The 72,089-nt window shown below is 31.9% G+C and overlaps 3 protein-coding genes across 4 annotated transcripts; 2 read left to right on the forward strand and 1 right to left on the reverse strand.

Annotated features, from left to right (window-relative positions):
* Nucleotides 1-11,291: 11,291 nt before the first annotated feature.
* On the reverse strand, nt 11,292-11,915 carry LOC130674185 (uncharacterized). Its single transcript, XM_057479454.1, has one exon. The coding sequence runs from the start codon at nt 11,913-11,915 to the stop codon at nt 11,292-11,294; it is 624 nt and encodes a 207-aa protein (XP_057335437.1).
* Nucleotides 11,916-14,828: 2,913 nt separating this feature from the next.
* Nucleotides 14,829-18,774, forward strand: LOC130674186 (uncharacterized protein DDB_G0287625-like; the record flags this gene model as incomplete). The annotated part of the gene is made up of 5 exons (XM_057479455.1): nt 14,829-15,173; nt 15,222-15,488; nt 16,937-16,950; nt 17,404-17,799; nt 18,189-18,774. Coding segments are annotated over 5 exons (1,608 nt in total), but the record flags the coding sequence as incomplete, so codon positions are not given.
* A 38,365-nt stretch (nt 18,775-57,139) lies between these two features.
* On the forward strand, nt 57,140-59,452 carry LOC130674468 (uncharacterized). 2 transcript variants are annotated; one of them, XM_057479807.1, is made up of 3 exons: nt 57,140-58,583; nt 58,684-58,876; nt 59,241-59,452. In XM_057479807.1, exons 1-2 carry the CDS (start codon nt 57,531-57,533, stop codon nt 58,747-58,749), a joined length of 1,119 nt encoding a protein of 372 aa, XP_057335790.1. In that variant the 5' UTR covers nt 57,140-57,530; the 3' UTR covers nt 58,750-58,876; nt 59,241-59,452. The 2 variants fall into 2 exon arrangements, with proteins under 2 accessions (XP_057335790.1, XP_057335791.1); XM_057479808.1 differs by having other exon boundaries at nt 58,666-58,876; nt 59,241-59,443.
* Nucleotides 59,453-72,089: the final 12,637 nt, after the last annotated feature.

Below are 72,089 nucleotides of genomic sequence, written 5' to 3' on the forward strand. Positions count from 1 at the left end.
AAAGTCGTTTTGCGGTGAACATCATAACTCGTTACCGGATCATCGAAAACAAAAAATTGATATGCATTTTAAAGTTGATGTATTTCTCGAGGTTACCACGAAGAGTTTTTTTTTTTTTTTTTTTTCGATTTTTTGCAGCACTTGGAAGTGAAAAACGCGATTTTAGCTCAAAAAATCGCGGTTAATTTGTTATTAAAAAATAGAAAAAAATGAAAAACAAAAAAAAAACTCTTCGTAGTTACCTGTTGATTTATGTGAAGAAGTAATGTTCAAATTTTCAGAGGGATCGGTTCAGTACATTTTGATTTATGATGTTCACGAACTTTAAAAATAACGTTTTCGGCAAAATCCATTTAAAGTTTTTTATTCGTGAAAATTTGAAATAAACTATCAATCAAAGAACATGAATTTTTATACTTATATTTCGTCATCAGTTTACATTGTTTGAAAGACACACAGCCGGAGAAAGGGATTCGGAAGAACAAAGAAAATTGCAGCTGATTTCTACTAGGGGTATGTAGGGGCAGGTCGGGTAGGTATAAAAATCAGGTATACCGGCCGGTCATTTGAAACGCTGTAACTCCGTTAGTTTTACTCGGATTGATTTAAAATTTGTACACAATATTCTTGACATATTGTTCATTCAGAAAAAAAATTAAAAAAAAAATTTTTTTAAAATAATTTTAAAACCCTACCCCCCCCCCCTTAAGGGTTCATAACTCTCTATAAAAATATTATTATTTTTATAATTGCGAGCAACGGAGCTCATAAAATAAATTATAAAACCATCAAGCATTCCAGTGATCTACGACCAAGTTTCTTAGGAGGTTAATTCTACGGAAACTCGTACAGGTGCTTAATTACTACTTTATTAATTAATTCAAGTGCTCATAAAATTAAAAGACTCAGTTTTATTGTTTATTTTAATTATCATTATGCTCAATTTCTAACTTAAATTAAAGTTATTTTTCGCTCGGTCGTCTCTGCTATCATGCTACCACGTGTTCAACAAATGAATTAAAATCAGTGTAATTTATAACGAGCTCATGAAATTCAATTCAATTAAGTGATCATTATTATTAAAACTCAATGACTGAATTAGTTATGCATTCAGTGCTATTAAAAATAGTAATTAATGTGTTCAATAATTAACTTCGCTCGGTAACCTCTGATTTCATGCTACTTTTCATTCTGACATTTTTGCGATCAACTCAGTGTTCAATTAAACTCAACTTAATTATTTTAATTCGTTTATTTACTCGAGTTCAATTCAATAAACTGTATTCAATCATTTACGGATTCATGAGCTCATACATTTAACAGTATTGATAAATTAAATTAACGATTTAATTTGTAACCCAGTGATATTTTGTGCTGTGACAAATAAAAATATTGTTACATTTTTAAATATGCGTATTTTTCCAACATCCTAACAACCAACCAGTCCTGGCATGCATTTATTTTATTATTATTACAACACATAACTTCATTAGATTCTATGGCTAATGTATTGAAATAAAGATTAATGATACATTCTGATAATTAAAGGCAATCTTTGTGATTTTATTCAAAATCTCCCTTAGCTCGGCCTTATTACCCGCCGGTATCTTATAGTGAGCACATTTTTTAGGTAGATTTTTCTAAAATCTAACTATTGTATTTGTCCTCATGGTCGATTTTTCAAGGAATTTCGTCATAAACTATCATAATTAGTTAAGTAGAGTTCAAAAATACCATCCGTTAAAAAATTTATATATGTATGTATATATATATATATATATATATATATATATATATATATATATGTCGAATTACCAGTTGAGGTATTAATGAGACTCGGGTTTACGTCGTTATCTTTGCCACTCATCTTATTTATTAAACAATTTAACGAACACACACAGGTAATTACTACTCACAAATATAGTATACACTAAACAATAAGATTACAAGCAATAATATCAGTATCGGACAACTACACAATATTAAAGTATCCGAGAAAATATCAAAGATTACAAAATATCAAATATTACACAATATTAAATACACAAATTATTACAAGCGATTAGTTTACTAGAGAATAACAACTATTGAAAATATTCTAGTTACTGTTGTAAAATGTATACGGCGGTAAAATTAAAATCGAAACGAATACACGATCGGTCGGATAGCAATGTCGTCCGTTCCTTTGTTCAATTAGAACTAACTCTCTGTCCCCAATATTCTTGAGTCCCCGACTCAACCAAAACTATATCTCAGGTAATTTTTACAAACTCGTACAATTACTTCCATATGTTTAAAAACTCATTATACCGAAAATATTGCTATCTCTCGATCGTGTCTACGTTGGATGCCCAGACGGGCTCCTTCGACTTAAGTCTACCGTCATAAACGTAAATATGAAAACTAACAAAATCTTAAGCGGATTAAATTGTAAAATATTTTTACTAAGTTTTTATTGTCTAAAAACAAACTCAATATAGTTGGGACTTTCCCAAGTCTCAGGGAAAACCCAAGTATTATTTTATCTCCGACATATATATATATATATATATATGGGATATAACGCAGTTTTGAGGACACGATTACGGCTACAATTCTTATCAGATCTTAATGAAATTTTTCACACTTATTCTATGGGCGATTATCACGGTTAAGTTCGAAGATGGGCAAAATCGGTTGATTAGTTTAGAAGTTATGGCTTTTTTAAATTTCCATGATTTTTTGAAAAAATCAATTTTTTTCCACATTCAAGTTCATATAATTTTAAAACTAATACCCATAGACAATTTCCGTAAAAAGTATCTGAAAGCTTGTCTAATAAGCTTTAATTTATGACCTTAGACTTTATATTTCGACCATTTCATCCTATAATTTGATGGCCTTGAAAATTTTAATGGAATCAAGAAATGTTGAAAATATGGGTTTCATTCCACATAACTTATGAATTTCCCATTATAATCCGGTTTCGTCAGTTGTATTTTATTGTGCACAAAATAACCTGTAAATTTCACAGCTATTTTATATTTTAAAAGTATTTCTTTTATTACTTATGATGTATCAAATGTACCTCTACGACGTATGATTATAGCTGGTCTTGTCATTACGATAGCACCTACAGTTCTTATCGGATCTTAATGAAATTTTCCACACTTCTTCTATAGGCGATTATCTTGATCAAGTTCGAAGATAGGCTGAATTGTTAGAATAGTTTTGAAGTTATGGCTGTTTAAAATTTTCACGATTTTTCGAAAAAATCAGTTTTTATTCACTTCTAAAGTTTATATAACTTTAAAACTGAAACTCATTGATAATTTCTGTAAAAAGTATTCTAAAGCTTGACTAATAAGCTTTAATTTATGACCTTAACCTTTATGTTTCGAGTATTTCTTCCAATAATTTAATAGCCTTAAAAATTTTAATGGAATCAAAAAATGTTAAAAATATGGTTTTCATTTCACATAACTTATGCATTTCCCATTATAACACAATATTGTCAGTTGTATTATAGTGTGAAGAAAATAACCTGTAAATTTCACTGCTATTTTATATTTTAAAAGTATTTTGTTTATTATTTATGCTCTTTCAATCGTACCTGTACGTCCTATAATTATAACTGATCTTTCCGTCGTAATAGTAATTACAATTATGATCTCATACTAATTAAAATTTCTATACTTTGTTTACGTGAAGGTTAGTTTACTACATTACCTATATAATGTTTTGTCAAATCAACTATCTAAAGTTCTCTATCGAAAATAGTCGTTGTCTTTTTTTACACTCACTCTTAGAAAACGAGCCTAATTTCATATCATGACTATACACTAACATGTATCACAAGATATGTATGTATGAAACTTTCTATATAGATTAATTGGAAAATCTATCTTCCATTTCGGCTGCCGAATGGCCTTTTTTTTAATTTAAAACGGTGAATTATGAATAATTTTTAAGAGCAAGCTACTATTGACGGATTTAAATAAAATTTTTTTTTTTGCACATACAAAAAATAGAAATTATATAATCAAATCTATCGTAATAATAAGTAACCTGCTCAGCAGTAAAGTCAGAATGATATCTTATAGATAACTTTATGATGATATCTTTTAGATCTCAGAGAAATGATATCATTGAGATAACAATTTTTGCACGTCAATTTACTGAGATCCAAAAGATATCTACAAGATAACTTCAACAGATGTCTCTACGAGCTCTTAATGATATCTAAATGATGTCTATTATTTGAGTATTTTCCATATAACCTAAATTTACGCTGTAATTATATGTGTAACTTATCCTATATAGTTATAAACCATATATAAGACGTCAACAGGTATTTGGTCTAACTTCAAACTACCAAAATTATCATCGATAAAAATGCCGTAAAAAAGTTTTTTTAACAATTATCTGAGAGTCAAAAGACTAGAAGTTTACGTAATTTTCTTGAAAGGTTATGAAGTTCGACAGAATGCACTGCGACAATCGGAATTCATGAAAGTTATTCGGACAATTGTGAGCATCATCAAATCAGAGTTGATAACCCTAATGATAATAATAATTATACTGATAGCGACAGTGATAATCATACTGATTGTGATATTAATGAGAATTTTCAACAATATCAAGCTGATGAAATAGATAGTTGTGATGTAGCAAATTGAAATCAGCCAAACAGCGTATGTCATCAGATAATACATTATGTTTACGAAAACAATTAGCTCAATAGGTGAGTGATTATAATGTCACCCAGTGTGCAGCTAGTACACTTACGAATTTTGAGAACCTCAAACTTAGAGGAGGTTCACAAATTACTTTTGCATCCTCGCACATTACTTGGTACGCCGGAATCACCTATAATTCAAAAAGTTCTTCCATGTGAATACTTCCTCCATGACCTAGAAAACGCTTTATTAGATCAGCTTAAATTGATTAATCATTATTATCAGATTAAAATGATTAAAATGATCAGATTAAAATGATTAAAATGATCAGATTAAAATGATTAATCATTATACATTACCTCAGTATACTCAAATTAATATCAACATCGATGGATTACCTATAGCTAATCAACGAGTCAACTTTATTCCATCCTTGGTCAGATTTATCCTAAAGTATCTGAGCCATTTGTAATTGGTGTTTATTATAGATATGAAAAACCTAATAGTTACAAAATATACTTACAAAACTTTCTCGATGAGTTCAAAATGTTAATTATGGATTTAGCTATAAAAATAAAAATTTTAATGTAATAATCAGTGTTCAGTTGAGAACGGAAGCCCTAAGCTACATGTCATCACAATAATGCAAAGAATTTAAATAATCAGTTGAGTCACCATCTAGCAGTGCTTTAATTCACTTCATCGTCAACTTGGATGGCGCCACCAACGCGCACGCTCTTTACAGCGTCGGTTTTCGATGTGCATCTCTGTCACAATTACGCCTTCTGCGTATCTCTGTCTTTCGGGTGTCTAATTTTCCGTTCTGTCGAAGCCGCAACCCGGCGACGTCGCGTCTTTTCGTCAGTTGACCACGAGTCTTACTGTCAAGCGCACACGCTGTGAGCAATCTTTCCGTATTCGCCAATAATTTCATAATTAAATATTCAATTAATTCACTTGAATTAATTAATTATCTATTCCAATTACGAGTCATCGTGTAAAGATAAGTATTAACTAATACGGGCAAATACTTTTCACTGATTATTTCATTGAATTTCAATAATATGTCGTGAATTGAACCGGGTTATTGCGTCGCAATTAACGAGCTGGAACTTGTCACGCGTGGGTCTGACTCATTCAATTACCAGCTACCTATTCGTGTTCTCCTTAAATATTGAATTCAATTTTGTTTGAAATTTAATATTAATATTTCATATTAATATTGAATAATAATAACATAAATTGTATTTAATAGTTAATAATAATTAATATTGCTTAATATTCATTCGATTCAACTAATTTATAAAATTATCATTGAATAATTTAATTGTTTATGTCGGATATTCTATATTGAAATTTCATATTAATATATAATAACAATCACATGAATAATCTTTAATATCCAACATTTGTTCGCGTTTCATTACTATTATCTTGCTTTAACTGGATCGAGTACATCGAAGTTAACTTACATTCAAACAAAGGCCTTGTCGCCGTCAATAATCTATCAATAAAAATTGATTAGATTTCAAATTCAACTTCATTTAACCAATAGCCTCATCGCTAGCAATAATCTATCAATAACAAATTGATTAGATTTCGAATTTAACTTTATTCAACCAATAGCCTCGTCGCTAGCAATAATCTATCAATAACAATTGATCAAATTTCAAACCTAACTGCAGTCAAACCATAGCCTCTGTCGCAATCGATAATCTATCAATACCAAATTGATTAGACATAATCAAACGTACGTTTAAAAAGTGCCTAGTCGCACCGTATTGTCTCTGTATAATTAAAATAAGATTCAGCATGTCTTGATCGAATCTCACTATCTTACTGTGCCACACGATTCAAATCGTATGACCTACCCGATCGATCGGTAATCTCGCCTCTGCATATATAACAATACAAACACTTGACGAAACAAGTGCTAACAATAGAAAGCTTTTAAACAATCATTCGTTCTATAGTACCACGTACTATCTGAATGTCCCACAGTGGACAATTGGGCTCTCGCTCTTAATATACAGACGTGTATATTCTCTTACAATCGACTCGATCCAATATCAAGCTAATTACGACGACCCAGCATCGCGTAATCTTTAACTGTATCCGTTCTCACGTATACAGCACACACATCCACACACACACACATAAATCCATATATTCAATATCTCGTGCCAATTGTTCAACGAGTTACTATCATTCTCATTATCTCAACATTCTTATCTTTCTCATTGTAACTTCGTCAAAGGGTTTTATGCCGTAGCGCTTTCCCTAATTTTTTGGGTCAAAATACATTCTTCAATTTGTGACACCCAAATCACGACTTTCATTAAATTATACCTATCTTATTCTATCCATCCTTATAATCACTTTGTTCAATCACGAGCTTGATTAAGTTCAAAAGCTTCGTGCATTTCCGCTAGTCACCAGGTCACTCGTGCCGGGTCACTCGCTATATGGACCCGACACTTGCAATTTCTTGCTCATGATGGTATAAAAACTGCATGAGAACCCGCTATTAGCTGGCCAATAAGATAATTCGTATTATACTAGCCGGCCAATCAGAAAAATCGTCTCATATCGGCGTGTCCGGCTGCCAAAAAGAAAAATTGCCTATTAACTATTTCCGGTTGGCGCGCTTTTAAGCCAATGGGAAAGTTCGCTGGGACAATTAATTAATGTAACGTGGACGTAAGTCCGCTTCCGCCAACCGGAAGCCGAGGCCTCGCCCTTTTGGGCATACTCGCGTTGCGTAATCCCATCTCTTCTACGCAGACGACACTCTCAGTCGAAACCAAGAGTGGACATTTACCGGGGGTATAATCAAAAATCCCCATTGCGTGTGGTATCTAGCCACAGCCACCACGAGTCCTACCTCACTCGGCCCCCCATCTCTTCCATCCCAGGAAATAAAGAGACTCTGGCCGAAATGGGGCTTGGAACGGGGCTCCCATGGTACCAATTCCCTGTATTGGTCTACAGGCTGCAGATAAGTGGTGAGTTGCAGCATAACTCATTACCCTAAAAGGGTTTCTTCCACATTATCCCACTTGGATCGTAGGACGGCAACTAATAAAGATTGCCCTCTACCGTCATCCCCAAGTGATTGTCATTTGCTAACTATAGCTTGTGATAGTATTGTGTACGGGTTTGCATACCTTAGAATTTTAAGATAGTCAAAAGGGTAGGTCTCACCCGCGTAGAGGTACCTATTGGCTTCCTGCAACCACGGAGTTGCCACATGTTACAAGGTGCAAAACATGCGGGCACCGCTAACGGTTGGAGTAATAGTCTCAGAACCCACGAAGAGGGTGGTACTTGCTGGGTCTGACGCCCTCTAGAGGGGGCCAAAACCTCTTCTGAGAGTTCGCTGGGACAATTAATTAATGTAACGGGACCTAAGTCCGCTTCCGCCGACCGGAAGCCGATACCTCGCCCTTTTGGCCATACTCGCGTTGCGTGTGGTCCCTATCTTTGACACTACCATATATAATAAAAGCGAAATGTGAGCATAAGCTCACATTAACTTACCCATTAGGCATGCATTGCATGTGGGTGTCTCACCAACAACCACCACGAGACCGACCGCATTTGGACCCATACACTCCTCCCATCTCTGGTCGAAGTGGGGCTTGGAATGGATCCCCCATGGTACCAGACTTCAGATCTGGTGAACTGCTTGCTTAGGTTTAGTGGTGGGGTGCGCAAGTTCTTCCCCAACCCATGAGGGCTACCTCCACTTAGGAATATAATCACCAAGATTTCAAACACGCCATTATAAACACATGCTCTCATCCATCACTTAGTGATCTCTAATCTGCGAGCTTTTTGTGGCCGCCATGATGTTTTGAGGCACAAAATGGCGGGGGTTACCTACTCGCCAGTTCGCTGGGACAGCCATGCTGTCCACGTCACCGCCAAGCGGGAACGAAGGAAGACGCCGTCGTTTCATCATCTCATTCGCAAGTGGGTAACCCCCGCCATCTTGTGCCTCAAAACATCATGGCGGCCACAAAAAGCTCGCAGATTAGAGATCACTAAGTGATAGATGAGGGCAAGTGTTAATAATGGCGTGTACTGAGATCTTGGTGATTATATTCCTAAGTGGAGGAAGCCCGTATGGGTTGGGGAAGAACTTGCGCACCCCACCACTAATCCTAAGCAAGCAGTTCACCAGAGCTGAAGTCTGGTTCCATGGGGGATCCATTCCAAGCCCTGCTTCGACCAGAGATGGGAGGAGTGTATGGGTCCAAATGCGGTCGGTCTCGTGGTGGTTGTTGGTGAGACACCCACATGCAATGCATGCCTAATAGGTAAGTTAATGTGAGCTTATGCTCACATTTCGCTTTTATAATATATGGTAGTGTTAAAGATAGGGACCACACGCAACGCGAGTATGCCCAAAAGGGCGAGGTATCGGCTTCCGGTCGGCGGAGGCGGACTTAGGTCCCGTTACATTAATTAATTAATTCATCATCTCATCCCCGAGTGGACGAACCTCCGCCATTTCGTGTATTAAAACATCATGGCCTCCACAAAACTCGTAGATTAGAGATCACTAGGTGATGGATGAGGGCAAGTTTGTATAATGGCATGTCTGAAATCTTGGTGATTATATTCCTAAGTGGAGGCAGCCCTTATGGGTTGGGGAAGAACTTGCGCACCCCACCACTAATCCTAAGCAAGCAGTTCACCAGAGCTGAAGTCTGGTACCATGGGGGATCCATTCCAAGCCCTGCTTCGACCAGAGATGGGAGGAGTGTATGGGTCCAAATGCGGTCGGTCTCGTGGTGGTTGTTGGTGAGACACCCACATGCAATGCATGCCTAATGGGTAAGTTAATGTGAGCTTATGCTCATATTTCGCTTTTATAATATATGGTGGTGTTGATTATAAAAATAGGGACCACACGCAACGCGAGTATGCCCAAAAGAGCGAGGTGTCGGCTTCCGTGGAGGAGGTGGACCTAGGTCCCGTTACATGAATTAATTCATCATCTCATTCTACAACGTGCTTTGTTAACTTCAACCTCGTGTTCTAAAACCGCTTAACTTGTCGCATTTGCTATCGCTTCTCTATCTTGTCGCGTTCGCTATCTAATATTAATTCTTAACAGTTTGAAGTGTATAAAGTATAAATAAAGACCTAAATTATTTATCTATTAACTTTGTGTAATTTTTCGTCGTGAAAATTCATTCACACCGAAACCAGATCCTCTAAGTTTATTCGCTCATTTTACAAACTTAATTTAATTTAGATTATTAATTCAATTTAATTTACAGATAAATTTAGATTTAAATAAAAAATAAACAATAATAAAATTAAAGGAACACTTTTATGCTAACAATCTGAGCTGTTATTTGTAATAGTCCGGCAAGATCATTTGTCACTTGTACGAAATTGCATAATGGGTATTACGGGTGTGGTAAATGCAGAGAGGAAGATTATAAGAATCATCTTATGTTGTTTTTTAATATAAATGCAACCCCAAGAACTGATCAAAATTTTCTAGATAGTGTTGATGAAGAGCATCATACCGGTACATCAATTTGAATCAGCTGGTTTAAAGATGGTAACGCAGTATTCGATTGATTATATGCACAATGTCTGTCTTGGTTGGTTTGACTTGTAGTTAAAAAAATACGGTTAACTTTTATAAAAGGACCTCAGAAATATAAATTTTCAACTACTCTCATAAACGGAATTCTGAAAAACTTGACAAAAATTGCTGAATGGATTCCAGGAGAGTTCGCAAGAAACCCTCGTGAATTGAAATACGTTGATCGGTATGAAGCGACTGAATTCCGACAATTTTTATTATATTCTGATCCATTTGTTCTTGCAAATTATATACTCAAACCATATTTAATTCATTTTATCACTCTTCATTGTGCAATTCGAATTTTATGTTCTGAGGAGGATTGACTAGTTAATAATGCGTACGCAAAAAATCCCGATGACTGCTGGGTTCGAACCTGCGTACTTCCGATTCAAAGTCCACGATGCTATCTACTGCGCTGACATACACATGTGATCTTGAAAGTGTAAATATAATATTCATTATGATGTCAAAGAATAACTGATGATTCATCAGTGATGAAGAAGTAAAAAATCTGTGCAGCAATGATTGACGTGATTTTTATATAATATTCTTATGTACTTTAATTAATTTTTAGCCTGTAAATGAAATATTTAGAGGGATGGGATAACTTTTTTTTTTAAGGATATCCTGATAAGGTCCTGATCAGGAACTCGTCAGGTTGACCCGATGGCAAATAACTTTGTTTTGAATAGGGATATCCTGATAAGGTCCTGACCAGGAACTCGTCAGGTTGACCCGATGGTATATCTTATTGTGTCTCTACGAATGAGGTAAAGACGGAAAATTGAAAAATCGGTGTTCGGCGTAGATTGCCGAAATTAATCGATCGCTTATGATTGTAGCAACGCTACAGAACTCCCTTTGTTTTTTTTTTTTTTAATGTAATACACGAAAATCAAAGTAATGGAATATTTGCAAATATTATAAATAAATAAATAAGTAAATAAATGAAAATAATTAAAAGGTAAAATATTACTTTGTAAAAAAAACTTTTACATAAAAAAATTAAATCGTGTAAATTTTCAAATGTTAAACCGGACTCGGCGTTTTTTGGTCTCGGTTGCTGTGTTATTCGGCTGGGAGTTCGCTATCATCGTCGCCGTGTTGACTGAATTTGCCTCGTAAACCGGCTTCAATCTGTCTATTGGAATGACGATTTGCAGTCCTCGATATTCGACAATAAAGTATTTATCGTGTCGAGTTATTACACGATATGGACCCTTGTACGGCGGCGAGAAAGATGGTTTGATCTGGTCATTCCGTACCAGTACGTGGCTGCAAATACTAAGGTTCCTGAAACAGAAAGCAGAATGCTTGCCGTGATGCGACATTTCAGCCGGTGCCAATAAGTTAAAATGACGTTTTAGAGTATTGACGATGTCATGAGGCGTAGTTTTTTTAGTGGGAGTAAGTAACTCACCGGGTAGTCGGATAGGTTCACCGTATACTAATTCAGCCGATGTCGTCTGTATGTCGTCTTTACAGGCAACGCGTAAGCCGAGCAAAACGGCTGGTAATGCGTCATACCACGACTCTTGATGACACAAAAGTGCTGATTTCAGCTGACGATGTAAACGTTCGACGAGACCGTTGGCTTGCGGGTGATACGACGTGGTGTGTAGGTGATTTATTCCGTACAATTTCATTAACGATTGGAATAACGACGATTCGAATTGCGGAACTTGGTCCGAGGTAATGCGTTTAGGTACTCCGTGGCATGAAATCGGTCGATAATTGTCAAGCTCTTGACGTTTTTAAAGACACTAGGTCGATATGAATGTCCTCGAATCGTTCAATTGGAGGTTCAAAACTGGCGATCGGTGATGACACATGTCTTGGAATTTTATTATTCTGGCAATCGATGCAAGATTTTGCCCATTCTCGCCAATTTTCATTAATCGACGGCCAGACGTATCGTTTAGAGACCTACTCAAGTGATCCTTTAATTCCAGGATGAGCTAGCGAGTGCAGTGAATTAAACACCTTCTTTCTCAGCGGCTCTGGAACATACTGGACGCACTGTACCTGACGCAGTGTCACAATACAGGGCAGGTCCATTATCGAGTTGAATCGTCTTTAGATTTAAAGCAGTTGTTCGACGTACCAACTGCTGAAGTTCAACGTCGGTTTGTTGAGCGTCGGCAAGTTCTTGCGACGTGATAGCAGTAGATTTAAATTTAGTGGAAACCTAAACATGCAAACATGCAAATAACCTTCTCAATAAGACAATTTATAGATAAATTGAGAAAAATGTAGATAGCCCGAACTGGAAATCGAACCCAGACCAATTCGGTATCGCGCCGAGTGCTCTACCAGTTGAGCTATCCGGCACTATTATATACTATACATTCCGTTCAATTTGATCTATAACTTATTGAGCCACACCGTCCATCGTACGGTAATACACCATTTAAATATAGTGGACACCTAAACATGCAAACATGCAAATAACCTTCTCAATAAGACAATTTATAGATACATTGAGAAAAATAAAGATAGCAGCAGAAGCGGCTTGTGATCAGTATAGATCGTAACATGCCGGCCTTTGAAAATATGCCGAAAGTATTTTACAGCCTCGTAGATGGCGTTCAACTTGCGGTCATACGTTGACAATTTTTGAATCGACGGAGACACTTTTCGACTGAAAAATGCCAGTGGTTGCCAGTTGTTATCCACTTTTCGTTGTAAATCGGCTCCAATACCGATTATGGATGCGTCGGTGAATATTGCCCAGTCAGAATAATAATAATAATAATTTGGACAAGTACGCGGTCGTTAATCTGGTGAAGGGTAAGTGCTCTGATTTGCGCGAAGATATCGAGTTAGTAGATGGGAGCGTCATTGACCATCTTGACGCCGGAGAGTCGTACAAATATCTAGGGATTGACGGGAGTCCTATGCAGGACGTCTCGAAAATCAAAACGACTCTCTGCAGCGAGTATGGGCGGAGAATCCGGAAAATCTGGTCATCAGAACTTTCCGGAAAAAACAAAGTCTCTGCAACAAACATGCTTGCTGTCCCAGTACATTCATACTCTTTCGGTGTCCTTAAATAGACCCGAAAAGAGCTTAGAGATCTCGATATCAAGACACGCAAAGTCATGAACATCAATCGGAGCGTGCACCTTAAGTCCTCAGTCACCAGATTATACCTTTCCCGGCACATCGGAGGGAGAGGTCTGCAGAGCTTGGAGTGTCTACATGACCGTTTGGTTTTGGGTTTAACATACGAAGTTGTCAATTTCACTGCAGATGAAGACGACTCTCTGATGCAAATTGTTCATTGTCATGAGAATAGGCAGAAGGGAGCGTTTTTATATAAGGCAGCAAAGTACGCAGCAAAATCCCTCGGTCTCGGAAGAGTAAACCCTCTTATTGAACTCCCCAAGGAGGAATTTAAGGGTGTCGTCAGGAATGCTAAGCAGCAAAAACTGCTCAGTACACACATGGACAAGTCCATGCACAGCGTGTTCTTCAAACACGTGCGTGATCATGGCTCGTCCACCCAGCTGACGTTTTCCTTCCTTAAGTCAGCTGGCCTGATGTCCGAGACCGAAGGGTATATTTTTGCCTGCCAAGATGGTGTAATCAATACCCTCGAATACCGTGCAAAAGTACTTCAGATGCAGCTACCTGACACTTTGTGTAGGGTGTGTAAAGAACATCCTGAGACGCTTATGCATCTCTTGTCAGCATGTCCTGTGCTGGCAAGAAGTGCATACGTTCAGCGTCACAATGTTGCTCTGCGAGTATTTTATTACCACCCTAGACATACGCACGGTATCGACAAATTACCAGTGCTGCCTTATCTGCCAGGAGATATTCCGCAAGTTGTTGAGAATGACCGTTGCCGTATTTATTGGAACGTGCCATTCGCAACAACTCGGGAAATAGATCACAACAAACCTGATATTGTGCTCTTCGAGAAAACCACTCGAGATATTTATGTCATCGAGTTCTCAGCACCTGCTGAGTATAACATCACGGTCAAAAAAGAGCACAAACACCAGATATATCAGGATCTCCTGTTTGAAATTGACAAACTTCACGCCGGTTATCGGGTCAAACTTGTTGTACTCATTATTGGCGTCCTAGGAGGGATATAACAGTTGTTTGTGTCTGCACTGGCTAGAATACCAACTTGTTCAGCGCAAGTTGAGTTTCTGGCATCGCGGATACAAAAGGCTGTTTTTCTCGGGTCCCTCAATATTAATAATAATAATAATAATAATAATAATAATAATAATAATAATAATAATAATAATAATAATAATAATAATAATAATAATAATAATAATAATAATAATAATAATAATAATAATAATAATAATAATAATAATAATAATAATAATAATAATAATAATAATAATAATAATAATAATAATAATAATAATAATAATAATAATAATAATAATAATAATAATAATAATAATAATAATAATAATAATAATAATAATAATAATAATAATAATAATAATAATAATAATAATAATAATAATAATAATAATAATAATAATAATAATAATAATAATAATAATAATAATAATAATAATAATAATAATAATAATAATAATAATAATAATAATAATAATAATAATAATAATAATAATAATAATAATAATAATAATAATAATAATAATAATAATAATAATAATAATAATAATAATAATAATAATAATAATAATAATAATAATAATAATAATAATAATAATAATAATAATAATAATAATAATAATAATAATAATAATAATAATAATAATAATAATAATAATAATAATAATAATAATAATAATAATAATAATAATAATAATAATAATAATAATAATAATAATAATAATAATAATAATAATAATAATAATAATAATAATAATAATAATAATAATAATAATAATAATAATAATAATAATAATAATAATAATAATAATAATAATAATAATAATAATAATAATAATAATAATAATAATAATAATAATAATAATAATAATAATAATAATAATAATAATAATAATAATAATAATAATAATAATAATAATAATAATAATAATAATAATAATAATAATAATAATAATAATAATAATAATAATAATAATAATAATAATAATAATAATAATAATAATAATAATAATAATAATAATAATAATAATAATAATAATAATAATAATAATAATAATAATAATAATAATAATAATAATAATAATAATAATAATAATAATAATAATAATAATAATAATAATAATAATAATAATAATAATAATAATAATAATAATAATAATAATAATAATAATAATAATAATAATAATAATAATAATAATAATAATAATAATAATAATAATAATAATAATAATAATAATAATAATAATAATAATAATAATAATAATAATAATAATAATAATAATAATAATAATAATAATAATAATAATAATAATAATAATAATAATAATAATAATAATAATAATAATAATAATAATAATAATAATAATAATAATAATAATAATAATAATAATAATAATAATAATAATAATAATAATAATAATAATAATAATAATAATAATAATAATAATAATAATAATAATAATAATAATAATAATAATAATAATAATAATAATAATAATAATAATAATAATAATAATAATAATAATAATAATAATAATAATAATAATAATAATAATAATAATAATAATAATAATAATAATAATAATAATAATAATAATAATAATAATAATAATAATAATAATAATAATAATAATAATAATAATAATAATAATAATAATAATAATAATAATAATAATAATAATAATAATAATAATAATAATAATAATAATAATAATAATAATAATAATAATAATAATAATAATAATAATAATAATAATAATAATAATAATAATAATAATAATAATAATAATAATAATAATAATAATAATAATAATAATAATAATAATAATAATAATAATAATAATAATAATAATAATAATAATAATAATAATAATAATAATAATAATAATAATAATAATAATAATAATAATAATAATAATAATAATAATAATAATAATAATAATAATAATAATAATAATAATAATAATAATAATAATAATAATAATAATAATAATAATAATAATAATAATAATAATAATAATAATAATAATAATAATAATAATAATAATAATAATAATAATAATAATAATAATAATAATAATAATAATAATAATAATAATAATAATAATAATAATAATAATAATAATAATAATAATAATAATAATAATAATAAAATTTATTCAAAACCGTAAGATGGACGGTGGAGAAAAAAGGGTATTAGGCGTTTTAAGCACCTGACAAAATATCCCCAAGAAAATATCTCCGGACAAAATATCCCCAAGAAAATATCTCCGGACAAAATATCCCCATGAAAAGAAAGCAAAAATAGTGAAAAAAGCCAAAACAACTGACACAAAACTGGGGATATTTTGTCCAGAGATATTTTGTCGGGGATATTTTATCAGGTGCTCAAAACGCATGGAACCAAGAATAAGGTCCTTCATGATATAATGTAATTTAAACGGTCATTATACTGTAAAAATTACATTTATCATTAAAATTGTTATTGTTGATAAAATAATAATAATAAAAATAATAATGAAAATATTAATAATAATAATTATTATAATTTTAGGATGAACCAACAACGTAGCATCCGCGAGAGCGCGTTTAGTCGACTTGTAAAATCGTGGAATATTTCTTTTCCTTCTTGGAATCGTACGTCGTCATTTGATGCACGAAAATACATCAAAACTATAGAACAACGTATGCGCAGCTATGACATTTCTTTCGAGAATTTCCCTACGGTTGTAACGAATACACTCAACGGTAACGTCCTTGAGTGGTATTATCAAAATGAAGAATTATTTATTAATTGGGAACCTTTTAAATACTACTTTAAAATCTGGCAAACGCAACAGACCGATGAGGATTTATTGCAAGAAATCTATGCAGCTAAGCAGGGTAATGACGAAACTGGAGTATCTTTCGTGAACCGGATGCAAAGAGCTTTTATGCAATTGGAGAAGCCGTTACCGCAAACGAAACAAATGCGTATAATAATTGCGCGGTTCAATTCTTGTTTTTTGCAAAAATTTGCAGGGGAAAAAATCTCAAATTATGCGGAATTATTTTACGTGTTAGTGCTTGGCAGGCGACGGCTAATGCACTCAATTCCCACTACAATGTCTCAAATAAACAAAGAGCACGTAGTCTCGTCGATAATTGTATTCAAGACACTCCAGATTTTGATTCAATCAATTTTATAACTACCGCACAGCCACATGCTTCACAGAATAAAAAACCTAGTTCTAATAAAAATAATTATCGTAATTGTCATCGAAATTCAAGTCAGTCTGACAATAAAGCAAATGACTCAAATTTAGAGCTTCCAGCTTTACTAAATAATTTTGAATCATTCATGAAATCATTCCTGGAAAGATTAGAACGAATAACATCAAGCAATTCTTCGGCAAATACCATTCCGGCGCAACTTCTGTAAAGAATACACCTGTCTGCGGTCATTGTGGTTGAATTGGCCACGTTTCTGATCTACTTTGTGCGCCCACAACTGATAAACTACGAATTAAGGCAGGATTAAAAGTTCGACAAAAGTCTGCGAAAAATTTTGACAATCAGGCTAATATAAAGTACACAGACAAGACCGACGGCGACGTTTAAAATACTCGAGTTGAAGATTTAATTGAGCTTGCGTCTCCGATAAATAAAGTTACAAGTAATTCAGAAATATTGAATTCTCGTCAAGTTACAAGAATTAACAAATCAAATAATAGTAAAACACCTGAAGTAAAAACGAAACATCCAAAAGCACACACTGCTAATGATAAAATTAAAACTACACAAAGCGTGGCTCCAAAACTTTACAGTCAGTCATCAACCCATTCAGCAGCTTTTTGTGACGACACAATTAAACCTAGCGGTAAGCCTTCTTCAGCGAGTCTGAAAGCTCCGTCAAGAGTCAGTCAGATGGTCACCAACGTGTTTATTGATCACCACAAGATCGATGCATTACTGGACAGTGGAAGTGGACGCAGCTACATCTCTGAAGCTGCATACGAACGCATCAAAGAAAACCAACTGCACGAACTCATATCAGGCCCCATGGATGCTCGTGAGGTCATTATGGCTAATTCTAAACCAACACAAACACGAGGTGGTGCGCCTTTCCGGATAAACTTAGACGGCCACGAAATTATCACTTGGTTGACTGTGGTACCAGGATTGTCTACTCCTGTCATCCTTGGACTAGATTTTTGGCAGTTAGCTGACATTCAAGTGAATTCCAAAGAAAACACTTGGAAAATGAATTCAAGTAAAATAACTCACACATTTTCCTCAAGGACATATCAATTTAATTCAGCAACGTTAAACTCACTGTCGTCAACTGAAGAGGCTAATCATAATCGAAATCTCTTACTCAAACAACAAGAAAATATTACACTAAGTAGTTGATAAGAAAATTTATCATGCGTTACCGAAATGGATATACTCCATCAAATTCATACTCATCTCATTCATTTATTTCATTTATTATTACCAATTGTAATAATTTTTAATTACAACGTCGAGTCTGGGAGCAGTTGGCAGACTGAATAATCGAAATTTTTAAATAGTATTACTTCTTTACAGTCCTCAGACTTTCAAAAAAAATATTTGTATTTAATTATTAATTGTAAATTATACGAAATTATTTTTCACAGAATCTTGTAATATTAGTTCGTAAGCGGTAAACATACACTTCTAGGCGGATCCAGATCGAAGTCCCAGGATAGAAGTGAACCTGAAAAGGGTGACTAAACTCTTATATATTTGGTATCCCTTACGGCTTGCAATTAATTACTGGCAATCTACTTGCAATACTTGTAAATATTTCCAAAAAGTTAATTTTTTTTCATACACTAATGCAAAAAATTAAAGGAGCAGAAAAATTTTATAAATTTTTTAGTGATTTTTGGAAGGCTGTAACTTGGTGAAAAATGATCGTATCGAGATTAAAAAAAAAAACATTTTACAGCTTAAAATCTCTAGTTTCTGTGCATTCTTTTCAAAACTTTTTAAAAGCTCCGGTTATTGCGCAAACATGAAAAATACCGCGAGACAAAAAATTAAAAATTTTTTTTTTTTTTTCCGAAGAGCCCATGAACCGCGAAAAAATTATTTCAACTAAACGAATGCATAGTTCGTTTAGCAAAAATGACAAAAAAAATAAAAAATTTCCAAAAAATGTCAAAAAAATCGGAGAAAAAAAAAATTGAAACTTTTTTTTTGTGTTCTAAATTTTGTTTTTGACATTTTTTGGAAATTTTTTATTTTTTTTGTCATTTCCTTGCATTTGCTGAGTCACCAACGCAAGAATTTGAGAAAAGTCGAAAAAAACAAATTTTTTCATTTTGGTTATGATTACACAATTAAAGGAACAAAACTTGCTCCTTTAATTGTTTAGCAAAAATTTGATCGATGATTCCCAAAAATCGGTTGGATGGATCAATTTAAAAATTTACAGGGGTCTTGGGGGTACATTAAGCTAAAAAAGTCCCTGGCAACATTATTTTTTTTATCGATATTTGCAGAGTAGCGGTTGATTTACTAAAAAACTAAAAAAAGTCATTTTCTTGTGCTTACTTCTAATGGATGTTAAAAATAAAAAAAATTTTTTTTTTCAAAAAATGATGACAGGGTCTTGTAGAGAATTTATTCCAGTTTTTAACGCCGCCCTTCAACTTTCTGTGCGATCATTGGTACCTGAAATATCGATGATCAAAGCCAAAAGGATCATTTTCCGTTTGAAGGCTGAAATATCTGCGACAAATCGTCCTACGAGGTTAAAAAAACCAAATTGAAGCTGAATAAATTTGCTAAACGAACTATGCATTCGTTTAGTTGAAATAATTTTTTCGCGGTCCGTGGGCTCTTCGGAAAAAAAAAAAAAAATTTTTAATTTTTTGTCTCGCGGTATTTCTCATGTTTGCGCAATAACCGAAGCTTTTAAAAAGTTTTGAAAAAAATGCACCAAAACTAGAGATTTCAAGCTGTAAAATGTTTTTTGTTTAATCTCGATACGATCATTTTTCACCAAGTTACAGCCTTCCAAAAATCACTAAAAAATTTATAAAATTTTTCTGCTCCTTTAATTTTTTGCATTAGTGTATATTGCGGCAATCTACTTGCAACAAAAACGGCGATTTACTTGCTAAGCATATACGGTGATCTACTTGCCATTACGATGGCAATTTACGCACATTGTAAATATTGTAAATCAACTAAGTCAATCTTTTCAGTCGGACAACCTAGACGAGAGGTCAAAAGAGTAACCTTGGCTTGGTGGGGGGGATTGAGACGATGTGAATTGTCTTCTTCGCCTTCAGCCTTGCGGTTCCCAATTTTCGCCGTCTCGTTGCCGTCTGAAACTACACAAGTCATAGTGACATGGTCACATGACTGATTGTCACGTCGACGCATGTCCGTAAGGGTGAAGTAGGGACGGTCCCGAGGCTAGCCCTACGCCCAAAATTATCGATCAATCACTTCGATCCTGGATCAATTAGCGATAAGACGTATAATTTAGTTTTACTGTCATATACTAGCAATTTATTTGCGACTTTGTTAATACGGATAACTACTTTGTAAATCGGGAAATCAACTTGTGTTATAGTTGTATTACTGGCAATTCTCGTACGATATACTTTACTGTCCAAGTTTGCTGATTATTATAAACAAAGTTAGTTCAATCAAATATTACTGTACGTTACCGGCGATATGATCAGAACACAAAATTATACTGTGCCACGCATCTGTCTCCATTACATCCAGCGCTTGCACTTTTTTGTAAGTAATTTTTATTATTATAATTGGCAATAAACAATCATTGCAATTGTTAATCATTTACTGTATCTATTATCTGTTCATTCTATTTATTTCCTATTTTACTGGTAAGATTATTAAATAGCCTGATAAAATAAATATTAATTAAGTTACAAATAGTAATTTGACCATCAATAAGAATAATCTATAATTATAATAAGCCGTGAGGTAAGTTGATGAGTTTTCTCATACGTTGCCGAGTTTGAATAAGTGCGGGTCTTTGCTTTGCACGAACCCCAGCCCACTGCTCTGTCCAAGTAAAATAAAATTTGTTAGAGACCAGCCTAAGCCAGGGTTCAACCCGCGAATTCTGGTGGCTGCTGGTGAAAATCGCGATCCTAAAAAGCGATTTGTCTCAATATATATTAGGGTGTCCGTTATTTACCAAATTAGATTTTTTTGCTCGGCCATGATATAATTCATTTATTTCTGATCCAATAATAATAAAAAAATTAAGATATTTATTCTAATGCCGTTTAACCCTGCCTAACTATCGATACATTCTCATTTTAGTACAATGAGAAAAATTTTATTACATGCTTACAAATAAATGCACAGCAATGACTAATACATATTTTTGTAAGAAATTTCCCGCTTTTCAAAAAAGATTTTGAATGTTTTTTTCGTGAATCCAACTGTTTAAGAAATATTGAAGGTCAAAGTTTGATTTGTTTAAAAAAATTGGTGTTTTTGTTTGAAATTTTATACCTCTCTAACACCTAGACATAAAATTAAGCGCTATAAACTTTCTTGTAGGAAATTTATCGCTCTTTGAAAAAATTTTCCTAAACTTTTTTCGTAAATCCAATTATTTAAATGATATCGAAGCTCAAAGTTGATAGATTTAAAAAAAAATGTTTTTCAATTAAAATTCCATAACTCTTTAGCAAACAGATATATACTCACGCTTTTGACAATTTTTGGTTGGAAATTTACAGCTCTACAAAAAGGTTTCTTTGATTTTTTTGATAAACTCCACCATTTAAGAGATATTTAAGCTCGAAATAATATAAATTTTTTATATCATTAGAGCGAAATTTTAAGTTGGTTTGTGAAAGTTATCTTCCAACTTAGTGTGCATAGTGCTTAAATATCAGCTATCGTACACTTAGACGAAACGCTTCTCACCCCTCAAATACCTTTTTCTATCTCTCCTCTTCTCATTATTTCTCACAACGTTTCACTCTTTGGTGGTTGGCGACTTAGGCAGTGATTATTGAAATCTAATCCTAAAGTATCGTCACCAAATATATATATATATTAGGGTGGTTTGAAAAAAAACTTTTTTTTTGTTTTTCTTAGCATGGGGGTAGAATTTGTACCTTATAAAAAAAAAAAAAAATTTTCACTCAACATTTTGAGGTGGCCCACTCGTTTTTAAAATAAATAATTGATCAAATGGGGTAGTCCCAACGAAAAAAATTACATAGCGTTCTAGAATCTGTAGGGTGTCCCCTTGAAAGCTAATTGAAAGTCAGAAGTTGAAAAAATTTTTTTCCTATTACTTTTGTAATTTAAGTAAAAAATCCAAAAATGAAAAGCATTTTCTTTTGAATTAAAATGAAAGTGGAGTAAAAAACAATCACATTCGACAATTATTAGACGTTTTCCACGATTTTTGACGAAAAAAAATTTTTTTCGTTGGAACTAACGAGTTTAATCAATTATTTATTTAAAAACCAAGTGGGCCTCCTCAAAATGTTGAGTAAAAAAATTTTTTTTTTCTTGGAAAATTTTTTTTTTTATAAGGTAAAAATTTTACCCCCATGTTAAGAAAAACAAAAAAAAAGTTTTTTTTCAACCCACCCTAATATATATATTTGCAAATTTATATATATAATTACAATTATATAGAATTGTATATAATTATATAAAATTGTATACAATTTCTATACAGATTGTATACAATTGGATCGGGCCATTTTTTCTATCCAATTTATATATAATTCATATATAATTGATGTATATAATCTTATACAGTCGTATAAAATCTTTTTTCATCGGGTAGAAGTCATGAAAAAATAAAAATTTTACGTTGAAGTTATATAACAGTGACCTCTAAGTGACATCATTTCCTATTAAATTGTACAAAACACTTTTACGCGCTAGAAATTATAATTGCTATAATTAGCAAAAAAAAATTCACAAAAAAAACATAATAGATATTAATATGTGATTTATTGGCTGAAAATCATACATACTTTTTTTTTATGAAAGTACAATTTTTTAAATAAATATTTAAAAATCTCCAAGTTCTTACTTTTGTTTGTTTTTCTCGATACTGAAATATTATTTTTAACTTCCCGCTAAGAAAATTGTAAATTTTCAAAAATTCGGGAAGTTATTGGTTTCAGTCCGATTTACGAAAATCGAATTTCCATCAGATGTCGACGTTTTGAGGTCCTAGGAAGCTATTCTGACTAATTTCAAGATGATGTCCGAGTGTATGTATGTATGTATGTACGTACGTACGTACGTACGTACGTATGTAAATACCTGTATCTTTTGAACGGATGAACCGATTTTGAACTTTAAGGTGCCATTCGACGCGGATTGTCAATATCTTGAAGCCGAGAGAAAATTGAGCTTGATCGGTAGGGCTCGTTCAGAGATATTCCAAAAATAAAGTTTTTTCAAAAATGTTTTTTTTGGATAACTTTTAATGTGCTCGATGGATTCATTCCAAAATGGACTGGGCTCTAGAGCTTTATAAGCCACGTCGAATGTCACCTCAACCATCAAAATCGGTTCATTCGTTCAAGAGAAACCGTTGTCGAAAGAATTAAAAAAAAAAATTTTTTTTATTTTTCCTGAAATATCTCAAAAACGACTCGATAAATCGAATCCAAAATTTTATCAGCTTTAGAACTTGACAAAACGCGTCGATTGCCGCCTCAACCATCAAAATCGGTTAATTCGTTCGCGAGATATCGTGGGAGAAAGAAATGCTAAAAAATGGTTTTTTACAAAACAATGGCATACAAAAGTATTTGCGAGCTCGTAGAGCTCGAAAATGTATTCACAATAGTGTTTTCGAGCTCAACGAGCTCGAAAACAGCGGGAAGTTTTGGGGCTGGCCCGCAGGGTCAACTGACAGACCGATTTTTTTTTACAGTATCGTCCCATACGAGTCGATACCAGACAAAAATGTATCCGTAGGACTGGTTACCTCGAATGTGCATTCGATTGGGGGATAAAAGGTGGATCATATGTTTCCTTGGAGGAACAATTTGATTAATTTTTGCGCCTGCTTGTAAACAATTATTTTTATCGATATTTATTTGTATTCAATTCAATAAATAAAAATGACAACAATAAAAATTAGAAAAACCAAAGAAAATGTGTAATCATAAAATATATTAATGACAATAGAAATAATTATTTCAATTATTTCTGAGCAAATGAAAATACAGATGTAAATTTATATAAATAAAAAAAAAGGTTACTCCACCGACTCGACATATCAAATATTATTTTTTACATAAATTTAATGTAAAAATATTAATTATAACAAATACATAATTTTTATGCATAACCCATTCTATCGCAATGCCGTCGAAATACGTACATCATTTTGAAGTAAAATTTTTTACATAAATGTGATAAAATGTTTCGATGCAAAAAAAAATATGACTATTTTTTATGTAAGAGCGCTATAACAACATGAACATATCCGAAACATTACATTGTGACGTAAATGTGACGATAAAATAGAATCACCAAGATTATGTCATTTATAAGTCGATTTTGTTACGTGATTCCAAGGTTATATCTAGACTGTATTAAAATATAGTGGAAACCTAAACATGCAAACATGCAAAATAACCTTCTTCATAAGACGATTTATAGATGAATAGAGAAAAATATAGATAGCCCCAACTGGGAATCGAACCCAGACCAATTCGGTATCGCGCCGAGTGCTCTACCAGTTGAGCTATCCGGCACTATACTATATTCCATTCAATTTGATCTATAACTTATTGAGCCACACCGTCCATCGTTCGGTAATACACCATTTAAATATAGTGGAAACCTAAACAATGAAGGGTGAAATGGTTGCCGAAATGAGGCGAAATAATTATTTTCGATACGTATGCGGAACGTTAGGGATTCTGACGGCTTGAAGTGACGTCACGAGTTTGAGGCTATAGGCCCTTTCTTATCAAGACTTAGTTAGTTATCCGGTCAAGCAAAGCGAGACCGGATAAAGTACGAGGTCTTGATGAGAATGTATCCATAGCCTCAAACGCTTGCCTGCACGTCAAGTCTGTCAGGGTTCCTACCTTTGAGCATTAAGTATCGAACAAAATTTTTTGTCATATCAACGGCGGAGGTTGAATTTGAGAGAGAAACAGTCAAAAATGTTTCACGTCGTGTAGGAATGCCGAGACAGATAGAGAGAGAGAAGTTACTTTTCGATACAAGTTCGAGGAAAGTTAACCAAACTATGGATTGCCAGAAATCGTATAGTTTGCACCCTCTGCATGTTGCTTGAAAATTCAATTTTCGCGGTTGATATGACAAAAAAAAAATTTTCGATCGTCAAGCACACTCTGATACTTCGCATCATGAGTCGTGCAATAGACAATAAGGTATAGTTTTAAATATATTTAATGCTATACAATTAATTATATCTCTAATTTATAATAACTGAGTATCACTTGTTATAACTCATTTATGAGATATTTTGCCACATTCATAGAAAATATACACATGGCTGTACTTTGTCGTATACTTTAAAACTATACATTATTTTCTTGCGGGAAAAATCGTGGTTGATAAATATTTCAGTGTTGAAGTCGGAATAACTTGTAAGATTGCAATTATGGCAACTATATTTTTGTTCATTTACCTATTATGGTAGCTATGTGACTTTATATTTTTTAATAAGTGAGATACATTATAATAAGTTATCCACTAATAATTCAGGGGTCTTTGAATCGTAATTAACTTCGCTGCTGTAGTTGCATTACGAATGGTATTTGCAAGGGAATTATTTAGTTGCAACAATCAATTTTTAGGTAGATTGTTTGAAAATCTAGCGATTGTATTTGTCCTCATAGTTGATTTTTCAAGGAATTTTTTCATCACCTACCATAATTGGTTGAGTAGGGTTCAAAAATCCCATTCATGAAAAAATGTATGTATCTATTATAGGCTATGCTTCCGAATACGGCACATCACCATTTACTTGAAAAAATACGGCGTAATAACCCTAATTACATATAAAACCCAGCGCAATTTGTTTGAGATGGCGATACGGACGAATAGATGCAATTAAGTTGGAATACGTGTACATAGATGGCGCTGCTAATTGATCTATTATCAATAACTAAATTAAAATTAAATACTTAAGTTTAGGTCTAGGTCCAACCCATTTATAATTTTATGGTAACTTCAGTGTTAGGTATAAGGCAGGATGTGATGGAGGTGCCTCACTGACGATTCTACCATCACATCTGGGATGAAACGTAACATTGTTCGACGTCTAACGAATGCATTCGTTAAGGACGTTCCCACGAAAATCACTTTTTTTACAATCTTTCTGAAATTTTGAATACACATTCTTTTAAGTATTCTTTAAACGTAGGAATTTTGCTCAATAGCCCTTGCGGTACTAAATTTGTAATTATTGACACTTAAAACTTTCATATTTAACATGTGAACCCAATCCCAATCAGTGTTGTAGCAAACATTTTTTTGAATAACAATAGTGATTTTCTTACGATAATATTAAAAAAACTGAGAATCACTAATTGAAGATATAACGGATATGTTCCTGTAAAAATAAGAAAAACAAGCGGTATTTATTTTGTTGTAAAAAATGCTAACAGTTAGCTACTTCCAACAGTTTTAACGTTTTCTGTCGTTACTTGAATTGTGAGAGATAGCGACTTGGCAACGTTGCACTGGGCGGAAAGTTTAAAATATCGTAAAGGCTTGGTGGTGCGGTAGGTCAAAATGAATGCGAGTAGCTTACAGATATAGGTTAACTATGGGTTTTTATTGCAATGAAAAAGTTAATTTGTGAAGTAAATAAATTATTTTTTGTTATTTTGTATTAATTAGCATTATATATAATAATAAATTTAAAAATAGAATCTTGAATAGAATTTTCATTGTTTTTTAGCCTCAGACATACCTGCTAAGGCTTTAGATATTTTATCACTAACCTTTTTTTTCACCAAATCTCCCGTTCTTCAAACGTGATGTCATAATTATTATTAAATTTATTGCCAATCGCCAATATAAAAATAACCTCGCAATATTTTTCAAAACATTCAAATTCTACGACACGCGTCTCCACATAAGAATAAACAGAGAAATGAAAACCACGTTGCCAGATCGAAGAATCAACGCAATGAGAATATTTTTGGACCTATGCGCATGTGAGAGCAAGCGAAAAAGTGCACTGTACCTCAACTAGTTTTCATTATACTGATAGTACTTAACAAAGGGAAAATCGTCTTTGAAGTTGAGCACGACTGCTCGGTAGGAACATCCTTAAAGATAGTTGTTGGTGAATTAGTAGCATATTTAGTTCAAAATTTCGCGAATAATTTGTTGATTAATTGAACAATTAATTGATGTGTTGGTGAATTTTGGACACGTGTTGTGTGAGTATGGGTGTACACAACAAAATGCAGGATTATTCGGCTTCGTCACCAAAAAATTCGCTCGGGTAACGTTTATACACATAAAAATGAAGTTTGCGAGTAATTTATAGACAAAAGTGAGGTGTGCCGTATTCGGAAGAAAAGTCTTATTATATTATATACACTGGTCACAGAAATTAAGGGATAGAAAAAAAAATCCGAAATTTTTAGGTGATTTTCAACATGCTGTAACTCGGTGAAAAATGGTCGTATAAAAAAACTAAAAAAAGCAAATTGTAGCCTCATGTTTCTAGTTTTCAGATCTGGACCTCAAAATTTTTTATCATGTACGGTTCCGGAGTAATCATACGAAAACCAACGAAAAAAAAATTTTCAAAATTTTTGCTGGTCTTTCAATACCTCTATGGGCGACAATAAATTTTTTTGAATAATCCGACTGTCTGACTTTTCTCGGAAATTTTATGCCCTTTAATTTGGTGGCCTTAAAAAAGTCTCTACGACGATTTGGCGCCGAGTTATCATTGATCAAAGCAAAAAAGTCCATTTTGGCTTTGATAATCAATAACTCCGGATGTATTGGTCGTACAGAGAATGGAAGCAGGGTTTTGAAAACTGGAAAACATTCTCTATAAGGCAAAATTAGTGGCATTTGATAGAAAAATTTTTTTTAAGCGATATTGTCTGGTAAAAAACAGGTCAAAATTCATAAATTTAAGGGTATTCGGAAATCTTGCTATAACTTTGGATATAACGGATGAACAAAGGATATCTTCGACTTTTTTTCAACCTCAAAGTGTCCTGAAAAAACCCTGAAAATTTCAAATCGCTGCGATTTTTCTTTCTTAGTACCCCGAAGCTTTAAATTTATCGATTTTGTCAAAAATCACCATAATTGGTAGTTTCTCGGTTTTTGTTCATTTTTTCGATTTGAAAATGTTTTTTTTTACCGATAATCTTCATTTCTTTGATCAAAAAGATCGATTATCGAAAAAAATTGAAAAAAAAAAAATTTTGAAAAAAATTTTTTTTTTTTCAAAATTTTTTTTTTCAAAAATTTGTTTTTTCAAAATTTTTTTTTTTGTTGTATCTGCAATGATTTATCATTGTCAAAAAAAATTCCTAAAATTTTTTTTACCGCTGTAACTGCATCTGCTTCAAATGTCAACTTAAGAAACATACCCTTTGGGTAACTCTAATGCCGGCGGTAAAAAAAATTTTAGGAATTTTTTTTGACAATGATAAATCATTGCAGATACAACAAAAAAAAAATTTTGAAAAAAAAAAATTTTTTTCAAAATTTTTTGTTTTTCAATTTTTTTCCGATAATCGATCTTTTTGATCAAAGAAATGAAGATTATCGGTAAAAAAAACATTTTTAAATCGAAAAAATGAACAAAAACCGAGAAACTACCAATTATGGTGATTTTTGACAAAATCGATAAATTTAAAGCTTCGGGGTACTAAGAAAGAAAAATCGCAGCGATTTGAAATTTTCAGGGTTTTTTCAGGACACTTTGAGGTTGAAAAAAAGTCGAAGATATCCTTTGTTCATCCGTTATATCCAAAGTTATAGCAAGATTTCCGAATATCCTTAAATTTGTGAATTTTGACCTGTTTTTTACCAGACAATATCGCTTAAAAAAAATTTTTCTATCAAATGCCACTAATTTTGCCTTATAGAGAATGTTTTCCAGTTTTCAAAACCCTGCTTCCATTCTCTGTACGACCAATACATCCGGAGTTATTGATTATCAAAGCCAAAATGGACTTTTTTGCTTTGATCAATGATAACTCGGCGCCAAATCGTCGTAGAGACTTTTTAAGGCCACCAAATTAAAGGGCATAAAATTTCCGAGAAAAGTCAGACAGTCGGATTATTCAAAAAAATTTATTGTCGCCCATAGAGGTATTGAAAGACCAGCAAAAATTTTGAAAATTTTTTTTTCGTTGGTTTTCTTACGATTACTCCGGAACCGTACATGATAAAAAATTTTGAGGTCCAGATTTGAAAACTAGAAACTTGCGGCTACAATTTCCTTTTTTTAGTTTTTTTATACGACCATTTTTTACCAAGTTACAGCATGTTGAAAATCACCTAAAAATTTCGGATTTTTTTCTATCCCTTAATTTCTGTGACCAGTGTATGTTATGTTATGTATAGATATTTGAATCTAAGGGCGTTTCAAAAAAACAAAAATTTTTTTTTTATCCCGTAACCAGGCTCAAAATTTTTCTTCAGATGCCAAAGTAGGTCTCTGAAAATATGAGCCCTTAATATTAATAATAAGGCTGTGCGGTCGCACTTTTTGATTGCCCATAAGAATAACACGGGAACAATTTTTTTTCTTCTTCTGATTGTTGTAATTAATGAACCATAAATTGCAATGTAATTTTCATCAAATATTTTTGTAGGAAATTGAACGCTCTACAAAGAAAGTCTCTCATCATTTTTTGATAAATCCATCTGTTCGAAAGTTATTGGAGCTGGAAGTCAAATCTATCAAAAAAACTTACCAAAAAAATGTCAAGGTTCATTTTTAGTAGATAATTTCCTTCCTACAAATTATTTTTAATACAGTTCATTCGAATTCCGCATTGTTTTCTAGTTATTTTAATTTTAATTTTAAATTTTTGAAATCGATTAGAAGACTACAAAATTCAGTAGCTTAATAAATAAAAGTCAATTTTTTTTTCATTAAACACACAGAATATTTTTCTTACAATAATGAAATGTAATCTATTGTAAAATAATAAATTAATAAAACATGTGTGTGTGTGTGTGTGTGTGTGTGTGTGTGTGTGTGTGTGTGTGTGTGTGTGTGTGTGTGTGTGTGTGTGTGTGTGTGTGTGTGTGTGTGTGTGTGTGTGTGTGTGTGTGTGTGTATATATAAAAAATAACTGATTCACTGAGGATGTAGAAATGATGGGCGATATATGGGATTAAAAAAGCGTAAGATAAAATAAATATTTAATATATTTTACACATTAATTTTATAAAATACATTGTAGTTATCTTCAACAAACTCAAATTTTTCAATTTATTTTATAATATTTGAAAAGAGAAACAAATAAAAACTATCTACATAATAGTAATAATTATAAAAAATCGTTGACATAGCTTAATAATGTTTTAATAAACGGATAGATAAATAAGAATTCAAAATTACTTACATAGTTAAATTATAAATCATTTTTAATATTTCCTTTTTTCTGAAATTGCTGATCAGCCAACTCAGGAAAACAATCTTTCAACAACGTTCCAGTGAACTCATAGTCACTCATATTCAAACACAATTTAAAATATCACATTCAGCATCGATATAATCAGCTATTTTACGACCAACATGATCGATAATGTTGTTAATTATTCGTGAATTTATCCAGATTGTTGGCAAAATAGCCTCATACCTCAAAAATTCACCGATTTCATCGATAAGCTCTGTATTATTATCAATAACAACACTAGCATTTTCATGGATGCTGGAACTAAAATGTAATGTATCCAAACTCATCTGTAGCTTTCGACGAATCTGACTTACTTGATAATCTGCTTCAAATTCAGGAAACATTGTGACTGAAAGATCTGTAAAAAAAATCATTTTTCCCATTTGGCTTGGTATCATCACATTGGGAAAACCGCGAACACATTTCGCGATTCATGATTTTCAATTGAGTTTTAGTGTCGCCAATTATAAATTCTGCTTCCTCAAACGATTCATGGTTTTTGAACAATTTTCGAATGTTGCAACGCAGTTCATCCAAAATCTGCTCCCTGTTGAAATTGACTGCCCATTCTTCAGGTATAATCATTTAATGTATTGAAACATTTCCCATGTTTATCATTTTTTTTTTCTCCAACGTTTGCTATGAAAAATGAAAACAATATTTTTTCGGTTATTTATTAATTAAATTGTATTTTTTTTTCCGTTAGTAAAATATATTACATACCTTGATGTGAATAATGTTGTTACTGTTGTTATTGTTGTTTATACTATTGTTGTTATTAGTGAATCTTGCAAAAGAAAAAATTTTATGATAAATATTTGCTAAATTTGTAAACAATAAATTATGTTTTATGGATAATTAATAGTTAAAATTCAATATCGCATATCTTGATGTGAATAATGTTGTCAGTATTGTTGTTGTTGTTGTTGTTGTTGCTGATTTTATTTTCCTACAAAAATTGTTCTAATTAAGAATCTTATGTTAATATTATAATGATTATAAGAGTATATGACAAACACACACACACACACACAAATACATATATATATATATATATATATATATATATATATATATATATATATATATATATATATATATATATATATATATATATATATATATATATATATATATATATATATATATATATATATATATATATATATATATATATACTAATATACTAATGGTAATATACTATTTTTACTATTTTTTTTCCACTGATATCTCTCGAACGAATCGACCGATTGAAACGGTTAAGGTGGCAATCGACGCGTCTACTTCCATTTCATCGGAGGCCGTTTCTGCGCCCTTTTGGGTATACACGCGCTGCAAGGTCATCCCCATCCTCTGACCCAGATGTCACTCTTAGCCGAAAAATATAATCAAGTGGCAATCAAAGTGGACATTAACCAGAGGTACAATCAAAAATCATTATTGCGCGTGGTATCTAACCACAGCCACCACGAGTCATACCTCTGTGGGCCAAATACCACGACCATCTCAGGAAATAAAGAGACTCTGATTGAAGTGGGCTTGGATAGACACCCCGTTCAACACGATTGCTTATGGGTAAGTGGTGGGACGCAACTTCTCCCCGAACCCAATAGAAAGGGCTTCCTCTACTTGTTGTATTTTAGTTTCTCAACAAGCTATCATTTGCTTGCTCAGTCCCTGATGAATTTCCTTCTTTTCAAGCTGTTGGCGGTCCGATTTTGGAAGCCAAATCGAAACTTGAGGACAGCTCGGAGCAAGTAACGCTATTTTCCGGTAGTAGACAGGCGTGAGATGTGATTCCGTTGTATAGGAAGCTGAAAACCTTGTTACATATATGACTAGCTTTTAGAATGTCATCTATAAATTGGCCGATAAAAATCATTAGAAATGTTGAAGAACTCTTCAACAATCATGAAAAAAACGGTTATAAGTCTTAAAACACCCATATATCTTGTACAAATAGGTTTCTCAGCGTGGGGTAATAAGTTACACCATATGGCTGCTATGTGGCCTGGCTGAGGTGTGACCGCTAAGGGTTAAACAAAACTTCATACGTTATGAAGATTGAATTTTCATATACGGTGTTTCATAATTAAGATATACTAGTAAACAACTTACATTTATTAAAATGTGCGGCGCTTTTACAGTATTTCAAGCTACCTGCGCAGTGGAACACTGTTAGGTCACCATCTCTCCCTTATCGGGTCATGGGAGAAAAGTAAAATACCATAAAAAATAGACAACTATGAACATTTTTAACTTTCCCTTATGAAAATCGGAAGTTTTCAGAAAAAATAGTGTTCTTGGTTTCATACCGATCGTTGAAAATCCAGTTTTTATCTGATCTCGACGTTTCGAGGCCCTAGGATATTATTCTGGCTATTTATAATAGGCATCCGTACGTGTGCGTGCGTGTTTGTGCGTTAAATTTTTTGTTCGACGATATCGTTGAAAAAATTAACTGATTTAAAGGTACATAAAAGCAATCAAAAAGGCTCATTAAGACTTAGTACAGATTAGATTTCGGAGTCTATTGGTCAAGAGTTGCTAAGTTATTTAAAAAATAAAAATAAAAATAAATTTCTTTGTGGTTTTTGATGCTTAACTTCAAATTCGCGTGACCTATTTATTCTAAAACTTAATCAAATCTAAGTCTCAAAAATCTCTATCGATTGCCGCAAAAAAATTTGCAATGCGGTTTCCTCATGGACCTTGAGAACAGCAGAAAGCTTCAAGACTATCCGGCAGGGTCGACCGTTTTCCAGATTTTTGAAGATATAGAGCCATATATGGTTAAATTACGTATATAGCCACGTATGGAACATTAATATATGGCACGTATGATTAGATTTTGACGGGCATAACATTCATTATCCCTATTCATTAGTTTTAGAAATATTTACAACGAAGCATTTGGAAAATCACCATTATCTTCTCTCTACGAATTTTTTTTATACACTGAGAAAAAAAATACTTTTATCAAGAACATTTACTTGAGACAAAAACATATATTCTTGATAATTTTCAAGAATATATAATTTAATCTCAAGACTTTGTAGAATTGGAGGAAATAATTTTTATTTAATTTAAGTAAAGCTATTCTTTTGTTTACTCATAATATAATATCAAATTCATATAATAACAAAAATAAATTTGATGCTCTTTTCTCAAGAAATTGATAATTTATAATAATAAAATAAATATTTTGAACGGATTTCTTGAACCAAGCAATTCTTGTTTGGAAAATAGTATTTTTTTTCTCAGTGTAATTGAATGATTCATTTGAATTGACAACTAATTCGATTTTTAAACAAAATGCATTGATTGACATTTGAATGTATCCATTCTACAATTTATTTATTGTATCAAGTATAATTAAAGAAAATAAAGTAACTACTGTTAATTGAGTAAATATCTATCTAAATATGAAAAAAAATCTATCTTTTCTGGACAGCTCCACGACATCGTATAGTAAAATTTTTTTCAAGCTCAGAAAGTAGTGCGAAGTATTAAGGGTGAACAGCAGAGTTTGAAGTTTTACAAACTGTACTATGGATATTGATTTACGTTCAATTTTCCATTTACGAATTTGATGTCAGCATATAAAAAGGGCAATTGTAACGTCTGTCATTACACGAAAATTTTAGGTTACGTCCGATTAATTTTTTATAATTTTCAAAATAATTTTTTTTTTATTCATGGAAAAATTTTATAACACAACGAGTCAAGTAAACATGAAAACATCTCTTAACAAGAAAAATCTTAGAAGTGGGGAGAATAATGCGTGCGCCGACCAAAATGAAAAATATAGAGGGGCCGATAAGAAAATTTAGGGCCCACAAGCAAAAGAAAACTCTCGCTCTCTTCTGGCTGCAATCATCAAAGTGTGAACAAGTTTTTTTTTGGCAATGAAGAAAAAGAAAAAGAAAAGAGTTAGTTAAACGAGTATTAGTACTACATCATGTATTCACATAGGGAAACCAGGTACAATTGAAATATTAAATAAATTCAAAATGTTCAGTTTAGAAATATCAGAATTACAAAAATACAAATTCGAATACGTGTAGTTTAAAATTAAAATGTTAAATAAAAGTTTGAAATATTCAGTTAGTTATATCAGAATTTCGAAATTGAAATTTGAACACATGGTGTCTAAAATAAAAATGTTAAATAAAAGTTTGAAATGTACAGTTAATTATATCAGAATTACAAAATGAAAATTCGAACACGTGTAGTTTAAAATTAAAATGTTAAATGGAAGTTTGAAATATTCAATCAATTATATCAGAATTACAAAATTAAAATTCGAACACGTGTTGTCTTAAATTAAAATATTAAATGAAAGTTCGAAATGTTCAGTTAGTTATATCAGAAATACAAAATTAAAATTCGAGCATATGCAATTTAAAATTAAAATAATAAATATAATTTTGAATCGTGTAAATTAGAGTCGGCTGACTAGCCACCTAATAATTTATTTTCATAATTTTTCTTGTAAATCAGAGTCGGCTAACTAGCCACCTGTCTTTGGATTATAATTTAAATTTATTTGAATCAGAAGGTAATTCCAACATTGTAATTAGAAGCATAATCTCTGAACCTCAACATTTTTGTAATCAGGTTGATGATATAGTTAAAAATTAAAATTTAAATATCGTTTTATCAATTTAAAAATAAACCTATCCTCCTTAATCAAAGATTCTGGGGTTCCCGGTCTATAGGCTATGGCTTGGGCCAAATACCCACAAAAACATTAATTTAAGTCAATTCCTGACATAACATTTATCATCTCACATTTGAGATTCACAATTGTAAAAGTTTTAATGTTAGCGTATTTCCGATTTAGTCAAGTTAAAAATGATCATTTAGTACAAAAATCAAATGAGCAATAACTGTAACGTATATAATGTTGATCCCCACTAAATAAAACAATCTCGAATTAATGCGGTAGAAAAAGAACACTTAGTGTGTTATTTTACATTAACAGATTTTTAAGCTGTTACAACAAGATCAAATTTGATAGATTTATAGTGGTTACAGATGATATTAATTAAAAAAAACAAATATTATTGCAGACATAACTAATTTCTTGATCACAAAGTTCTGTAATGCGTAGGACTCCAAGCTTATCGTGTTTTCATGAAAATTTGTAATGAAGGAAAAAGTCCATATATCTTGTGTATTTTGCGAGCAATAGAGACAATAAGAAAAAAATATTACGTTAGTCGAAAAAGCCGTTGTGAGTTAGTATTTTAGTAACACGTATTCTCGTTGGGTTGTAGGTACCGGTGATCGAGGCAGGTTCGAATAAGTGGTGCTCTCCATAGCTGGCTTTAGTCGTCGGGGGTGCACGACTGAAGAGAGTTTACGTCGACAGCAAACAGTAAACTCTTAGAGTTGTGGCTACCCCTGCGCCTCCAGAGACTAGGCTGGGTATTGAAAATTACATCTTACTCCCTCTACACGTTAGTTATACCTTAAACTATTGCGCTTGGTATAGTTGGTTATAACCGATTCTCTACGACTGTTTAGGTTGAGTATTCAACCCTTTATCCACTCTACGATCTTATTTTATTTGCCGATATGTTATATACAGTAATTGGTTATTGACTCTCATACTATCAGATGCTAGTATACTGTGTGTGCTTGTAAACTCATTCTAGTAAACTTGTAACGATTTTTAGAACCATGCCATTCCCGCGTTTCTCCTTCTCTTCCATACATAGGAATATTGACTTCTACTTCCTGTTCGCTTCCGGCGTACTTTCAACCAACCGACTGACTGTAATTATACACATCCGGAAACCATCGTTAAGTGAATAAAACCGTAATTCAGTTTTGTTTAGCCGTGATTTCGAGAGAATTCAAATAATTTTTGTTAAATATCACTAGACGTTGAAGTGACCAAAAAAAATCGACTTTTGTTTTTTTGAGTGTCGTATGAAAATTTATTGGTTAAATACGTTATAAAAACCCTCTTCAAAATTGACTCGATTACAAATATTGAAGGGATCACTCAGAAATTTCAAATATTTCAAAAGTAATTGGAAATCGGATCTTTTTTTTTAAATTGTTCACTTTTTAACTTCCCGCTAAGAAAATTGAAAATTTTCGAAAATTCGGGCAGCTATTGGTTTCGGTCCGATTTGCAAAAACTGAATTTCTATCAGATTTTGACGTTTTGAAGTTCTAGGAAGCTATCTTGACTGATTTCACGATGATGTCCGAGTGTATGCATGTGTGCACGTACGTAAGTACGTACGTACGTATGTATGTAAATATTCAAAACTCTTGAACGGATGAACCGATTTTGATCTTTGAAGTGTCACTTGACGCGGCTTGTTGATATCTTGAAGCTGTAAAAATTTGAGCTTAATCGGTAAGGTGCGTTCGGGGATATTTCAAAAATGTTTTATTTGGATAACTTTTAATTTGCTCGATGGATTGATTCCAAAATCTAATCAGCTCTAAAACTTTATAAGCCGCGCCAAATGCCACCAAAAAATTAAAAATCGGTTCATTCGTTCAAGAGAAACCGTTGACGAAAGAATTGAAAAAAAATAATTTTTTGGTTTTTTTGAAATTTCTCAAAAACGACTAGATAAATCAATTTTAAGATCTAATCAGCTCTAGAACTTAATAAAACGCGTCGATTGCCGCCTCAACCATCAAAATCGGTTGATTCGTTCGCAAGATATCGTGGGAGAAAGAAATGCTAAAAAAATGTTTTTTTTTAAAACAATGGCATACAAAAGTATTTTCGAGCTCAAGGAGCTCGAAGACAGCGAGAAGTTTTGGGGCTCGTCCGCAGGGTCAACCGATAAACCGATTTTTTTTTTAAGGCTGTGTGAATCGTCAAACGTCACTCATCAATTTTGAATATTTCCAAGTACCGTCTTTTTTACGTTTTTGAGAGACACTTTCATATTAATATCAAGGCTTTTTGATTCTTTCACCAATAATTCCTCGAGTCAAAATTAAAACATTAGTTTAAACGTCAAAAGTAGGGATTGCAATCCAGCACTGTTTTTAATCCTGCCAAAATTTTGCTGGGTTAACTTAAATTCAGTGGGATCCCACAAAAGTTGTAGCTTTTATTTGGAATTTAAATAAATATTATTTATTATATTAATTTAAAATCGTGTCCAGATCAACTTAATACAATGGTAAATTCACAGGGAGGTGGACAATAAAAACAAAATTAGAATTTAATTTTGACCATAGATTGGACGTTTCGTCCCTTTATTGGGACTTCTTCAGCAACTAAAACAAGTCATTATAAAGATTTATAAACACCATATAAATAAATAAAACAATTAATTACACAATCACATGGTACAACATAACCAATTACAAACATGATCCCATCATACCTTGATCATATAAATTCTATCGTCTACTAGATGTTATTGAGACATACGTCATTCTTAATAATATAAAAATAATTAGCATTATTTAATATTTTAATTACATTAAAAAATAACAACAGACGAAATAAAGATAAACTCCAATTTATGTGACACTCAATACATATACTCTCAACTAGTGTATAATAATCAAGGTATATTATATTAATGCTGATATTTATAAATTGTAGTTTTCTTAATTATCTGTTAAAGTTAAATTTGAGAACTTCATTGTAAATACAATTTAAATTTTGTGTATCAGATCTCAAATTGATTGTGTTGTTATTTTTAATATGAAGCATTTCGCTAATATTTCTTTTGTACCAGTTTTCTTCAAAATCTAAAATAGTTGCATCATCAAATTTAAAATTATGGCCTGTCTCGAAATGGTGTTCTGCCAAAGCTGTTTTATTCTCTTTCAATATACTAGTTGGTTTACAATCGTTTATATGCTGGTTTATTCGTTTTTAAAATTTTTGCTTTGTTTGTCCTACGTTGTTTTTTCCACATTCACACTGTATTTTATACACTAAATTGGACTGATCAGATTTATTAACTTTATCTTTTAATTTTGTATAAATAGAATTAATTTTTAATATATTATAAAACACTAATTTGATATTTGTTTTTTTAAAACATTTGTCTATTTTAGAAGATAATGGATTAATAAACGGGAAACGTATGAATTTTTTAATTTGTTTGTTGTTAGTGGTGTCAATACCTGAATTATTCTTTAGTTTGAATTTATTAAATACTGTATGAATGAGACTTGTAGAATAGTTGTTATTTTTTAATAGCAATTCTATATTCTCTCAATTTTTTTAGTGAAATTCTTTACTGCTCAAAGTTAATACTCTAAACAGAAAACCTTTAATCATACCTATCTTTTGATCAATAGGATGATTTGATAAGTAGTTAAGACACTGCCAGAACTTGTAGGCTTCACATACCAATCCGTTATAATAGAACCATCATTATTCCTAATGACCAGAGTGTCTAATTATGTATTATGCTATAATTAAATGTTTTCATTAAAAATTACAAAAATCAACAATATCTTACTACCTCTTATTGACTAACTATTTTACTGTTTGATAACTTATTTATTAATAAAAAGTTTAAAAACAATTGCAAATATCAATGTTTGGTAATTTTGTAGTCTTTGTACTTTAGTTGACTAGAAATATTACTTCTAATCTTTATCTGAGGTAATTATGATCAGTCTTGTTTATTCAGAGATTTGAAGTATCATGTAAATTCAAGTTTAGGGTAGCGCGGGGCTAGTTAATCACTTTTTGGTTTGCCCTTCCATAATTTTAAGACGATGCATCGGACTTAATCAATTCATGTGCTGTGAGGTTCGTAATTTAGTCTTCTTCAAAAGGTCCAGCGACACAAAAACGATCCGAGTGCAAATTTACAAGTTATTCCCAAAAATGCGCGAGCGCTCCAAATTACTCAACGTTCCCCACTAGTGAGGCTAGTTGAGCATAGTATGGAGCTAGTATTGCAATGGCTAAAATGAACGAAATCACTCGATAAAATCATATGCATACAACATCAAATTGTAATTAACAAGCAAATATTCATTTATTATGATTGTTGCATATTTATATCATTATCATAACTTTAATATTTAAAATAAAATAAAAAAAAATTAAAACTTTGCAATCTTTGGATTATTATTACACTTTTTGTATTTAAAATTATATTTAATAATAATTACCCTGTTAGAACGGCAGCTCTTAATTTTAATATTAAGGGGTATCTTATCGCGATTTTCTATTTCGTATTCGATTAACATGGGAAAATTTATAACTTCCCGCTAAGAAAATTGGAAATTTGCTAAAATTCGGGAAATCATTGGTATCGGTCCGATTGTCGAAAATCAAATCTCTAAGAGATCTTGGTGTTTTGAGGTTCTAGGAAGCTATCTTGACGAATTTCATGATGTTGTCCAAGTGTATGTATATGTGTACGTACGTATGTATGTAAATATCTTTAACTCTTGAACAGGTGGACCGATTTTGATCGTTGAGGTGTCATTCGACGCGGCTTGTTAATATCTAAAAGCTGTGAAAATTTAAGCTTAATCGGTAAGGTGCGTTCGGAGATATTTCAAAAAGAAAATTTTTTTGGAAAACTTTTAATTTGCTTTCAGGAGAAATCGTTGTCGAAAGAATTAAAAAAAAAAATTTTTTTTTCAAAAGTATTTTCGAGCTCGAAGAGCTTGAAAGCGTATTCACAACAATGTTTTCGAGCTCAAGAAGTTAAAAAATAGCGGGAAGTTTTAGGGCTGGCCCGCAGGGTCAACCGATAGACCGATTTTTTTTTTTTAGTTTGGAATTTATCATGCATTAGCAAATAAAAGTTCCTGAAAAATCGATGGATATTTTTAATGGAAATTGAACGCTCTATAAAAAGCGCTCTTATCATTTTTCGATAAATTTAGTTTTTCAAAAGGTATTCAAGGTCAAAGTTTGATTCATGGTGAATCTGACCACTATTAGGATTTTTCGGCGAAACTATTAGACTTATCGTAAAATGTTTTAAGTCCTTTTTTGTAGAAAATTTTATTCCTTACTCTTTATTTATCTTAAAGTTTATCGGAATTCCTCATTGTTTTCTAGTTATTTTCATTGTAAGGTCAAGCTTTAAAAGAAAATAGTGTTTGGATCGATTTCAAGATCTTGACATTAAAATGAAAATAACTAGAAAATAATGTGGAATTTCAAAAGACTTTATACAAAATAATTTGTAAGGGATAAAATGGTCTACAAATAAGGTTCCATAACATTCTACCATAAGTCTGACAGTTTTGCCGAAAAAGCCAAATAGTGGTAAAATATACTATGAATCAAACTATGACCTTGAATAACTTTTGAAAAATCAGATTTATCTAATAATGATAAGAGACTTTTTTGTAGAACGTTTAATTTTCAACAAAAATGTTTGTTGATTTTATCGATACTTTAATTTGCTAATGCGTGATAAAATTTCAAACTCTAAAAAAAAAATTTTCCTTTGTTAATCAATGGGAATCAAAAAATCGCAATGGGGTGACCCTTAACCCTTTAGAGTCAGAGGATCTCGAACGTCTCCATGTGAGACTACCCGTCTAGGAACCGCCAGGCATACAACAATGCCGATGACTGGCCTATTAATAGCTTGCAATCATTGGCTGATGATCAAAATACCAATATTGGGCCATTAATGGTTGATGAGAGGCCCATGGATCTTGTATCGAAATCGCCAGTGATACACTTGGCCAGTCATTTAGCCAATGGTTGGCCGATCAATAGGTAACCTTGGTTGGTCGATGATCAAATTATATTAATGGGCCAGTAATATTCTATAACCGGTCCATGGATTTCGTATCAAAGGCGCTGGTTAGACAATCGGCCAGTCATCCAGCCGATGGTAGACCAATCAATGATTATCGATAGTTTGCCGATGATTAAAAAACATTATTAACCCAGTAGTAAGCTACAGAAGGCTGACAGTACCCGAGTCAAAATATTGAACTTAAATTTAACTTACATTAACTTATAGAACTTACATAAGCTTAATGAACTTACATTGAACTTAAATAACTTAATGGGTTTAATTATAACTTGAATGGACTTAAATAGAAATATTGACTTAATTATAACTTAACTGGGAGAAAAAATTTTTATACTGTTTGCTCCAAACTTGAGTGAGTTTGGATAATTCTAGAGTAACTACCTCGTAAACGAGTACTCCTAGTTGCTCCAGGTGACGTTGCGGAACTTGCTAAATAAGAAGTATGATTTTTTTATTTTTTATTTTGATATCCGGAAGCAAATGAATTATACCAGAACTTAAGAAATGGTCTATTTATTTAATTCTATTCCAGTTCATATTTACTAAGTGGAATCCCTATGTACATTTTGTTTTCAATAGTGATCGTAATACACACATCGTCAACGTTCGCAATTGGTTCTAAAAATATATCTTCTGTTACCTGACATTCATGTAAATATCCCATAGTGTTAAATATATGCAGTTCCCCGCTCGCTTCGAATACTCCATCAGTTACTATTTGTTTTACTATTGCAAAATGTGTTTCATCACACGCACAAAGCTGCTTCGCACAATCACCTAGAGTAACTTTTATAAAATAGTCTACTAATCCTAAATAAGTGCTATTTCTATATGAATAATAAATTACATCAGATTGCGTTCGGAGTTCCTTTGGATAGCTGGTTGACACAATCAATTTTTTGCTTTTCAACATTCTGAAATATATGTATATTTTTATGTCATTGCCAAAATTAGCTTGTCGTAATAATTCTCTAAGATCATCTGGCAGTCGATTTAAATATTTGTATGTACCAACACTGTGACTATCGTCTTGAATCGGTTCTATTATTTTACTTTGTCTTTTTTTATTTAAACAAAAATCCTTAATAGCACAATCTGGTAATGTTTCAGTGAATCGAACTTTCTGAATATTTCGGTAGTGTGAACTTGCCACTTGACTGTCAATATGATCTGTTCCAATTATCGCATTTAACGTTTGACCATTGATATTTTCGTATTCAAAGCATTGATTTGACCACAATGGCCCAAGTCTTCGTACGCAATCTGGTAAATGAACAAGTTGATGAATATTTATCGAACAATACTCAAGTCCATATAACTCTTCGAAATCCTTAACAAATTTGTTTAAAAAATCTTGAGCAACGTCAATTAAATTAAGAGTGATTTCATTAAAGCTGAGAATCGCACATGCTGTTATCGACAGTTTATAATGTTCAAATAAATCTTGGCGTAAGATGCCATCTAACACTGGCAAAGAATAATAGTAAGCCCACGCTCTAAATTCAGATGCCTTCCAATGAAGAACTTCTGTAACTGAATGAGTCTGTCGATGAATGAATCTTGTAGGTTTAATTGACATCAAACGGTTATTGACTGTTTCAATGACATCGTATAACGAAAAACCTTTTTCTTTGTACTGAACATCGAATAGCAGTGTTAAAATTCTTTTAACAACGCCTCCATTGACACCATGCATCCTGTCAATTGCCATACTTTCAACGAAGTCTGGCATGTAAAGGGACAGAGCAGTGGGACCTTTAACACCCATCACAGGATTCTCTTCAGATGCTGTTTGTGCCCAAATAATGCGATCCTGTGCTGTTCTCATTGTCAGTTGTTTAGCATAAGGGTATACATGAGTTGTTCCACCTCTACCAATATCAAGATTGAAACCTTCCATGCAACACGCCATACAGCCGAATGCTCCATCAAACTTTTTAAAGTTAAAAAAATCAGACTTTGCTAGAGTGTCAGCTGTTCCAGCAATAAGGATGCCTTTAACAGTTACAGGTTGAGCTGGACCTAGTATTTTAATATTAATTCCATTTGCAAGTTTGGTCAGCTGAGATTTAAACTTGCTCATAAACAAATTCGGACTAGGCTTACATGAGCCAAACTATAATCCCAATAGCAAAGTATTTTCTCTTAACTTCCTCATTCCAATTGGTAACTCATTTATAGTTAAGAAAAAAGAAGACATACTAACTTGCGATGATTTGAATACTGGTATACCATCACTATACCATCTAAAAGTGATGTTTCTGATATCTTGTAAAAAATCATTGTCAACCCAATACTTGTAAACCGATCCATCGTAAATATTGGAGATAACGTAATTACGCATAACCCTTTGGAAAAGGCGCTGTAAATTGTGAAAGAAACTATTTCTTTCAAACATTTCTCTAATCCGTTTCACGATAGACATAGTGATGAAATAAGAATTTTTTTATTTTTGACAAGATGGACATCGGTGATTGGCTCATTGTAACTCACGATAACATTCAGAACAATAAAAGTGCTTTTTGATATAATTCTCAGTGTTGTGAAATGAAAAAAATTTGTTAAATATAAATAAACTATTTTTGCATAAATTTTGGTTCGGGCAATGCCAATTAATTATTCAAATTATATCTTCAATACAAGACAAGCTGACGTTGTGCTTGATAAGAATTGAAAAAATCAAAAGCACGCTGTGAGTAAGAGTCAAGCTTTCTCCAGTATACAACGGTTGGTCAGCATTCACATAGTCATCATCATCATCAAAACCCTCAAAAATAGCGAAAATTCGATGTTTTGGCAAGACAAAAAATTTTGAGATCTAAGGCAAGCATAATTTTCATGTATTCTGATCTGTTAAATACTAATTTCGACCGTACTTTAATCATAAACTTTTTTAATTCTAAAAGAATTGTAAAATATCCTTAAAAATCGTGAAAAATTGGGATTCTCTTGGTATAAAAAATTTTGTGGACCTGGATTAACGAAGATTTTCATGTAATTTAATCTGCTTGATCTGATTCTGCAATAAATTTATCCCATAGTCCCCTCAAACATTCATAAAATTGCTAAAAAACGATAAAATAGCAGAAAATCGCTACTGAAAAAATGGAAAAAAAAACTTTTAAACACAATTACATGAATTTCTTGTATTTTTTATTAACAAAATATAAGATCAAAATCTGAAAATGCAAAAAAATTGTAAAATCTATGAATATGACATATAAACAGCATTAGAAAAATGATTTTCCCAACTTTTAAACTGTTTTCTGGTGGTATCTAACACATTTTTTTTCAAATGATCTACAGAGTGGATTTCTCTTTCGTTTGTTATTTTCTTTTGGTATTTCTCTTTTGAGTGTCCATCAATAGTCTGCCGTCATGTTGACATTCCAATTTCCTTGTTATCTAGTCTCCATTTCCCTTAAGCCTTGATGATAACTTTCTCCCTGTTCTTCACTGTACTCCCCAAGATTCTCAGGAAAGTGGTCGATGTGAGAATCTAGAAAGTGTAATTTTAGATTCATTAAGAATCCTAAATTTTTGTAATTTGTCACTAATTCTTCGACTATTGTCCTGTAATTTTCACTTTTATTAATTTCGAAAAAGTTATGACACACATTTTTGAAACTTACCCAAGCTGCTCTCTCCGTATCATTCATTTTACCTATAAAATTTGCATCCTGAAATAGAGTTCTAATTTGGGGTCCATTAAAAATTCCCTCTTTCGATTTGGCATCACTTATCACCGGAAACTTTTTTCTCAAGTACTGAAAACAATCACCATTTTTGTCCAGAGCTTTGACATAGTGTTTTATGAGACCTAGTTTGATGTGAAGTGGCGGTAGCAGATAGTTTGAAGGTTGAATTAATGGTGTTCGTATTACATTATGAGTACCGACATTTAATTGCACTCTCGTAGACCATTATTTTTCAAATAGTGATTCTTTCTGTCTCTGCTATCCCGCAAACATAGATAGCAAGGATATTTTGTGAATCCTGATTGTTGGCCTAAAAGAAGTGTTGTGATTTTGGGATCCCCGCAAATTTGTCATTGGTGTTCTGAATACTTTATCTTATTCCAATAAAATTCCCAAATTTTCATAGGCCTCTTTAAGCTTCGTCGAATGGGCTATTGGAATTGGCGCTAATATGTTTCCAATGTGAAGCAAGACAGCTTTGAGACTTCTAGTTGATGAATCTATAAAGAGTCTCCACTCATCGTCTTCACAAATATTAGGTTTTAATTCATTAACCAAGCCTTTAACATCGGAACAGTACACCACCAAGTTCCATCGTCCTTTGTGAAAAACTTCCGGAACTCCTCTTCTCTATTCCGATAAAAGTAAGCCGTTACCTTTTTAGCTAACAAATTTTTATTTTTTAGTCTTGATGCCAGTGATTCAGCTCCATCCTTAGGCAAATTTAAATCTCGTATGAGATCATTTAGTTCTTCTCGACTAGATGTTTCAGGGTCTTTCGTTTTCCCATCTGGCATGAAATTTCATCTTCGGGATTTTCATCTTCAGAAATTTCTTCTTCCTCTTCTTCCGTCATTGGCACTTCTTCTTTTTCTACTTCCATCTCTTCAAGAGCTTCGGTTTCATCAACAATAACTGTTTTCTGTGGCTTAACAGCTGATAAAACATTGGCGTACTGTATTTTACTTCCATTCGACGAAGTAAAACCGGCAATTTCAGTCATACAGAAGTAACAGTTATGCAAACTAGTTGGTGAAGTCCAGATCATGGGAATTGTAAATTTCAAGTTTTCTCTGTTTTTGTTTTTTTCCCATCGTGTCAGCATAATATTATATCGACCACAAACAAACTGTGGGACCCAGGCAGAATCCAAATTTGTAATTTGAATGCTTAAGCATTCTTCATAATTTTGTTTTAAACTATCAGAAAACGTTCTGCGGTTTTTTACCGGCTCAAACTCCCCACAAACGTAACAAAATAAATCAGGACTCTTATTGCATAGATGGGAATTGCTTCTTGTAATAGTATACTCTCCAGTAGCCAAGTTTCCCACTACGGAAGAGCTACAGTCACTGGATGACGACGCCTGCGGGCCTGCTTTCTCACTCAGACTCGGTGCTGATACTGGCTTTCCGAATCCCTGCATCGTAAAGAACTCATCACTTGTCCCTGCCATGACGGCACACACGCCGTTAACCCAGGGACTCTGCCAGATGGTTCTGTTGCCCACCGTCACCCCAAGGAGGTGCCCTGGTTGCAAGTACAAGCGATCATGCAATGAAATGATGTCTGCACATCGAAGAAGTTGAAATCCCAACACGATGGCAAATTTTTACTAAATAAAGGAAAAGGTGGAAAAAGAGGTATCCACGTCGTAGATCATTTGAGAATGAAACAGTACAATACCTTCGAAAAACTGTTAAAAATCCAATTTGTGTACATTCTTGGATCTTAATTTTGTATTTTAGAAATAAAAAATACAAGAAATTTATTTAATTGTGTTTAAAAGATTTTTTACCATTTTTTCAGCAGCAATTTTTTGCTATTTTATCGGTTCTTTGCAGTTTTATGAATGTTTGAGGGGACTATGGGCCAAATTTATTGCAGAATCAGATCAAGCAGATTAAATTACATGAAAATCTTCGTCAATTCGGGTCCACAAAATTTTTTGTACCAAGATAATCCCAATTTTTGGAATTTTAAAGGATATTTTACAATTCTTTTAGAATTAAAGAAGTTTATGATTCAAGTACGGTCGAAATTAGTATTTAGCAGGTTAAATTCATGAAAAGTATGCTTGCCTTGGATCTAAAAATTTTTTGTCTTGCCTAAACATCGAATTTTTGCTATTTTTTGGGGTTTTTAGCAATTTACTCGAAATTGAAGGCTGGACGGCCTAAACTGACTTAAAATCCGTATTCAGCGGGTCGAAAAACATGTCCGTGGGTAGGAGGCGCTCGGTGTACAGACAATTTTATTTTTGTGCCGGTGTTATTATTATGATCATCATCTGTAGCAGCAGCACCAGCAGCATCATCATTATCATCAATTTCAGTAGCAGCGGCATCATCATCGTCTTCATCAATATCATTATCACCACCGTTAATGTCTTGAAAAAAAAAAATCTGGGCGTCGGTTGACCTTGCGGGCCAGCCCCACAACTTCCCGCTGTTTTCGAGCTCAAAGAGCTTGAATATATTTTCGAGCTCTTCGAGCTCGAAAATGCAATTACCTGCGATTACTTTGTATGAGCTTTTCAAGCTCTACCAAGTTACGTATTTTGCTAAAGTTTGACAAGTTAAGAATCGAAAATTATTAATGATGAAGCGGTTTTCACATTTTTATCCTCGATTATGTTCAATGAAATAAGTGTGTTGAGGCAGAAATCAATGTCAGTGATCGAAATCAAGATTTGAGTGAGTTTTGACTTAGGTCAAAGCAATAATATATGAAATATCCGAGAAACATATTAAAAACTGGTTATCTCAATTTTTTGCTGATAATATGATTTGAACTAAAGAGCAAGTTAGATGACATTCTATGATGATCGAAAGAGACTATAACGAGGAATAGTTGGTATGATTTCAGACCCATTTAGTACGTAATATTTTGATTTATCTGGAAAAAATGACGTTTTATGTTATTTTTTTAACTTTTCAACGCCGATATCTTTTGAACTAATGAACCGATTTTGACGTTTGAGGTAGCAATCGGCGCGTTTTCTTGAATTCTAGAGCTGATATAATTTTGGAATCGATCCGTTCTGCCGTTTCAAAGATATTTGGAAAAACCTATTTTTTACCATTTCTTTCTCCAACGATATCTCTCAAACAAATTAACTGATTGAGATGGTTAAAGCGGCAATTGACGCGTTTTATCAAGTTCTAGAGCTGATTAGATTTTGAAGTTGAGCGTTCAACTTGTTTCTGAGAAATCAATAAAAAACTAAAAAAAAAAAAATTTTTTTTTTCGTAATTCGCCACACACAGACACACACACACACACACACACACACACACACACACACACACACACACACACACACACACACACACACACACACACACATACACACACACACACACACACACATACATACATACACTCGGACACCATTCTGAAAATAGTCAGAATAGCTTCCTAGAACCTCAAAACGTGTCGACATCTGATGAAAACTCGATTTTTGAAAATCAAGGTGAAAACAATAACTTCCCGAATTTTTCGAAAATCATCGATTTTTTTAGCGGGAAGTTAAAAATAATTTTATATTAAAAATTATTGTCATTGCTATTACTATAAATAATATTTTAAATATTACAACATTCTTCATCTATATTTATGTCGTTTCCATCATGAATACCATCTTCGTCTTCATCGAGAGCTTCTATACACTCTTCATTGTCATCGTCTACTATATAATCACCACAGCTTTTTTTGTTATTGGCATTAATCATACTTAGTAATTAAAAAAAATTCAATTTTCAAATAAAATTATTTTAATTAAAAACCAGGGATATTTATTAAACCTTCGCAAATTAAAAATATTAAAATATTACTGGGGATATATATATATATATATATATATAAATATATATATCAAACTAATCATTGTTAATTTTTTTACCATAAATTACATACATTTTAATTGAGTCGTTGATCATAAATCCTTGAGTTATTTATTATTAAAAAATAAAATAAATTAGCATATGATTGATATTTATTATTTTTAAAATTCGACTAACCTGAATATTGCTCGGATAACAGCTGAACATAAGTAAACAGATTGACAGAACAGAAAAGTGTCTCTATTTTTGTTTGTGCTACGATAAGTAAAAAAAATTTTGACAGTTTCTTTTTAAAATAGAATAAGAAATTGTCAATAAATCAATTAGTATTGGTATGGATAAGTTGAAAAGAAAACGGAAATACGCCCTTATTTGGTGGATTGATTCGTCAGAAACTGATAAAGTTCCTCTTCTAAGTGTACCAAAAAAATATCGAGAAGAAGGGGCAGTTGGAGAAATTTTATTTAAAGTTAAAACGACAAAAAAAAGTGTGAAATCTTCAATGAAAGTCTTAGCGATCAATGGTAAGTATTATAATGCTATAACATTCATGGTAGGGAAAAATAAAATTAACCTAAAATAATTTTTTAACTTCCCGCTGAAAAAATTGTAAATTTTCAAAAATTTTCAAAAGTTATTGGTTTCGGTCCGATTTTCGAAAGTCGAGTTTTCATCAGATGTCGACGTTTTGAGGTCCTAGGAAGCTATTCTGACTATTTTCAGAATGATGTCCGAGTGTATGCATGTATGTATGTATGTATGTATGTGTGTGTGTGTGTGTGTGTGTGTCTGCGTGCGTGTGTGTGTGTGTGTGTGTGTGTGTGTGTGTGTAAACTCTTTGTAACTTTTTAATTAATGAACCGATTTGGATGTTTAAGGTGGCAATCGAAAAAAGCTTTTCGGCCGTCAACTTTCCTTAAAATTTCAGATCATTTGATCAAGTAGCCTCGAAAATATTGGCGAATTACGGAAAAAAAAACTTTATTTTTTTAATTTTTTAGTGATTTCTCAGAAACGACTTAATCAATCGCCTTCGAAATCTAATCAGCTCTAGAATTTGATAAAACGCGTCGATTGCCGCCTTAAAAATCTCAATCGGTTAATTTGTTCGAGAGATATCGTTGGAGAAAGAACCGGTGAAAAACGGGTTATTTCAAATATCTTCGAAATGGCTGAACGGATCGATTCCAAATTTCTATCAGGTCTAGAATTCGACAAAACGCGCCGATTGCCAACTCAAACGTCAAAATGGGTTCATTAGTTCCCACTACCAATTACCACGCCTTTTAACCTTCTCTCGATTTTCTTCCCAACAGCCCCGAAGACCGGAAGAAAATCGCGAGTCTACTATACTCAGTTTTTTAGAAATAATTATTTACATAATTAATAAATTCATCTGCAAGACGAATAAAAATGACATAGACATTTTGACCCCGATGGCACCGTCTGATGTGGCAGTAGACGTGCCCGGGCTGCTTCATCTTTACCATGCAGTAGGGACGCTCAACCTTCGGCTCCTGGCCGCACTCAAATCTCATGTGTCGCTTGAGGTGCCACGGGTGCATGTAACTCTTGAAACACTTGGGGCCAGTTTGGCACTTCATATGCTGAATTCTCATCTGCCTCCTGTTCCGCGTCAACAGAGGGTTGGGGTACTGACCCTCCATCCGGAAGTTCGTGAACTCGATCTCCTCCTTGATTATCACCGAGCACAAGTCGGCCTCTAAAAATAAATAGAAATAAAGTTTGTTAGGTTTTTTTTTTACATTTTTTCAGAGGGGGTGGAAATTATTTTGCTACGCATTTTAGGTCTTATATATTTTGTGATATATATATAAACGGAATTTTTTTCGATAAAAAAATTTATCACCAAATATGAATTTCTTTAACTTCCGGCTAAGAAAATTGTTAATTTTCAAAAATTCGGGAAGTTATTGTTTTCACCCCGATTTTCGAAAATCGAGTTTTCATCAAATGTCGACGTTTTGAGGTCCTAGGAAGCTATTCTGACTATTTTCAGAATGATGTCCGAGTGTATGTATGTGTGTGTGTGTGTGTGTGTGTGTGTGTGTGTGTGTGTGTGTGTGTGTGTGTGTGTGTGTGTGTGTGTGTGTGTGTGTGTAAACTCTTTGTAACTTTTTAACTAATAAACCGATTTGGATGTTTAAGGTGGCAATCGGAAGAGCTTGTTTACCCGCAACTTTCCTGAAAATTTCAGATCATTTGATTGAGTAGACTCGAAGATATAAAAGAAATACAGAAAATAAAAAAAATTTTTCAGTTTTTTAAAAATTTTTTTTAGAAATGACTTGATCGATCGATTCCAAAATCCAATCAGCTTTAGAACTCAATAAAATGCGTCGATTGCCGCCTCAACCATCTCAATCGGTTAATTCGTATGAAGGATATCGTTGGAGAAAAAATAGTTAAAAACGATTTTTTTCAAAAACAACGGCATACAAACGTAATTTCGAGCTCCAAGAGCTCGAAAATGCATTCACACCAATACTTTCGAGCTCAAGGAGCTCGAAATCAGTGGGAAGTTTTGGGGCTAGCCCACAGAGTCAACCGATAGATCGATTTTTTCTTTCATTTTTTCATTTAATTTTTCTGTAAATTTTTAAAAGAAATAATTAATAATCAACAGTTAAATCATCGAAACATTTTAACTTCGTTTCCTTATCTTATGAAATCTAGCTCAAATCATTCCTTAGATAATTTATCAACACCGTCTCCTAATAGAAGTGAAATATTTAATAATCATAAATTTTTTTCTGAGGCGAGTACATCTAGCCAATCAGAATTCAATAAAGAAAATCATTCTCTTTGTCTTCATAAACCTTCCACTGTATCTAAGTGGTCAAGTGCTTCAAATAAATTATCAACTATACACCATGAAGACAAAATTTTAGAAACAATTCGTGACTGTACTGGTCAAGACACATTATTAAAGAAAGTCAGTAACCTAAACCTTCAACCAACATCGATATCGGAAACTTCTAAAGCAGATGATAGAGTTGAAGCCTCCTCATCTGTCAATATCTTGGATCTAGAAGTTGATCTAGAGCTAGTAAAAAGTATGTTCTGACAAAAATTGGGGTTATTAAAATTTAATAAAAATTATTTGATAATGTTTAATATTATACAGTAACAAAAGAAGTAATTGAATTTATGGAAGCATTGACTTCTGCAATGAAAAAAAAAATGAAAATATTAAATTACCAGAGACATTCACGGTAAAATTATTTTAATATTTTTTTTTTAAACGATTAAATTATATAGGATATACTTTACTTTTTGAAGTATAAACTAGATTTTCTATTTCATAACCTCCAATATTAATAAAATTATATAAATATCCTCTGCACTCCTAGGTTCCAGTTCAATACTTGCAAATAAGCACAGATGCAGTAGGAAAATATTAGTGCTTAAAAATCCCCAGAATAAATAATTTTTTAATTTTTTATTTTAGGTCAAAATTGCGACAAATGCAAAATTTTACTTGCCGATAGATAAAATTGAGATACTAAATAGAAAAAGAGGGCAATTGGCGAAAACTGGTCGTAGAAGTACTTAATGAGGTTTATGGTGAGCACATAACCCGTGTAAAAAAAAATTTTGTTCCTAATGAATTTAGATCTGAATTTCATAACGAAACTCAGATCGTGACACAAATATGACTTTCATCATTAATTTACTCCAACTTTTCGTCTAGTAAATCAGTACCAATTATAAAATTAATTTATTACGTCTTTGAATTGGACTTGGGATGACTTCGATAGAAACTTGACTGAATTTTTACTGAATTAAACTTTTTGTCAAATTTATCGACTCAAAAATTACCAATAAATTTCTTCTATCAAGTACTCGATTATCGTAAATCAGGTTCGATTGTAAAATTAATTTAGCGAATGAACTTCGGATCAATTGGATAAAAATTTGACCGAGTCATAATTTTGTCGTGATTGAAATTTTTGATACAAATTCATGATGAAAGTCATATTTGTGTCACGATCTGAATTTCGTGATGAAATTTAGATCAAAATTCATTATGAATAAAAATTTTTTTACACGGGAAGTGATTTTTCGGCAAAAGGAAAGAAAAAAGACTCACGGGTTGTAATTAATCACCATTTATATAAGGGGCTGTTCGGTAATTTCATTTTTTTGAAAAATATTTTATTATAATTATGTGACAAATAAAAATATAATTAACATGACGATGTGGGATTTGGCGTAAGAATATTTTGGATAAGGTAACATATTATATAAGTAAAAGAATTTCTTTAAACAATTATGCTATTATAGATTGGGTGAATAAAATCAGTGAGAACATTGTAGTAGAGAAAGCCTACGTCAAATGTATAAACCAACATTCTACGATCAAAAGGAAACATTTAGCGCGAGAAACTGATGAAAAAAAAACGGTTGGAATAAATAAAGGTGATTAGAATGTTTAATCATGAAAATCGTAAAAATGAATAATGAAAAACATCATAAAATTTAGGAAACAAAAGCTCACGTCGATATATTATTAGAGATGAAGAAGAAGAAGAAGAAAAAGAATTGGAAGAGGATGAAGATGATGAAGAATATGAAGGGGAAGAGTAGCAATAGATGAAAAAAGAGGACCGGGTGCATTCAGAGACAATAAAAGAAACTGAATAAAAATGAGAAACCATACTAATGTGAAAAAAATTTGTTATAATAATATGATATTTTAATATTAATAATATAAACTCTTACGATAAAGAATTATAGAACGAAAGAATAACAATTAAAAACAATAAAAAATCATCTAAAGCCAAGTAGGTTCAAAAAATAAATTTTATTCTAGTTTTAGATGATTGCGAACTCCTATACATTAATTAGAGCAACTAGAAGTACTTGTCTACGACAAAGTTGCTTTAGAATCATAAAAACTCTTTCGAGTTTGGAATAAGCGGAAAAAAAAATTTTTTTTCTTTTAGCAAGTTACTGGTCGTTACCTAGAGAAACAAGAAGTACTCGTCTACGAGGTAGTTGCTCCAGAATCATCCAAACTCACTAAAATTTGGAGTAAACAAAAAGAAACAATTTTACATTCCCTCAGCATGTTCCTGATCGTCACCTGGAGCAACTAGGGGTACTCGTCTACGAGGGGGTTCCTCCAGAATCATCCAAATTCACTCAAGTTTGGAGTAAACAGTAAAAAAAATTTTTTCTTCCAGGTAAGTTATAACTAAGTCAATATTTCTATTTAAGTCCATTTAAGTTATAATTAAGCCGTTTAAATTATTTAAGTTCATTAAGCTTATGTAAGTACAATGTAAGTTCTATAAGTTAATGTAAGTTAACTTAAAGTTCAATATTTTGACTGGGGTATTTTGATCACAATTTTCACGCTATATTATAAGTGGATCAAAAATTAATCTATTGTTATATTTAATGAAAATCCTTAAAATACTCAAATATTTAAAATATTTATGAAATATTTAAATATTTATTGAAATATTAATTTAAAATATTTATTTTATTTTATTTTGTTTAAGTTTTTTTTTTTTACTAACAAAAAGTGATTCTTGTCTTTTTTTTTTCAGTTTGAAATTTAAACGAGTTATTTTTTAAATTAACTAGACTATAGATTCATATACTTGTGGGAGTTATTCGAGACTATAATCTATTCTCAGACCTCGTTCCCTACACGTGGTGTGTTAGGTGAAATTATAAAAAAAATATTACTTATTTTATTTAATTATTTATTATGTCGCACAATTATTATCGAGTAAAAAGCATTATGAATTTAAGTCTGTAGTTGATAATGGTAGCGATGATTGTAGTGGAGTTAGAGATGAGGTGAATAAATTAGAAGATTTGGAGGTTAACCATTTAGAAACTGCAAGTTATATAAATCACTATCAAATACGCTTGATCACAGTGATCAAGTGATTAAAAATAATGATGAATTTAACTATTTCGCTAGTGATAATCGTAATGTTTGTAGTGATAGTGATGGACATAATATTAATGATGATAATTTATGGACGAATTAATTCTAATCTCTGTTATTTATTTATATAAATAATGTAGTAATTATGACATATAAGTATGTTAAATTTTATTTATGTTGATTAATTATAATAAATATTTAATACTTTCAAATAATAAATACAATACTTATATCTCAGTCGATCCATCAACAATAATCAACTCCAATGAAATCTAACCTTAAAAGTTATTAGTTACAACAACCATTTTTCAAAGACTAACCAAAAATTAGAATTACTCCACAATTGTCATCAATACAAATCTTGTAATGCCCCAACTGGCAGAACATTACATTCAGAATACAATTTCGAAATGATAAATAAAAAATTGCTTTGTAAAAACCTTATCGTAAACGTACATACACACATTATTCAACTCAGTTATAATAATAACCACTCAGCTAGTTTCAAACTATCTACATATGACCAGTAGGGTTTCCATTATTTCCCAAATCGATTTTTATTTACCGATCGCCCCCTGAATCTTTAGTTTATGACCTAAAAAAAAAATGTCCAACACAATTAGGCTCTTAATTTTCGCATTAAACCGTGCCGAAATAATTTTATATTTTCCATTTAAATAACATGGGATTTTTAGACTTTTGACTCTTAATTTTTTTTTCTCAGAAACAAATCAGAGTAAAAATTTGATCGAAGCATATTCTGATAGAAAATTGAATGTTCTACAAAAAAGTTCTCTCATGAATTTTCGACAAAAGAACTCCTTCAAAAGTTATTTAACGTTAAATTTGTGTTGGTTATCGATCCTATAATATTTTTAATTCTATTTTCATTTTTACCGTTTTTCTGCTGTAAAATCGTTGGAATAATAGATAGTTGTTATTATCACTAGAGTACCGATGATCATTTATGTAGATTTCATGGCCTAAACAGAAAATCGAGGGAAAAAAACATTGTTTTATGAGAAATAATAGAAATAACCTACCTTTCCTCATACAGACGAACTTTAAAATGAATTAATGGAAAGTGATGAAATAAAAATGTAATAACTTCTTTGTCTATAATATTATAAGCAGATTTATTATCATTTATGCTTGCTTTCGAAAGCCTTCTAAGTAGTCGTTATTGCCCACCCACGTTTCACACCTAATTTCAAAAAAATTTCTATCAATGTTAAATCTTTCAAAAATTGTAAGGAATCCGAATTTACTTACGAATTTTTAACAATTTACAAGTAATGAATGATGTCACCGAAAGAGCAATTAAATTAACTTAAGAGTACATCAACATTTTAACAACACGAGAAGACCGAAAACATTTGTAAATGAGTACAAAACAAAATATCCTAATGCGACCATAGCTTTCTTAACAAAAAATTATAAAGAAAGCAAAAATGATAATAAATCTGCTTATAACATTATAGACAAAGAAGTTATCACATTTTTATTTCATCACTTTCCATTAGTTCATTTTGAAGTTCGTCTGTATGAGGAAAGGTATGTTATTTCTATTACTTCTCATAAAACAATTTTTTTTTCCCTTGATTTTCTGTTTAAGCCATGAAATCTACATAAATGATCATCGGTACTCTAGAGATAATAATAATTATCTTTTATTTCAACGATTTTATAGCCAAAAACGGTAAAAATGAAAATAGAATTAAAAATATTATAGGATTGATAACAAACACAAGTTTAACGTTAAATAACTTTTGAAGGAGTTGTTTTATCGAAAATCCATAGGAGAACTTTTTTGTAGAGCGTTCGATGTCCTATCAGAATAAGCTTCGATAAAATTTTTACTCTCATTTGTTTCTGCCATGGGACGTGATTCTAGAAAGGTTTCAAGAGAACTTCGGAGTTCTGAAAAAATTAATAAGTCGCGTTCAGTCAAAAGAAAGAATGTTTTTAATCCGAAAACAGCCGAACGTGATGAAAGTATTCAGAGTACATCTTCTAAAAAATTAAAACAAAACACTGAAGATGATGTACCTGAAGACAGCAGTACTGAATTTCGAATAATAAATTTTATTCAGGTATTCACTGCAATTTCTGCTCTTATAAAATGTAAAAAATGTGATGGAAATGTAGTGTTTCAAACAGCAAGTACACGTGGGCTGGGATTCAAAATTGTAGTTGCATGTAATAACTGTGGAAATGAATATATTCCTTCCTGTTCTTTCGTTGGGCATTCTTATGAAATAAACAGACGTTTCATTTTTGTAATGAGAATACTAGGAATAGGATACGAAGGATTGTGCAAGTTTTGCGGCCTGATGGACATGCCGTCTTTTTTAGATAAATCTACGCATACAATTTTACTGAAACAGATTTTGAATTGTAGTAAAGCCGTCGCAGAAACCTTCATGACGAAAGCTGTGAATGAAGAAAAGCAAGCAATGCCAACAACTGAAAATGAAGATATAAATCATCTAACTGTATCGGGAGATGGAACCTGGCAAAAACGGGGATATACATCGTCATTTGGAGTTTCTTCTATAATTGGCTATTTTACTGGAAAGATTCTTGACATAAACATTAAAAGTGCATATTGTAAGCTATGTGAGTATTGGAAAAAAAAAACAAATACTGTTGAGTTCGAGGAATGGTATCAATCGCATGAAGATGTGTGTTCTGCTAATCATCAAGGGTCTTCTGGGAAAATGGAGGTGGATGCGATGGTCGAAATGTTTTCGTATTCTGAAACTAAATATGGAGTTAAGTATGCCAACTATAGTGGTGATGGTGACTCCAAGACCTATTCAGGAATTATAAAATCAGATCCTTACGAAAATACAACTGTAAATAAAAAGGAATGTATAGGGCATGTCCAAAAGCGGATGGGGAGTCGATTACGTACGCTGAAGAGTAAACAAAAAGGTCTTGGTGGTCGAGGTAAGCTCACAGGAAAATTAATAGACAAACTAACTGTGTACTATGGTTTAGCAATACGCCGGCATTGTGATTCTATTGAAAATATGAAATCTGCTATAATGGCAACCTTTTATCACTACGGCTCGAGTGATGAAAAACCGAATCATGATATGTGTCCAAAAGGCGAAGAATCTTGGTGCTCTTACCAGCGCGCTGAAGCAAGAGGAGAGCTTGATACCTTTTCTCACGATTATTCTCCTTTACCTTCTGATGTTTTAAAAGCTATCAAGCCTATATACGAAGATCTTAGTAATGAAAATTTACTTTCAAGATGTGTAGGTGGATTCAATCAGAATAATAATGAAAGCTTTAACCAACTAGTATGGAAAATATGCCCAAAAACGGTAAATACTAGTTTTACCATCGTACAAATAGCTGCATACGTTGCTATGTGTATATTTAATGAGGGTATAAATTCATTATTAGTCTTGATGAATACACTAGGACTTAATTGTGGGCCTAATTCTCATCGGTATGCAGAAAGAATGGATGCTGCACGTATCAAAGTAGCAGATAAGCGCGCTAATGATAACACCCGAGAAGGTCGATTGCAACGTAGGCACCAGCAAATCGATATTTTGGAAGCTGCTATGTCGGCTGAAGAGCTATTATATGGTCCAGGAATAGATGACTCAGTGTAAGTTATTAAATAATTCTTATAATTCGACATAAATCCATAGCAAAACTTTAAATGCGTTTTTCTCAAAACTATGTTTTCTGAACTGGTGATCACTGTAACTTAAAAACTGCTCGGTAGATTTCAATAAAATTTATTGTACTTTTGAAATACATTAAAAACTCGTGCCTGATCGAAGGATTTTTTTTTTTTTTCAAAATTTCGATTTTTTTTTAACAATAAACTGTCGGTTTTTTTCTCGAAAATTTGAAAAAAATTTCCTGAGGCCGCCATTTTGTTAATTTCGAAAAAAAAAAAAAAAGCTTCGATCAGGCACAAGATTATCTATTAATAAAACTAATTTTTCTTGTCCGATTGATTTTAGATGAATCTCCAAGGACTTATGATGATCACCGCAAAGGACTTCGGGAGGAACGGGCTCTACAAAAACAGCGATAACTTTTTGAATTATTAATTTTTTTTTTTGAAATTTTCGTGAAGTCAAATCGAAACGTGTTCTAATAAAGCTATGTTTTTATTTTTGTCAAATAAAGTAATTAACTACAAAAAAAAAATTATTGAAAATCATCATTTTTTCATACCCCTGAGTACCCCTAACCCCTTAACAAAAAATTATAAAGAAAGCAAAAATGATAATAAATCTGCTTATAACATTATAGACAAAGAAGTTATCACATTTTTATTTCATCACTTTCCATTAGTTCATTTTGAAGTTCGTCTGTATGAGGAAAGGTATGTTATTTCTATTACTTCTCATAAAACAATTTTTTTTTCCCTTGATTTTCTGTTTAAGCCATGAAATCTACATAAATGATCATCGGTACTCTAGAGATAATAATAATTATCTTTTATTTCAACGATTTTATAGCCAAAAACGGTAAAAATGAAAATAGAATTAAAAATATTATAGGATTGATAACAAACACAAGTTTAACGTTAAATAACTTTTGAAGGAGTTGTTTTATCGAAAATCCATAGGAGAACTTTTTTGTAGAGCGTTCGATGTCCTATCAGAATAAGCTTCGATAAAATTTTTACTCTCATTTGTTTCTGAGGAAAAAAATTAAGAGTCAAGAGTCAAAAGTCTAAAAGTCCCATGATATTTAAATGGAAAATATAAAATGATTTCGGCACGGTTTAATGTGAAAATTAAGAGCCTGTTTGTGTTGGATATTTTTATAGGTCATCAACTAAAGATTCAGGGGGCGATCGGTAAATAAAAATCGATTTGGGAAATAACGGACACCCTAATGACCAGCGTCGGTAAATTAGAATCTCAATTTTGCTGGCAGTCTGGCGCTTAATTCAAAGATGTTTTTGAGTTTGACACTTACATATGTAGGCTAATAACAACGTAGCAGTAGTCTCCAACATCAAAAAGTGCTATTGTTCAGTCACGAGCTTAATCATTTTGAAAAGCTTCGTGTACTTTCGCTACGTACGGGAGCAGCCGAACTCGCTACTGACTTGAATGTCAGAATAGTGCCGGGTCCACTGATCTCTATATAACTAGATATAGAGATCAGTGGCCGTGTCACTCGCTATCTGGGCCCAACACCTGCAATTTCGTGCTCATGACCGTGTCACAATGGCATGAGACCCCGCTACCAGCCGGCCAATGGAATAATTCGTCTCATATCAGCGTGCTCGGCAGCCAACAAGTAAATTGGCTGTTAACTACTTCCGGTTGGCGCGCATTTAAGCCAATGGGAAAATTCGTCTTATGCATCAATGCTGCCACGTCAGCACCGAGTGAAAACGCTGGCTCAACACCAGCAAGCCAGGATCGATTTCGTAGTTCGATCAGTACAAAGACAGCTATCCATGCTCACCACTTTGATTCGGGCCACAGTTCCGGATTTGACAAGGTTGAAATATTAGATACAGAAAAGGTCCATTTAAAAAAAGAATATCAGTGAAATGGTACAGATCACATTACACGATTCGGTTAATTACAGAACCGATACTCAGAATTTAAGTGCGGCGTATAATCAATATTGGACATTTATAAAAAAGAACTACATATGTAAGTGTCAAACTCAAAAACATCTTTGAATTTAGCGCCAGACTGCCAGCAAACGTGAGGTTCTAATTTACCGACGCTGGTCATATGTATATAGGTTGAAACTAGCTGAGTGGTTATTATTATAACGGAGTTGAATAATGTGTGTATGTACGTTTACAATAAGGTTTTTACAAAGCAATTTTTTATTTATTATTTCAAAATTGTATTCTGGATGTATTATTCTGCCAGTTGGGGCATTTTAAGATTCGTATTGATGACAATTGTGGATTAATTTTAAATTTTGGTAAGTATTTGAAAAATGATTGTTGTAACTAATAACTTTTAAGGTTAGATTTCATTGGAGTTAATTATTGTTGATGTATTGACTGAGATATAAGTATTGTATTTATTATTTGACGCTTGTATATTGTTAATTTAATGTTATGTATTCCTCATTGTAGAGCCCTGAAGAAGTCAGGTATTACCGGCAAAACGTTGGCAATGAAATAAAGAAGAGTCCACAAGAAACTTAGTCCTTATTTCCCACTAAGAATTATAGTATTAATAAGACAAGGACATATACATCGTAAATATTAACAATAAATCGTGAACGTGATTGTAAACTGTAACAATATTCTCATAATTTTTTCAGATCTTAAATCTTTTCGTTAATTGAAACATCAGCATAATATCTCAAGACTTTGACTTAAAACTCGGTTAATTATTAATAATTATAATAATTATTTCATACCTTATTATTAATGAATGAAATATTAAGTAACGACTTACACTGTCTTGAATAATAATTCTGGAGCGATCATCTAAGCCTGTAGCTTTCCGGCCATGATACTGTAGCGCCATGCTTGAACAGGTCTGATTGCTTCTAGCGATTAGAAACGAATGTCCACATCCATACTCCTCAAAGGACTCCCTTCGATCCACTGTATCAATTCAAAATCCTAACCCCCAAACTAAACGTTATATTTATCTACTGGCCTTTATATTCTAAATTCGGAAATCAAACCCCACACTCTACTATAATGGTAACTGGAGGCTTAGACCTCACCAAACGTACTCACTAAACTGATTCTGAGTATGAATATCCTTGGTAGTTGCTATCCTGAAACAGACTTCAGCTGCAATCATAAAACTTACAAACTAAGTAACCTATGGCTTCCTCAGCTATGAGATCCCATTTTGCATTCATCAAATTTTGTATATACTGGAGCGCTAGCATCTCAGCTAGACCCCCGCAATCTACCGAGAAGTTTCATAGGGATAGAAATAAGTTCTATTATCAGATGATACCGTGTGACGAATTTAAGTCCCGCTCCGAGGTAACACTGACTCGTTTACATACTCGAAATACCAAAAACACTGAACAAAACTCAAACTTTATCGTCTTTCAAACTTTAATCGTAAACCATATCTCATATTAAATTTCCATATTTCTGATTCTAATTATGTACTCTAATTTTTCTTAATAAAAACCCATAACTGTAGCGTAACGTTACTCAATACTAAATTCTCAAACTTTAACTTAAATCAAAATTTCTATCCAAAAATTCTTGATTACTGCAAGCTAAATTATAAGTCTAAAGTTACCATCCTCGTAAACACAATCAAACTCGGTGGTGCTTGAGACGTTCACTTTGATTTGACCCCTGTACGAAAATAACGTCACACCATATATACATACATAAATTTTCGAGTGGATGGCATTTTTTGGCTCTACTCGGTAAAATAAGACATATGGTGGTAAAATTCTTTATTAATTCCATCATGGGACCCATTGCAATAGTCTGATTTCTAAAGAAACCTACCTAATAAGTAATGCTTATATGTATAGGACAAATATAATAAAATGACTTAATTACATAAACTTACATAGTTAATACAAAATATAGTTCGATTTAATGCATATGTAAGCATACAGATCTACAGGAAATACATATATTTTAAGAGCTAACATTAGCTTATTTAAAAATGCTTTGCACCTTAAGTATACATGGGTCATTACATGTCAAATCGACAAATGTTTTACCTGACCCCCTTTGATTTCGCTGAAAATTTTCTATTTTTTTCTACCCCCCGAAAGTTATTTTTCAGAATCTTTTCAAATTTTTTTTCCCGACTCAAAAAAAGTTATGAATTTTTGAAAAAAACCGCTCTTTTATTTTTCAATTGCCAGAATTTTTTCAAAAATTGACCGTTTGGGAACTTCTTTTTTTCAAAATTTTTGTTTTTAAATGTAGTTTTCGAAAAAAAATATGAAAAAATTTTCAGAATCCCAGATATATGGAATATTTTAGTTTTTTTGAAAAAACCGTAATTTTCTCAAAGTCCGACCGTTTTTTTTTTTTTGCTCTAAAAATACTTCAACTAATTCTGCAATGATCCCCGTTAATCAAAAGATGTGACGACAGTCGCTTCTAATTTTTTTTCTTGATTATAAAAACATTTTTGTTGAATTTTTGCTGATTTTATATAACTTTGTTATGAAATTTTTTTTATTTCCTCGTGAAACCTCAAAAGTTGAAAAATAAAATTTTATTGGAGAATTTCAAGTGATTATCGTTTAAGAAATTGTTATTTTTTTCAAAAAAGTAAAAAAAAGGACTTTTCAAACTCTTAAATAAATTCACCGTCTCTTAACATCTTTAAATAAATTAAAAACATTTTTAACTTCCCGCTAAGAAAATCGACGATTTTCGAAAAATTGGGAAGTTATTGTTTTCACCCCGATTTTCGAAAGTTGAGTTTTCATCAGATGTCGACGTTGTGAGGTCCTAGGAAGCTATTCTGACTATTTTCAGAATGATGTCCGAGTGTGTGTGTGTGTGTGTGTGTGTGTGTGTGTGTGTGTGTGTGTGTGTGTGTGTGTGTGTGTGTGTGTGTGTGTGTGTGTGTGTGTGTGTGTGTGTGTGTGTGTGTGTGTGTGTGTGTGTGTGTAAACTCTTTGTAACTTTTTAACTAATGAATCGATTTGGGTGGTTGAGGTGGCAATCGGAAGAGCTTGTTTACCCGCAACTTTCCTGAAAATTTCAGATCATTTGATTGAGTAGACTCGAAGATATTGGTGAATTAATAAAAAAAAAAAATTTTTTTTTTGATTTTTTAGTGATTTCTAAGAAACGACTCGAACGATTGATTTCAAAATCTAATCAGCTCTAGAACTTTGTAAGCCGCGTCGAATGCCACCTTAACCATCTCAATCGGTCGATTTGTTCGAGAGATATCGATGGCGAAAGAAATGGCAAAAAACGGCTTTTTTCGATTATCTTTGAAGTGACTCATCCGATCAATTTCAAAATTTAATCAGCTCTAGAATTCAAGAAAACGCGCCGATTGCCACCTCAAACGTCAAAATCGGTTGATTAGTTCAAAAGATATAGGCGCTGAAAAGTTAAAAAAATAAAATAAAATGTTATTTTTTCCGAATAAATCAAAATATAATGTGCTGAAATGTGTCTGAAATCATACCAACTCTTTCTCTTTATAGTCTCTTTCGATTATCAGATAATGTCATATAACTTGTTCCTTAGTTTTAAAGATATCGTCAGCAAAAAATTGAAAAAACCCAGTCGTTAATGTTTTTCTCGGATATTCTATCTATTATTGCTCTGACCTAAGTCAAAACTTATTCAAATCACGATTTTGATCACTGACATTGATTTCTGCCTCAATAAATTTATTTCAGAGAACATAATCGATAATAAAAATTTAAAAGCCGCTTCTTCATTAATGATTTTCGATTCTTAACATTTCAAACTCTAGCATAAAACGTAACTTGTTAGAGCTTAAAAGGCTCATAATAAAATGATTGCATGTAACAGCATTTTCGAGCTCGAAGAGCTCGAAAATATATTCACAGTGATGTTTTCAAGCCCCTTGAGCTCGAGAACAGCGGGAAGTTTTGGGGCTGGCCCGCAGGGCCAACCGACGCCCAGATTTTTTTGTATGTGTTCAAATTATATTATCTTTTATTTAACATAATACTTGATTCTAAAATTCAACATTACACCTATTTTTATTATCTCTTTTTATTGGATGATTCCCTTTTTTTCTTCATCGTACTGTGATTAAAATATTTTTCTGAAGAAGAAAACGTCTTAACTTGCACTTTGACGCAATTTCTTGGACGATAATCACTTGAAATTCTCCAATAAAATTTTATTTTTCAACTTTTGAGGTTTCACGAGGAAATAAAAAAAATTTCATTACAAAGTTATATAAAGTCAGCAAAAATTCAACAAAAATGTTTTTATAATCAAGAAAAAAAATTAGAAGCGATTGTCGTCACATCTTTTGATTAACGGGGATCATTGCAGAATTAGTTAAAGTATTTTTAGAGCAAAAAAAAAAAAAAACGGTCGGACTTTGAGAAAATTACGGTTTTTTCAAAAAAACTAAAATATTTCATATATCTGGGATTCTGAAAATTTTTTCATATTTTTTTTCAAAAACTACATTTAAAAACAAAAATTTTGAAAAAAAGAAGTTCCCAAACGGTCAAGTTTTGAAAAAGTTCTGGCAATTTAAAAATAAAAGAGCGGTTTTTTTCAAAAATTCATAACTTTTTTTGAGTCGGGAAAAAAAATTTGAAAAAATTTTGAAAAATAACTTTCGGGGGGTAGAAAAAAATAGAAAATTTTCAGCGAAATCAAAGGGGGTCAGGCAAAACATTTGTCGATTTGACATGGAATGACCCACATACATTAGGGTGGTCCAAAAAATCAGAAAATTTTTTTTTCTCGGAAACAGGTTCAAAAGTTTCATTTAGATAATAAAAGACGCCTGTAAAAATTAGAGCTCTTAATATTAGCATTAAGAGGTCCCTCATCGCACTTTTCTATTTTCCATAAGAACAACATGGAAAATATTTTTTTTACGTCTTCTGGTTTTTATAAGTAGCTAACGATGCGTCAAAGGAATCATTGGAAGGCCTAATTTTTTAGGTAATTGAATGCTCTACAGTAAAAGTGTTTTTTTCATTTTTTGATAAATCTATTTGTTCAAAAGTTATTTGAGGTTGAAGTCGAATTCATATTAAATTTTGAGATCTTTTTACTTTTCCGGCGAAACTATCAGACCTATCACAAAATATCACTGGACCTTTTTTGTAGACAATTTTATTCCCTAGAAGTCATTTACAACAAAGTTTTTTCTAATTCCGAAATTCCAGTTATTTTCATTTTAATGTCATGCCCATAAAAAAAATCGGTCTATCAGTTGACCCTGCGGGCCAGCCCTAAAACTTCCCGCTGTTTTCGAGCTCAAGAACGTCGCAAACATTATTGTGAATACATTTTCGAGCTCTTCGAGCTTGAAAATACTTTAGTATGCTGTTGTTTTCGAAAAAAAAACGTTTTTCACCTTTTTTTCTCCAACGATATCTTTCAAACGAATTGACCGATTGAGACAATAAAGGCGACAATCGACGCTTTTCATCAAGTTCTAAAGCTGCTCAAATTTTGAATTCGATTTATCGAGTCGTTTTTAAGATATTTCAATAAAAAAATAAAAATTTTTTTTTTTTAATTCTTTCGACAACGGGTTCTCTTGAACGAATGAACTGATTTTGATGGTTAAGGTGGCATTCGTCGAGGCTTATAAAGCTTTAGAGTCCAGTTGATTTTGAAATTAATCCATCAAGCACAGTAAAAGTTATAAAAAGAAAACTATTTCGAAAAAATTTTATTTTTGGAATATCTCTAAACGGGCCCTACCGATCAAGCTCAATTTCTTACAGCTTCAAGATATTGACAAGCCACGTCGAATGACACCTTAAAGTTCAAAATCGGTTCATCCGTTCAAAAGATACAGGTATTTACATACGTACGTACGTACATACATGCATACATACACTCGGACATCATCTTGAAATAAGTCAAAATAGCTTCCTAGGACCTCAAAACGTCGACATCTGATGGAAATTCGATTTTCGTAAATCGGACCGAAACCAATAACTTCCCGAATTTTTGAAAATTTACAATTTTCTTAGCGGGAAGTGAAAAATAGTCTTCTGATCGATTTTAAGAGCTTGACATTAAAATAAAAATAACTAGAAAACAATGTGGAATTCGAAAAAACTTTATTGGAAATGACTTCTAGGGAATAAAATTGTCTATAAAAAAGTTCTCATAATATTCTGTAATAGGTCTGATAGTTTCGCTGGAATAGTAAAGAGATCTTAAAATTTAATATGAATTATACTTCAACCTCAAATAACTTTTGAACGAATAGATTTATCAAAAAATGATAAAAATCTTTTTTTGTAGAGGATTCAATTACCTACAAAAATATGCCTGCTAATTATTCCTATGACGCATCGTTAGCTACTTATAAAAATCAGACGACGTAAAAAAAATATTTTCCATGTTATTCTTATGGAAAATAGAAAAGTGCGATGAGGAACCTTTCAATGTTAATATTAAGAGCTCTAAACACGACTTCAGATTGCAGTTACTGTCAGCTTTTGCCTACGGCTCGGGCAGCCTACTTTACTTTCGTCTGACATCGTTTTGTTTCATCTCTTGCCACACAATGAACTATTACAGTTTGTTAAAACTATAAAATTAATGACTTGCATTTAAATAATTATTGATTTTGTTCAAACAAAAAATATGCACATCGTGAAAATTACATATTTTGTGGGAAAAAGTCTCAGCTTTCAGAAAAAAATATCAAGATAGATGTATCAAGCGCCGCACAGTCATAAAAATCGTTTTTTCGTCTTTAATCGAATTTTAAAAGGTCTTCTGTAACATAAAATAAAAAATGGATATTCTTATTGGAAAGCTGAGAATTTTTTCTACGAAAAACTGATAAGTGCTCATTTTTTTAAAAAAAATTTTTCCTTCAAAAAAATTAATGAAAAAGTTGAAAACAAAAATTTTTAAAAAATCCAAAAAATCATAACTTTGAAACAGCTGCATATAAAAGGCTCAAATTTTCAGAGAATTTTTTTTTTAATACATAGAATGACTCCACAAAGTTTGAACCAAATCGACGAGGGTCGCCCCGTAAAATTAATTTTATATGGTGGAATGACCCATATATATATATATATATATATATATATATATATATATATATATATATATGTCGGAGATGAAAGAATAAAATGGGGTTTTCCAATTGGACGGGAAATTCCTAACAGTCGAGACTAGTTTTTACAGTAACAATTAAATAAAATTTAAGCTCTAGTTGTTTACAACTTAAGTAGATTATGTTTATTACGGGAGGCTTAGGCTCGCTGTGACATCTGTACACCAAACGTAGCCACGGTCACAGGATGGATATAGTAAGACACAGAGGACAAGATAGTAAGATAATAAGATTGTTGTCCTTCTTTGAACATTTTGACTAAAAGGTTTCTAATGAAGAGTACAGAGTTTTTTGGACTAGTTGAGTCGGTCAGTTCTGATTGAGCATTCGTTGTGCGAGTTCAAGTTATCCTGTCGACCGTGGATTCGTTCTCGAGCCTAGTTTGCCGTAGTATTTGTAAATTATTCGATCGGGTTTTATTTAAATATTATGGGACTGTCGTGTATTACAATTATTATAATTTTCTTTGTAATCAATTATTGCATTAATTAGTATTTAGTGTATTTTGATATTTGTGCGACACTATCTTCATTATATTACTTGTCTAAGTATCATTATTTGTGAACAATACTTTTAATATTAAATCACTGTGTTGCATAATTATTATTCGTTTATAGTTTGAATAAAATTAAAAGATATTAATATTGAGACCAATACTCGGGATAACGCCCAAGCTTGTAATGACTTTCCGACATATATATATATATATTAGGGTGCTTCGTTTGAAACGACTATTTTTTTCTTTTCGCTCCCATCCCGAAATTTTGTTGGAAGTACTCCAAAAGTACCTTTTTTTCTCTCATTATCTCACAAACAACAAGACCTACAGAAAAAATGCAAATGACAATTTTATAGGAAATTTAATTTCCTACAAAAAAGGTCATTAGCACCGAATCATTCAGATTGATGTTTTCTGAGATATTAGTCAAATAGAAAATCAATATTTTCTAAGATTTGATTTGACATTTTATGGGAATTCAATGCTACGTAAGCTTCAATAGTTAATATCTCAAAAAATATCAATGTAAGTGATTCAGTGCTAAGGACCTTTTTTGTTGGAAATTAAATTTCCTATAAAGTTGTCATTTGCATTTTTTCTGTAGGTCTTGTTGTTGAGAGAAAAAACAAGAATCCTATGAAAAAATTCAGTTTAGTGGTCCGTACTATCCCACCTGTATGAGTTACGACTTCGCGACCGTAGGCACTTTTGTAGTACATTTAATTCTGAGAAAACCCCGACTTTGGGTGAGATGATATCATAAAAAGCCGCGGAATTATAGAAGTTTAAAAAATAAAAACCAAAGTTTACGTGTATTTCAAATGGGAAATCTTCACATGCTGTGTTCGAGTACTTAATATTAATTTTAAGGGCTCAAACTCTCAGGGAATTTTTTTTGGAGTACTTCCAACAAAATTTCGGGATGGGAGCGAAAAAAAAAAATAGTCGGTTCAAACGAAGCGCCCTAATATATATATATATATATATATATATATATATATATATATATATATATATTTGACAGCAAAACACGTATCTACTATTTTTTTCTACTCTTTCGAAGTTCTAGTCCTTTAAAATTTATGTAGAACTCATTTTCGCGGCAGCAAAATCAAGGGTGACCACTTGGGATATCTTCTTTGTAGAATTAATAGTAGAAAGGTAAATAAAACAAAGAAAATCAATATTATTATTATGTTCTTAGTGCTAAAAATGTGTGGAAAAACAATTTTCACGCATAGATGTTTTTTTGATGGTCAATGGACATGTATTTAAGTGGTGTTTACCCCTTAAACTTGATTTTTGAAAAAACTTTAGAAGACGTATTCACTACAATATTTCCTCTTTCGATCGCCGGTGGTTCCGTTAAAAACCATTGGATGGGTTTTTTTTTTTAATTTTTGTGAATTTCAATCCTCATGACTTGTTCAATTAATTACTATATAATTAATCCAAAGGTGTTTTTCATAATTTTTAACCCCTAAACGATGCCGTTAGCCCCAGTCAAACATTCAAACTTCAAGTATGCAAGACTTGAAAAACATCCCTTTGGAGCCTCAACTTTGAGAGGTAGTTTCACCCACCCTACATATGTTTTTCCATAGCTAAAAAAAATATGGATCCATTAGATTTCAACGGAAAATAACATATCTCAGTCTCATCAAAATTGTAGGACACTTGGGATGCTTTCCTTGTTAGAGTTACAAAAAAAAAAATATTTCAAAAAAAAAATTTTGGAAAATTAAAAATTTGCAGTTTTAAAATGTTCAAAATTGAATAATTCAAAGACTCATATTTTTTCGTTTGCTCAAATTTTTTGGTAGACTACTGTTACGTTCCCGTAATATTTTAAGCATTAAATCAAAGAAATTATTTTTAATACATTAATTTTATCCGTTGGAACGGAAATTGGTTACGACAAGTGAGTCACCCTGACTCGTAAGTAGTCTAAACAGATGACGATGTATGAGATCCGGGCCACGATGATTCTCTTACAGGGATTCGGAGATGCAGCGTCAACATTTTGTCAACTCTGTTGCGTTTTATTATATTGTTGTTATGACTAAACGGTTATTCCTTCGACAAAGCTCAGAGTCTGAATCTCTGCTCTGCTTTTCATCTGTACGCTCCATTAATTCTTAAATTAATTTAACTCTATTTTGGGCTCATACCTAATACTCTACACCTTCAAGATTATGTTGAGCGCTGCTACCGGTAGGTCAAAAATCACCTACCCAGTTGTTGGGCACTGCTACCGGCAGCCCATGAGTACTAAACCTAGTATCGGGTATTGATATCGGCTGCTCAATAATTTGTCCAGTTGTGGGCGCTGCACCAGTTACCGAGGATTCTTAAGTCCCGCATCTTCATATCTAATATTGATTGGTCGACAATAAAAATCGCGAAATGGAAATATAAAAGGGATCTATTGATGTCCTGATGATGCCAAACCTGGGCTTTTATAAAAATTAAAAATATTTATTTAAACTGGAGAAATATCCGGTATGTATCAACAAGCACAATTTTTTTTTTTGTTAGTATTTAAGTATCGATAATCAATCATTATTCTTGAGATAATTAGGATATTTTTTCCCGTGACCAGAAACTATTTATTTTATACATTGTTTTGTTATTTATTTCTTTTCCAATATTGTTTATAGTGTTTAATGAAAGCTACGCTATGTTTTGCGATATTATTAACTACTTCAAGATCTTGTAATAATTGTGAACAATTAATGTAGCGTCCATTCACTTGCCAATTTATCGGATCTATGTCAAGAAAATTACTCGCTTAAATAAATGTATCAAATAAAATTAGTGGTTTTTCATAACGAATCCACTTACATTTGTAGCATAAATAATATCTTGATCAATTTTGATTACTACCGTTTGTTTTGCATCACATACACTTATGTTTTGTTTTATCGATTAGATCAATTTCAATTTAATTTCTCGAGATAATGAGTCATTAAAAATGGTCATTAAGAATGGATAGTGGAGCAAGCTCTTTCGACAAATACCACCTGTGTTTAAAAACGTTTTGATGACTGCTCTTGAAATTGTTTCAATTATATCCTTGTCGTATATTAAATTCCTTAAAAATTCTGAGTTCGGAGCTTTAATCGCATTTGGACTCGAAAACCACGATTTTGCATATATCATCACGATAAACAAACATATATTACAAAGTTTAATAATTTGTGTGGCTGGCACTGTAAATTATTTTTTGAACATGAAAATCTTTAAATAAAAAGGCTTTCGAAAGCTATCTAACATGTTGCAAATATTCAAGTTTTTTGAATGTAATGCCATGAGACTATTCTTCCTAAAGAGATGTAACTTAAATTTAATAATTCGTTGTAATTATCTTGTGGCTGATATTCCAGCAATAGTTATTTTAACATAAAGTATTAATAGGACGTAAAAATTAACAGTTATGGATAAAATAAAGAAAAAGCGTCATATTTAACTAATGTTACAGAAATGAATTTTTTTTATTAACTCGTTTTTGATCAAATTAATAAATAAATTCAACATGATGAATTTTAAATTATTCCAATTAATGCACTGTTTAAAGAAGTCATGTATATTTCAATTTT

This window comes from Microplitis mediator, chromosome 9 (genome assembly GCF_029852145.1).
Source record: "Microplitis mediator isolate UGA2020A chromosome 9, iyMicMedi2.1, whole genome shotgun sequence".
In the NCBI taxonomy this organism is placed as follows: domain Eukaryota; kingdom Metazoa; phylum Arthropoda; class Insecta; order Hymenoptera; family Braconidae; genus Microplitis; species Microplitis mediator.

What these genes read in the sequence shown, in the direction of transcription:
- LOC130674185 (XM_057479454.1), bottom strand. Translation starts at nt 11,915, where the DNA reads ATGAAATTGTACGGAATAAATCACCTACACACCACGTCGTATCACCCG.
- LOC130674468 (XM_057479807.1), top strand. Translation starts at nt 57,531, where the DNA reads ATGAGAATACTAGGAATAGGATACGAAGGATTGTGCAAGTTTTGCGGC. An exon ending in GGAAAATATGCCCAAAAACG is followed by an intron (nt 58,584 to 58,683) that starts GTAAATACTAGT and finishes TGAATACACTAG; the next exon opens with GACTTAATTGTGGGCCTAAT.